At 56.3% G+C, this 60,948-nt stretch overlaps 1 protein-coding gene, 1 long non-coding RNA gene and 1 pseudogene across 18 annotated transcripts; 2 read left to right on the forward strand and 1 right to left on the reverse strand.

The window, feature by feature from the left end:
- Positions 1-6,519: 6,519 nt before the first annotated feature.
- TNK2 (tyrosine kinase non receptor 2) lies at positions 6,520-58,276 on the forward strand (the record flags this gene model as incomplete). 16 transcript variants are annotated; one of them, XM_084871530.1, is made up of 16 exons in its annotated part: positions 6,520-6,997; positions 35,208-35,388; positions 36,791-36,861; positions 38,925-39,146; positions 40,305-40,457; positions 41,373-41,650; positions 43,267-43,393; positions 44,004-44,150; positions 44,236-44,330; positions 50,746-50,940; positions 52,607-52,698; positions 53,342-53,386; positions 54,090-55,405; positions 55,504-55,599; positions 55,749-55,876; positions 57,497-58,276. In XM_084871530.1, the coding sequence occupies exons 2-16, from the start codon at positions 35,226-35,228 to the stop codon at positions 57,501-57,503; spliced, it is 3,135 nt and encodes a 1,044-aa protein (XP_084727656.1). In that variant the 5' UTR covers positions 6,520-6,997; positions 35,208-35,225. The 16 variants fall into 16 exon arrangements, with proteins under 16 accessions (XP_084727656.1, XP_084727657.1, XP_084727658.1 ...); XM_084871531.1 differs by lacking the exon at positions 6,520-6,997 and adding an exon at positions 25,633-25,752; XM_084871532.1 differs by lacking the exon at positions 6,520-6,997 and adding an exon at positions 27,018-27,053.
- On the forward strand, positions 17,841-18,592 carry LOC311616252 (ubiquitin-ribosomal protein eS31 fusion protein-like; annotated as a pseudogene). The gene has a single exon. The product of its transcript is annotated as a ubiquitin-ribosomal protein eS31 fusion protein-like (transcript).
- Positions 25,225-26,923, reverse strand: LOC311616426. Its single transcript, XR_014793891.1, has 3 exons — positions 26,569-26,923; positions 25,653-25,787; positions 25,225-25,538 (listed from the first exon to the last, which is right to left on the reverse strand). It is a non-coding gene; the product is annotated as an uncharacterized lncRNA (long non-coding RNA).
- Positions 58,277-60,948: the final 2,672 nt, after the last annotated feature.

Below are 60,948 nucleotides of genomic sequence, written 5' to 3' on the forward strand. Positions count from 1 at the left end.
GCGGGCACATCCCCAGTAAGGGGTATGCAAGAGGCAGCTGATCGATGATTCTCTCATTGATATTTCTAACTCTCTATCCCTCTCTCTTCCTCTCTGTAAAAAGTCAATAAAATATATTTAAAAAAAAAAATCTTTGCCCTTAGTCAAATCAGATAATCTGCTCGGATATCAGTCCTGATCCAACGCCGCCTCACTTCTCTCCTGCCTCGGGCACTGGGAGACACTAGGGGAACTTTTTTTTTTTTTTAATATATTTTATTGATTTTTAAAAATATATATTTTATTGATTTTTTTTTTACAGAGAGAAAGAGAGAGGGATAGAGAGCTAGAAACATCGACGAGAGAGAGTCACCAATCAGCTGCCTCCTGCACACCCCTTACTGGGAATGTGCCCGCAACCATGACACATGCCCTTAGACCCTTCAATCCACAGGCCGATGCTCTATCCACTGAGCCAAACCGGTTTCGGCTCTAGGGGAACTTTTAAAAAACAGGATGCTGAGCCCCACCCCAGGGATTCCAATTTCATTGTTCCTGGGCGGGTCTGGGCTTCAGTGTTTTTGAAATTGTCTCCTGTGATTCTTTTTTTTTTTTTTTTTTAAATATATTTTATTGATTTTATACAGAGAGGAAGGGAGAGAGATAGAGAGTTAGAAACATCGATGAGAGAGAATCATCGATCAGCTGCCTCTTGCACACCCCCTACCAGGGATATGCCCGCAACCACGGTACATGCCCTTGACCGGAATCGAACCCGGGACCCTTCAGTCCCCAAGCCGACGCTCTATCCATTGAGCCAAACCGGTCCCGGCTGTCTCCTGTGATTCTTATGTGCAGCATTATTGGGAATCTCTGGGTCCAAGGGCTTGCTACCCAAATCAGAAATCTCAGCCTACCTTTCCCAATTTGCTGAATCAGAGTCTGCATTTCAGTGGGTTCTTCGGTCCCACACTGACCTTTGAGAAGCATGGATCTCATTAGCATATCGTTTCTGCTTCACCCTTGTCATTGCTCTGGCCTCTACAAGCTTCTCAAGCTGGAGCAGTGGCTTTCAGAAGCTATTGGCTGTGACCCACAGAAAGAAATAGATTTCGTTTTCAATGTCAAGTGCACATGTGTATACACAATGAAACAAAACTGTCACGAAACTATACCTTTACTACAGGAAGTGCACTCTCATTCAACAGACATGGTTGGCACCTACTTCTTGCTAGGCCTTGTTCTAGCTGTCTGTGTCAGTCTGTTCCCAGACAAAAATCCTTGTCATTGTGTGGGGGCCGGGGAGGGGGCAGTGGAGGGGACAGAGGAGGTTGTTGAAAATTTAAAATCGTGAATTTGAAAATGCGAGGGTTCAGAATAAGCCACCCAGGTTGTACCTCAGTTATGTGTAGATTACTTTGAGCTAAAGGCAATTTTATCTTCAGGGTCAAGAGAAGTTTTACCTTCAGGGAAAGCCTCTCAGGTGCATTCCCTCATCCCTAGCTGAGGACGGCTAATCTTCCTCAATCCCCTTTTCTTTTCTTTTTTTCTCAATCCCCTTTTCTACCTCTGAACCTCTCGTGTGTGAGGTCTCTGACTCATGCATGTGGGCTCCCATACATATGTATATATTAAATGTGGCTCTTTTCTTTTGCTAATTTGTCTCATGTTTATTTGATTATTAGTCCAGCCAGAAGAACTTCGGGGGAAAGTTTGTTCCTCCCCCACAAGGGGCATGCTAGAAGATGACTATAATAATAAAAAAAAATTTTTTTTCTTTTAAAAATTGCAATTGGGGGAACTTTCAGAAGCTGGTTCTGTTTCTTGATTTGGGTGCTGGGCATATTCACTTTGCAAAATGTACATGTTTTTGCACTTCTCCGGATGTATACTTCAATAAAAAAAAAGTTTTAAAAATTGCATTCTGGTACTTTCTATTCCATTAAGTGTCTTCTTCCATGAAAAAATAAGCCAGTCAAAACCCACTAAATTCCGTTTCTCTCCTACTAATGCATTGCAACAGTCGTTTAAAAAAAACATGGTTCTATTTTAGAAAACAAAACAGAGCAAGAAAGCCTTCAGCCAGCCCTCCGCAGCCTCCACCGCTCTTGCTGAGCACCTGCTTGCAGGTATGAGTCAGGCTGCATCACCGCCCCTGAGTGGCCCTCCTTGCCTTGCCCGCAGCGTAATCATCTCTCAGAGGAGATTCTTAAGGGCGCCATCAGGAGCCTCCACTTTGAACTAGACCTGACAAGCCCTCTTCTCTGCAGACTCACCCTGCTGCGGGCAGCTCTCCTTAAGCTCCAAATCTGGGAGGCGATCAGCACAGGCATGTTAGAGGGTTGGCGTTATCCCTACAGCACCGCCTGTATCTCCTGAGCCTTGTGCTTCCTTTAAAAAAAAAAATAATAATAATTTCTTTATTGATTAAGGTATCACATATTTATCCTCAACGCCCCCCCCCCCAATCCCAATCCCCCACACCTCCCCACTCATACCCCCACCCTGCTATTGTCCTTGACCACTGGTTGGGCTCATATTTGTGCACATAAGTCCTTCGGTTGATCTCTCCCTTTTATCCCCACCCTCCCTTTGAGGTCCAACAGTCTGATCTAGGTCTGTTCTTGTTCATCAGTCTATGTTGTTCACCATTTCCCCTAGATGAGTGAGATCATGCCCCACTGGAAATATACTTATAAGAATCAAAAATGAGACAAGCAATAATTGTTATGCTGAAAGGCATATGAATCAGACTGTAGTGAGCTTCTTTCTGGGCCACCAGTTCTTTTGAGACCCAATTTCAATGTCAAACAGTGCTTCTAAACTGTCTTCTCTCCTCCATTAAGCTGACAGCTCCCCGGGGGGAGGGGGAAGAGAGCAGTCTCCCTGGGTGTCCCCCTGGCCACTAGTTCGGGAGTCCCAGGACGGTGCAGAGAAGACAGCCTCAGAGACAGCTCCCAGCAAAGCTCGGGCTCCACATGGTGGTAGGTGCGGACAGGCCAGGGCTTAGGGCTGGGCAGATGGGGGGAGGGAGCAGGAGCCTCTTTGAACCCAAGGCAACAGAAACCCCTACACAAAGGATGTTATAGGAAGCATGGATCTGGCTCTTGAGGGCCACTGGTGGAGAGGTGGAGAATGGGGACCTGTGCTCCCCCGATGAGTCACCACACGGGACCCACCAGAGCGCAGGTGCTTGGATCCCCTGCTTTGTTTGATTTGGAGCTTGATTTACTGGCAGAGAAGCCTGCTCCAGATCGGTTGTTTGCATCGATTGACCCCTAAAAACCTAGTCAAAACCAGTGCTTCCCCAAAGGAAGCTCCTGGGCCTGGCACTGCTTTGCGGTGCACCCTCAGTGGCTCGGAGCAGACCTGTGAGTCAGAAAATCAGACTGGAATCCTGGCTTCACTGTATAACCAGCTGTAGGATCCTGAGCAAGTTACAGGACTTAACCAAGTAGAGCCTCAGTTCCGCCATCTGTGAAATGGGGGTGGTAACGTGTACCTCCTTGGGTTGTGGTGGGGGTGGGATGTACATAAATGCCGAGGACAGGACCTTACCAGCAGGAAGGGTCCAAAAACGTTAGCGATTGTCATTACTGAGGTTGGTGTGGGGAAGGCTGGGAGAGGACACCTCCTCAGATTCCTTCCCGCTAATTTTCTTTTTTCTTTTTTTTCCTGAGGTCAGGCAACAAGGGAGAGATTTTAGCTTAGCTGTGCGCATAGGTGGGGCCAGGAGTCCTGTCTGTCCTAGACCCTCTCTTGGCCCAGGTAGGGTGCTTTCACCTCCTGCTCACAGCCCTGGCTCCATGGGCAAGGGCACTGTTACACACACTGCTATGAAATGAATGAGATCATGCCCCACTGGAAATATAAGAATAAAAAATGAGACAAGCAATAATGGTTATGCTGAAAGGCATATGAATCAGTCTGTAGTGAGCTTCTTTCTGGGCCAGCAGTTCTTCTGAGACCCAATTTCAATGTCAACGATTTAGTAGGAAGTTGTGCTGCCCGCCTCACAGGGTAAGAAGCAATGATTCAAACCCACCCCATCGGGTCCCCCATCATAGGTGTCTGGACACAAATCCACCCAATCCAGCCCTCCCCCAGCTCCCAGCCCCCCACCCCCATGGGTGTCTGGAGCCCATCCCCTTTTCATTGCCCTACTGCCCTCTGGCCAGTGCCTCGGCCCAATGCCAGACAGTGGGAGTGCAGAAGAACCACTCTCACACAGCTCTCTGATGTCCGACCTTGGGACACTTCCCCCTGGAGTTGTTTTATTATTACAGCCACTTTATACTGAGGTACAGCCAGCAGAACGGCCAACTGGCCCTAAGCCTCTGGGTTCTAGGCGCCACCTCCCAGGGCTGCCTCCAGGTGGGCCAGGAGCTGGGGCTGTAGGCTGCACTGTCCCTGGGAGGAGGAGCTGTAAATGTATCCTCCTTTGTGGGTACAGGGCGAAGGGGCCGCAGAGGCCCAGAGAATGCCCCCCACAAAAAGCCCATCGAGAGTCCTTTAAATTCTCTGACTCCCCATCCCTGGGTGCTGGTGCCATTTTAGGGCTCAGCCTGTCTGGTTTACAGCTGACCTAATAATTCTTTACCACTTTCGGTCTCATGGTTACCCCTAAAAGGACCCTGACAGGAGGAAGGCACCCCCCTTCTTTGCCTGGGGCTCTTTCTGCCTGTGTTCTCTGCAGAAAGTGGCACACGTCTGAGAGAGCTTTCCCTTATTTTATTTTTTAAAATATATTTTATTGATTTTTTTACAGAGAGGAAGGGAGAGAGATAGAGAGCTAGAAACGTCGATGAGAGAGAAACATCGACCAGCTGCCTCTTGCACACCCCCTACCGAGGATGTGCCTGCAAGCAAAGTACATGCCCTTGACCGGAATCGAACCTGGGACCTTTCAGTCCACAGACTGACGCTCTACCACTGAGCCAAACCGGTTTCAGTGAACTCTCCCTTATTGCAATACCCTTCAAGTACCCTCTGCCCTCTGTTGGGAAAGGATGGGGTTTGATTTGGAGCTTGACCTCTGGGCTCCATTTTATCTATTAGGACTAGAATCTTCCTCTGCAATCAAACACTCATTAGATTGTGCCCTGGTAAACTTTCCAGTCCATCCTCCTCATTTTGGAAACGAAGCCACTGAGGCCAGATGGAAGTGACCTTTTACATGGTCACGTGGTAAATCAGCACCACTGCACTGCTGCTTCGAATTCAAGACTCCTATTTTAAAAAAATATGTTTTATTGATTTTTTTTTTACAGAGAAGAAGAGAGAGGGATAGAGAGCTAGAAACATCCATGAGAGAGGAACATCGACCATCTGCTTCTTGCACATCCCCTACTGGGGATGTGCCCGCAACCAATGTACATGCCCTTGATCGGAATGGAACCCGGGACCTTTCAGTCCGCAGGCCGAGGCTCTATCCACTGAGCCAAACCTGTTTTGGCTCAAGACTCCTATCCCAGTGCTCCTCCATTGGGCGTGGTTGACTACACCTTCCCAGGATTAACTCCTGACCTAATGCCTCACCTCGCCTTCCTTTTTTTGGCATCCCTAGAAGACAGCCTGAAGGAGGCAGGAGGCGAGAGAGGGTAGGGGGAGGAGCAAGCGGAGCCTGGCCCTTTAAGAGGGCGTGCTGGCCCCGCCCCCCGCCCCGCCCCGCCTCGGGCGGCGCAGGCGCAGGCGGGCTCCGGGGGGACGCGGGCGGGCGCTCGGGGCTCGCGGGCTGGCGCGCGGGGCCGCAGCACCTGCGGGGGCCGGAGCGGGGCTCGGCGCCCATTGGGCGGACGTCGGCGCCCGGAGGGAGGGGTGGGCCGGGGACGCGCCGGGGACGTGGGGGCGGCCGCGGAGTCGGAGTCGGGGCCGGAGGGACGCGGCTCCGCAGCCCCCTCGCGGGGGACGGGCGGACGGCGGCGGGGGCGGTGTGAGCGCGCGCCCCGGGCAGCACCATCTGGAGGGGCGGGAGCGCGCGGCCTCTGGGGGGCAAGCGGGTGCGCTGGGCGGCGCGGGCGGGGGGCCCCCAGCAGGGCGCGCAGGCGGAGGAGGAGCGCGGCGGGCTGAGCCCCGCGCTGCCCGAGCAGCAGCCGCCGCGGGTGGGCGTGCTCAGCTGGGGGCCCCAGCAGCTGCGCGGGCTGAAGCTCGGCGTGGAGGAGCAGGGGGGCGTGGGCCCGGCGGTGCAGGAGGAGGGCGGCGCGGGGCCGTGGGGTCAGGAGTGGGGCGGCCGCGGCCGGGAGCCCAGCCCGGGGGCGGTGTGGGGGGCGCCGGACGGCGCGGGCTGGAGGCGGCGGCTGTCGCCGTGGACGAGCTCGGGGAGCTGGCCCGGGGTGCAGGAGGAGGGGCTGGGGGCCCGCACGCTGCACCAGGAGAAGGGGGAAGGCAGCCCCGCGGTGCAGGAGCGCGGGGAGGCCCTTTCCGGGGTGCAGGAGCGGGGGGAGGGGAGCCCACGCCGGCGGCTGCTGCGGCAGCAGCTGTCCGAGTTCGGGGACCGCTCCTGGGAGCGCGGGGAGGGGCTTGAAAGTTCGGGGGAGCAGCCCTGGGAGAGCTGCGGGCACCCCGGGCGGGAGGCGGTGGTTCTGGGGGAGGTCCGGACGCCCAGAGAGAGGCCCGAGCTGGTGGGGAGGGCGCGGCCTGTGGGGCCCCAGGGCCCCGAGGGAGAGGGGCGCCCGGGGGTGCAGGAAGCAAATTGGCTTCCCGGGGTGCAGGAGGGACAGGTGGTGCGGGCCGTCCAGGAGACGTACCTGGACGGGAAGGGGCTCCTGGGGGGAGAGGGGCCCCCGGAGCGGCTCAGGACCCGGAGGCGCCGGCGCAGGAGGAGGTGGTGAGCCACCGGCGGGCTGCCCAGTGCCAGGATCGCCCAAAGGAGCACAAGATGTAGGGCTTTGGGGGAGTGGGGAGCAGAAGAGCCTGGGAGCGACTGCCTGAGAGCCCGCTGTGTCCTGCTGGGTCCCCTGCGGCCACCCCGGTCTGGACATCCATCCTCAAAGCAGCGTCTGCAGAGAGGCGGCAGGAGGTAAGGAAGCCCATTTCTGCCCTCTGGTGCGTTTGGAAGCCGGGACCCTGCGGTTACCTCAGTGAGGGTGCACCCCAAAAGGCCCTTGTTCACTGTCCCCTCCACCCCCCAAGTTTAAACGTGGGGAGGGAGGAAGCAGTGCAGTTTTCAACAGCGAGGCAGGAACCCGCGCCCCCCCCCCCCCCCCCCTTAAATGCCAGCGAGAGTGATGGGGCATTTCCTCAGAGTCTAGACTGGAGGTGAGCCTGGGTGGCTGCCAGGCCTGGGCAGAAGGAAGCGGGGGAGCCGCAGGCTGAGGCTGCAGAGGAGGCTGCCCTCCCTCCCTCCGCTGGTCTGCCTTTGGAGGTAGGGGTGCCTCCGTGCCATGCCGTGGTCGTAGCTGGCATGGTGCAGTCAGCCTAGGTGGTTGCCACACGTCCTTACAAGACGATCCGAAAGAGGGAAGAGGGCAGCATTGTGTTAACAGGACCTTATCTCGTGCGGCAGGCAGCGACTTGGGCACGAGCCGACCCGCTCCCGCCACACCTTCTTGTCACAGCTGATTAATGTGGGAGGGCCCGGAGCCAAGGATGGATAGTGGGCAGGAGGGTGGAGAGCTGCTAGGTCGCTGTCTGTCTCCCGAAGGAACCCAGCCTGGGAGGGGTGGGAGAGGACGGGTATCTACCCCATCAGGCTCTGGGCATCCTTTGTGGCCCAGACCTCAGCCCCAGCCCGTGGAGGTGGCCTGATGGTCCGCTGTGGCATCATGGGTTTGGTACCCACTGAAGCCAGCTCCTGCACCAGCCTAGAGGCGGGGTTTGCGGGGGTCAGTGCTAGATTTGACTTTTATGTTGATTTTTTCATGGCCTGGTGTCAGGCCTTCTCATTCCTGGCCCAGGGGGGCTGCTCACTGTCTGTCTGGGTTTTGCTTCTCCAGTCCTGGGGGCTGGGAGACGGGGTGCAGAATTGCAGCTGCTTCAGGGCCTTGAACCGGGACCAGTCTCTGCCCCAGCCCAAGGTGTGGCTCTCAGTCATATGGCCCCCAGGGCCCTGTATGAGGCACACGGGGTGGAAATCGTTGGGCGGGAGTGGTGGTGACTTCCTAGCTAGGCAGCCCCTGGGACTGTGCCGGCGGAGCCGGTTAGCCTGCTCCTCAATCAAACCCAGACTTGTCTGTCGGCTTCAGCCCACGCCTGCCTGTCTCGCTGCCACCCCAAACACTCAGGGACCTGAACCTCCGGTGCTGTGTCCAGGGTGCCTGGTTCTTCTGGGATGGCCAGACTGGTTCTGTCTCTCTGACTTCAGTGCAAAAACATTGTCTGTTCTAGCCCTAGCCGGTTTGGCTCAGTGGACAGAGTGTCTGCTCCCAGACTGAAGGGTCCCAGGTTCGATTCCAGTCAAGGACATGTAGGACATGGACCTGGATTGTAGGCTGGATCCCTGGCCCTGGTCAGGTCTCCTGTGGGAGGCAATCCAATCTATGTGTCTTTGTTAAATGATGTTTCTCTCCCTCTCCCTCCCTCCTTCCCTCCTTCCCTCCCTTATCTCCCCCCCCCCCCGCCCCCCCCCCCCCCCCCCCCCCGCCCCCAACACACACACTCTCTCTGAATCAATGGGAAAATATCCTCTGGTGAGGATTAACAACAACAAAAATTGTTCTAAACATGTACACAGAAGCACACATCTTCACTTATTTCAAGTCCCCCTTTTTAATTTGTGGTAGATGAAGATGAGGAGGAGGGTTTTGCCAGATCTGGGTTTAGATTACTTATGAGCTAGGTAACGTCCTGGGGCAAGATAACGCCTTTGGGTTTCAGTTTCCTTTTCTGTGTGGTGGTCATGCCTTTCACCACAGTGTCTTTTTCTTTTTCTTTTTTTTCAATTTGAACAAAATGCATTTAATGCAATTATCAGTAGTCTATAACAATAACTTTTTTGTTATAGGTTTGTTGGGTAAAAGATAATAATCTTTAATAGAACTGTTCATGTATATTAAATCTCCAGAGTTTTCTTTAACCATATATATTTTTTAATTTCTTTATTGATTAAGGTATCACATATTTGTCCTTATCCCTTCATTCCAATCCCCCACCCTTCCCCACTCATGCCCCCACCCTCCTATTGTCCTTGACCACTGGTTAGGCTCATATGTGTGCACACAAGTCCTTTGGTTGATCTCTCCCTTTCATCCCCCCTCCCTCTGAGGTCCACCAGTCTGACCCACGGCTCCTTATCTCTGGGTCTGTTCTTGTTCATCAGACTGTGTTGTTCACCATTTCCCCTAGCTGAGTGAGATCATGTCCTACTGGAAATATACTTCTAAGAAACGAAAATGAGACAAGCAATAATGGTTATGCTGAAAGGCAAATGAATCAGCCTGTAGGGAGTTTCTTTTGAGACCCAATTACAATGTCAAACAATTCCTTATGTATATGTGTCAGCAATGACATTTCAGTTCTGGATGGTGGACAAATAGTCTTCTTTTTAAAAAAAAAAAATATTTTTATTGATTTTTAGAAAGGAAGGGAGGAGAAAGAAATAGAAACATCAATAATGAGAAAGAATCACTGATTGGCTGCCTTCTGCACACCCCGTACTGGGGACAGAGTCTGCAACCTGGGCATATGCCCTCACCGAATTGAACTGTGACCTCCCGGCCTCTATGTCAGTGCCCAGCAACTGAGTGTGCGGCTCCCAGTGTCTCGGGTGCTGAAAGCTCAGACCCTGCGTTGTCCGTCTGGTACCCTCCCCGGGAGCTCCGGGTGGCCCCCCTCCCCGGGAGCTCCGGGTGGCCCCCCTCCCCGGGAGCTCCGGGTGGCACCCTCCCCGGGAGCTCCGGGTGGCACCCTCCCCGGGAGCTCCGGGTGGTACCCTCCCCGGGAGCTCCGGGTGGTACCCTCCCCGGGTGGCACCCTCCCCGGAAGCTCCGGGTGGCCCCCCTCCCCGGGAGCTCCGGGTGGCACCCTCCCCGGGAGCTCCGGTGGTACCCTCCCCGGGTGGTACCCTCCCCGGGAGCTCCGGGTGGCACCCTCCCCGGGAGCTCCGGGTGGTACCCTCCCCGGGAGCTCCGGGTGGTACCCTCCCCGGGTGGCACCCTCCCCGGAAGCTCCGGGTGGCCCCCCTCCCCGGGAGCTCCGGGTGGCACCCTCCCCGGGAGCTCCGGGTGGCCCCCCTCCCCGGGAGCTCCGGGTGGCACCCTCCCCGGGAGCTCCGGGTGGCACCCTCCCCGGGAGCTCCGGGTGGCACCCTCCCCGGGAGCTCCGGTGGTACCCTCCCCGGGAGCTCCGGTGGCACCCCCTCCCCGGGAGCTCCGGTTGGCGGATGTTGGGGAAGAGGGGCCAGTGCTTCCAGACCTTTCACTCTGGCCCATAAGCCAACAGTTATCCCCCGTGCCCTATGCTTTATTCTGGAACACGAAGTGCTTTTTTATTTGTTTTTAATAATAGTTTTATTGCGGTATAATGATAAAAGATAAGTGGAACATATTTAAAACACAAGTTGACGTTTTAATATATGCATATATTTGTGAAACCACACCACAATCAGGATAATGAGCACACCCATTATTCCCAAACTCCCAAGCGTTTTGTAATCCTTCCATCCCACCCCTCCTTTGCCATCCCCCTTCCCCAGGTAGCAGACTGGTTTGCTCTCTGTCATTCTGCATTAGTTGACATTAACTAGAATTTTATGTAACTGGAACCATACAGCATGAGCTCTTATTTTTTTGCCTGGCTTTTTTCACTCACCGTGATTATTTTGAGATTCATCCACGTTGTTTTGAATATCAACACATTCCTTTTCATTGCTGAGTAGCATTCCATTGTCTGTATACACCACAGGCTGTTTATTCATTCTCATATCAATGGGTTGTTTTCAGTTTTGGGTTATTACAGTAAACCTTGATTTTGTGGACCTTGATTTAATGGACAAAATTTCTGGTCCATATATCATGTGAAAATTAGCATCCTGTTAATTTTAAAATGCTTTTAATTTAGGTTTGGTTATAATTAACAGGCTGCTTTTTGTTATTAATGTTCACTGTTTTTAACAAATTTTAGGGAAAAACACTAGTAATTTCGCCAACATAAATAAATATTACATTTCTAAAACTACAGTCTACATATTTAAATCCAAGAGTCACTGCTCGTAAAGTGTTCAGTGAATGACTAGCATGCGATTACACGGCATTTTGTGCCATTATTGGTTCTGTTGTCGCATGGTCTGACTTCCTGCAGCAGTTTTCTTTTTTTTCTTGTTAATCCTCACCGGAGGATATTTTCCCCATTAATGTTTTTTAGAGGGAGGGGGAGAGAGAAAGAGAGAAAGAAACATCAGTGTGAGAAAGAGACACATCGATTGGTTGCCTCCTGCACGTGCCCCAACTGGGTCCGGAGATACAGCCTTCAGCTCAAGTACGTGCCCTTGCTGAGAATCAAATCCGTGATCCTTCGGTGTATGGGCAACACTTTGAACAACGGAGCCACACTGGCCAGGGCTCTGTAGCAGGTTTATTTAAAAATAATTTTGTTGTTTTTTTAAACATTTTTATTGATTTCAGAGAGGAAGGAGAGGGAGAGAGAGGAACATCAATGATGAGAGATAATCATTGATTGCCTTCTACACAGCCCCCTCTGGGGATTGAGCCTGCAACCTAGGCATGTACCTTTGACAGGAATCGAACTGTGACCTGGTTCATAGGTCAGCACTCAGCTTCTGAGCCACACAGCCGAGCTCTGCAGCAATATTAATATCTGCCAGCCACCAGATATTCAGATGGCCACCCTATGTTCAGATGTGCACTGAGCCACTCCCCAGCAAGGTGCATTTGTTTACTTGTGGTGACTGATGAATGCACATATTTACTAGATCTATTTAATATACATTTAAAATTACTTGTCATACATATTTAATTTTAATTACACAAACATGTTTACATAAGTAAAACCTGATAAACTAATTTGTCAATTTTCAACATATGCATTCAGAAAATCTATTTTATTATATAACTAGAGGCTTGGTGCACGAATTCGTGCACTTTGAAAGGAAATTAATTAGAAGGTGGCTGGTGGGGCGGGACTGGGCAAGACGGGCTGGACACACCCTCGGTCCCTCTCTAGCCAGCTGCACCTGGGGTGGTGCCGGGGTGTCCCTCTGGCCGGTGGGACGCTTGGCCTGGCCTGCGGGAATTGAGCTGAAACCGGCTCTCCGACATCCCCTGAGGGCTCCTAGATTGCAAGAGGGCAGTTCTTGGGTAACTCACCGCGGAATCAGGATCCCTCCTCTCTGGTTCTGGGTGCATCATTGAAGAACCATAGTTGCCAAGTCACCGCAGCTAGGCAGCTCCTGTGTTGAGCATCTGCCCCCTGGTGGTCAGTCCACGTCATAGTTACCAGTCGAACGGTCGGATGTTCGCTTAGACTAGGGGTGTCGAACTCAATCAGAGAAGGGGCCAAAATCTAAAATCCAGTCTAAATCGCGGGCCGAATGGTTTACTGAACAGTCATAAACTGACAATGTCATAAACTGACAGCGGAGTGCAGTGATGACAGTGCGGTGCGGGCCACATTTGCAAGGCCTGGCAGGCTGGATTTGGCCCGAGGGCCTTGTGTTTGACACATGTGGCTTAGACTTTTGTATATATAGAAGGACTTTCAGCTTTAACAGACACCCCCTTGCCCGAATTAACCTGTTATATTGAGGATCGAGGTTTTCCTGTACAAATAAAACTGAGCATTTGTTGAAGTCTTTGTATGGACAAATGCTTTTTATTTCTCTTGAGTACATTCTTAGGACTAGAATGGTTGGATCATATAATAGAAACTGTTTCCAAAGTGGTTGTACCATTTTACATACCCACCAATGAAAGTTCTAGTTTGTCCACTTTTTTTTTGTCAACACTTGGTCTCTAATTTGAGACATTCTAATAGGTCTGTAGCTGTATCTCATTGTGGTATTAATTTGCATTTTCCTAATGAGTAATGTCATTGAACATGTTTCATGTTCTTATTTATCATCTATATATCTTCGGTAATATGTCTTCAAACTGTTTGCCCATTTAAAAAAATATATTTATTGCCGGGACCGGTTTGGCTCAGTGGATAGAGCGTCGGCCTGTGGACTGAAAGGTCCCGGGTTCGATTCCGGTCAAGGGCATGTACCTTCGTTGCGGGCACATCCCCAGTAGGGGGTGTGCAAGAGGCAACTGATCGACGATTCTCTCTCATCAACATTTCTAACCCTCTATCCCTCTCTCTTCCTCTCTGTGAAAAATCAGTAAAATATATTAAAAAAAAAAAAATAAAAATAAAAATAAAAAAATATATTTATTGATTTCAGAGAGGAAGGGAGAAGGAGAGAGATAGAAACATCAGTGATGAGAATCATTGATCGGTTGCTTCCTGCATGCCCCCCACTGGGGATCTAACCACAACCCAGGCATGTGCCCTTGGCCAAAATTGAACCTAGGACCTCTCAGTCTGCAGGCTGACACACTATCCCCTGAGCCAAGCTGGCAAGGTCTGTTTGCCAATTTTTTAATTGAATGGGTTTTGTTTTTATCCATATGGAGTTTTGAGAACTCTTCATACATTCTGAATACAAGCCTTTTTATTGGATATATGATTTGCAAATATTTTCTTCCAATCTTGGGCTTACATTTTAATTCTCTTAACAGTGCCTTTTGGAGAGAAGTTTTAAATTTTAATGAATTCTAATTTATGAACTTGTTTGCTTGGTTTTTATGGATTGTGCTTTTAATGTGATGATGAAGAAACCTTTGCCTAACTCAAAGCACTGTGGTTTGCTCCTGTGTTTTTTCCTGCAAGTTTTATAGTTATGGTTTTGCTTTTAGGTCTCTGGTCCATTTGGGCTAATCCTTGTATATGGTGCAAGGTATGAATTGAAATTCAGTTTCTTATGTGTGGAGATCCAGTTCTTCCAGCACCGTTTCTTGAAAAGACTTGTCTCTCTATGGAGTTGCCTTTGCACCTTTGTCAAAAATCAATTGTCTCGCCGAAACCAGTTTGGCTCAGTGGTAGAGCGTTGGTCTGGGGACTGAAAGGTCCCAGGTTCGATTCCGGCCAAGGGCATGTACATTGGTTGCGGGCACATCCCCGGTAGAGGGTGTGCAAGAGGCAGCTGGTCGATGTTTCTCTCTCATCGACATTTCTAGCTCTCTATCTCTCTCCCTTCCTCTCTGTAAAAAATCAATAAAACATATTTTTTTAAAAAAAATCAATTGTCTGGCCTGGCCAGTGTGGCTCAGCAGTTGAGCATCAGCCTATGAGCCAAGGAATCATGGTTTGATTCCCAGTCAGGACACATGTGGGATTATGGCCTCAGTCCCCAGAGGGGCTGTGCAGGAGGTAGTGGATCAGTGATTTTCATCATTGATGTTTCTCTCTCTCTTTCCCTCTCCTTTCCTCTCTAAATTCAGTAAAAAAAATATTTTTAAAAAATCTGTATATGTATAGATCTAATTCTGGGCTCTGTTTTGTTCCATTGATCTATTAGAATATCTTTATCCCATTATCTTAACCACTGTAGATTTATAGTAAGTGTTGATATAAGGGTAAGATCTTAAACATTGTTCTTCCTTTTCAAAATTGCTTTAGTTGTTTTAGGTTCTTAGCATTTCCATATGCATTTTAGAATCAATTTATTAATTTCTATAAAGCACAAAACCTTACTGGGATTTTTATTGGGGTTATATTGAATCTATAGATTAACTTGGGGAGAATTGACATCTTAGCAGCATTGAACTTTCTGATCCATGAACACCGTAGAGCTCTGAATTTATTTAGATTTTTTACGAATTTCACCAGTGGCATATAGTCTACAGTGTGTACATCTTTCACATCTTTTGTCAAATATATCTGTGAGTATTAACATATTTTTGGTGCTGTTGTAAATGGTACTTTTTTATGGTGTTTGATTTTTAAAAAATATATTTTTATTGAATTTTTACAGAGAGGAAGGGAGAGGGATAGAGAGTTAGAAACATCGATGAGAGAGGAACATTGATCAGCTGCCTCTGCACACCCCTACTGGAGATGTGCCCGCAACCAAGGTACATGCCCTTGGCCGGAATCGAACCTGGGACCTTTCAGTTTGCAGACCGACGCTCCACCACAGAGCCAAACCGGTTTCAGCTGATTTTTTATTTTACTATCTTAACCATTTTGAAGTGTACAGTTCAGTATTGTTAGGTAAATTCATATTGTTGTACAGCCATCATCACCATCCACCTTCTTAATATTTTTCATCGTGTAAAACTGAAACTCTGTACTTACTAAACACTGACTCTCCCCCTGGCTGGTGTGGCTCAGTTGTTGAGCATCGACCCACGAACCAAGAGGTCGCTGGTTTAATTCCTAGTCGGGGCACATGCCGGGGTTTCAAGCTCATTCCCGAGTATGGAACATGCAGGAGGCAGCTGATTGATGTTTCTCTTCTCATGCATCTATGTTTCAATCTCTGCCTCTCCCTTCCTTTCTCTCAAACAAACAAAAAAGCACACCCCAAAACAGTGACTCTCTAGTCAGTATTTACCTTTTTTTTCACTTACCATATGTACTGAAGGTTCATCTATGTTGTAGCATGTGTCAGAATTTCCTTCTTTTTTAAGGTTGAATAATAATCTAGTATATGGCCCTGACTGGTTTGGCTCAGTGGATAGAGCGTCTGTCTGCAGACTGAAGGGTTCCAGGTTCAATTCCGGTCAAGGGCATGTACCTTGGTTGCGGGGACATCCCCAGTAGGGGAATGCAGGAGGCAGCTGGTTAATGTTTCTCTCTCATTGATGTTTCTAACTCTCTATCCCTCTCCCTTCCTCTCTGTAAAAAGTCAATAAAATATATTTTAAAAAACAATCTAGTATATGAATACTAGAGGCCTGGTGCACAAAATTCATGCATGGGGGCAAGGGGTGTCCCTCAACCCAGCCTACACCCTCTCCAATCCAGGATTCCTCAGGGTATGTCCGACTGCCAGTTTAGGCCCCATCCCAGTGCAGTCCGGGACTGCTGGCTCCTAACCGCTTGCCTGCCTGCCTGCCGACCTGATTGTTGCCTAACTGCTCCCTGGCTGGCCTGATGGGCCCCAATTGCCCTCTCCTGCCAGCCTCATAGCCCCCAACTGCCCTCCCTTGCTGGCTTAATGGCCCCCAACTGCCCTGCCCTGCCAGCCTGATGGCCCCTAACCACCTCTCTGCCGGCCCACACCACCGTGGCTTTGTCTGGAAGGAAGTTGGACATCCGGAAGATGTCTGGCCACCTGGTCTAGTTAGCATATTGCCCTTTATTAGTATAGATTCTATATTTTGTTGATTCATTCAGACAGTTGCTTCTTAACTTTTGGTTGTCAGTAATACTGCTATAAGATGGTGTTACTTTTTAAATTTTGGTTTCCAATTGTTTGTTGCTGGTAAATATGAATATAATTGATTTTTGTATATTGATATTGAATCCTGCCAGCTTGCTAAACTGACTTATTCTGGTAGCTTTTTTGTAGCTTCCATCGGATTTTATACATAGACTGTGATGTCATCTGCTAATATAGACAGTTTTACTTCTTCCTTTCTAATCTTTATGCCTGTTGTTTCTTTTTCTTGCCTGATTGCACTGGCTATATCCTCCAGTATAATGCTGAATAGAACATTAGATTTCCTGGTCCTGACCTTCAGGGATTTTCCCAATTATTCATGATGTCAGCTGTCGGTTTTTCATATCTGACCTTGACCAGGTGAAGGAGCTCACTTCTATTCCTGAGATTTTTAATAGAATGGATGCTGGATTTTGTCAAATGGTTTTTTGTGTGTTTATCAAAATGATCATAGGACCTTCTAAAATGTTGAATTACATTGATAGATTTTTAAAAGATATTTCTTTATTGACTTCAGAGAGAAAGGGAGAAGGAGAGAGAGGTAGAAACATTACAGTTGAGAGAGAATCTTTGACTGGCTGCCTTCTGCACGCCCCCTACTGGCAATCAAGCCCGCAACCCAGGCATGTGTCCTTGACTGGAATCGAGAACCTGGGACCCTTCAGTCTGCAGGCTGACATTCTGTCATTGAGCCAAGCCAGCCAGGGCTACATTGATAGATTTTTTAATTGTTATAACAACCTCACATTCCTGAGACAAACTCTACTTGGTCACGATGTGTTATTCTTTTTTTATTTTATTTTTTTAGTTTTTATTTTAAAAAAATATGTTTCTTTATTGATTTCAGGGAGGAAGGGAGGAGAGAGAGATAGAAACATCAATGATGAGAGAGAATCATTGATCAGCTGCCTACTGGGGATCAAGCCAGCAAACCAAGCATGTGCTCTTGGCTGGAATCGAACCTGGGACCCTTCAGTCTGCAGGCTGACGCTCTATACACTGAGCTAAGCTGACTAGAGCACAATGTGTTGTTCTTTATATATATTGTTGAATTCTGTTTGCTAAGTATTTGTTAAGAATTTTTCATCTATGCTTATGAGGATAGCTTTCTTTTTCTTTTTTGTAATATCTACAGGATTTATATATCTTTAACTTAGTATAGTCTGCCTCCAAGTGATTTTAGTAGTATATTTTTATTTATCTCCCTTCTTTGTGTTATTAATGTTAAAAATTATACATGCTATCAACTCCATATGACATTGACATTATTTTTGTTTAAACAGTCAATTTATCTTTTAAAATAATTAAATAAGAAAAATATCTTTTGTTTTTGGTTCTTCCCAGTTTTTTTTATTTTTTATTTTTTTATTTCTATTTTTATTAAATTATTATCTGTGTACATATACCATTGCCCCCCCTTCCATACATGCCCTCCCTCCCCAGAGATTTGTGGCCATTGGTTGTACTTATATGCATGTATATAAGTCCTTCGGTTGATCTCTTATCTCCCCCAGATCTCCCTCCCCTCCCCGCTATTTACCCATGTAGTTGCTATTTCCAATGCTCCTCATTTCTTTGCAGAGATCCATATTTCTACATGGTATTATTTTTCTTTATCTGAAGGACCTTAACATTTATTGTAGTGTAGGTTTGTCTGCTGATGCTGAATTCTTTCAGCTTTTATATGTTTAAAAAGTTTATTTAGCCTTTATTTAAAAAATATATTTTCATTGTCTGATCTGCCCTCTGCGGTGGAATCAAAGCCAAGATGCAGATTTTTATGAAAACCCTGATGGGGAAGAACATCACTCTTGAGGTTGAATCCTTGGACACAATAAAAAAGGCAAAGGCCAAGATCCAGAATAAGGAAGGAGTTCCTCCTGATCAGCAAAGACTGATCTTTGCTGGCAAGCAACTGGAGGATGGATGTTCTTTGTCTGACTACAGCATTCCAAAGGAGTCTACTCTTGATCTTGTGTTGAAATTTTGTGGTGGTGCTAGGACAAGGAAGAGGAAGTCTTAAACACCACTCCCCGGAAGAATGAACATAAGAGAAAAAAGGCTAAGCTGGCTGTCCTAAAGGCTGCAGAGTGGGTGAGAATGGCAGAATCAGCTGCCTCAGTGGGGAGTGCTCTTCAGATGAATGCTGGAGTTTTTGTGGCCAGCCACTTTGACAGACCTTGTGGCAAATGTTGCCTGAACTATTGCTTCCACAAACCAGAGGACAAGTAATTGTACATGGGTGAATAAAAGACATGCACTAACAACAAAAAAGATATTTCCATTGAAATAGAATTCTAGTTACTTGTTTCTTTCAGTACTTGAATGATATTGTGCCATTGTCTTCTCATTTCTTTTTTTAAATATATTTTATTGATATTTTACAGAGAGGAGGAAGGGAGAGAGATAGAGTTAGAAACGGCGATGAGAGAGAAACATCGATCAGCTGCCTCTTGCACACCCCCTACCAGGGATGTGCCCGCAACCAATGTACATGCCCTTGACTGGAATCGAACCTGGGACCTTTCAGTCAGCAGACCGACTCTCCACCACTGAGCCAAACCGGTTTCGGCTGTCTTCTTATTTCTATTGTTTCTGCAAGAAGCATGCTGTCATCTTTATCTTTCTTTCTCTATGTGCAACATGTCTCCCTCGCCTTCCCCAGCTACTTTCAAGATTTTCACTTTATCACTGATTTTGAGCAGTTTGATTATGATAGGTGTTTGTGTAGTTTCCTTCGTGTGCCTTGTACTTGGAGTTCACTGAACTTCTTGAATCGGTGGGCTTAGTTTTCATCCAATTTGGAAAATTTCAGCCATAAGTTCTTCACATGTTCCCAACTTTCTTCTTTCTTTAAGCATTCTGATTACATGTATGTTGGGCCGCTTGAAATTGTCCCACTGTCCACTTAAAAAGGAATCTCTTTTTCCTATATGTTTCATTTTGGAATTTCTAGTACTGTGTCTTCAAGTTTTTCTTCTGCAGTGTCTAATCTGCCTTTAATTCCATTTAGTTTATATTTTCATCTCATAATGTGTAGTTCTTATTCTAGAAGTTCAATTATAGTTTTTTTAGCATATGGTTATAATAATTGTTTTAATGTCTTTGTCTATTAATTCTAATGTATGTCAGTTCTGGGTTGGTTTTGATTGATTGCTTTTCTCCTTATTATGGACTAGTGGCCCAGTGCACGAAATTTGTGCACATTAAAAGGGGATTAATTAGAGGAAATAATTTAATATTGCTATTTGCCCTTTCTCTATAATAGAAGTGTCAGAGATGAAAGAAAATTAGTAAAATGTATATGAAAACCTTCCTCCTGTCAGAGGTGGGGGTGCACCATGGAACCCAGAGTCAAGTCCCCAGCCACCCACGTGTGCCTCAAAATCACGCAAGACCAGACCTGGCTGCCCCCCCACTGGGCACAGCCTCAGGTCCCCTGGCCCGGAGCTGGGGCTGGGAGCATGGCCTGAGCTCCCCTGGCCCAGGGCGAGAGAAGCAGCCTGAGATCCCCTGGCCCAGTACTGGGGCAGAGGGGCGGGGGGGGAGAGGAGGGCTGCATCTTGAGGTCCCCCATCAAGCCCTGCCAGGTGGGGGGTGCAGCCTGAGGTGCCCTGTCAAGGCCCGCCAGGCAGGGGATGCAGTCTCAGGTTCCCTGGTCTGGGGCATGGGGTGTGGCCTGAGGTCCCTGGCCTGGTGCCAGGATGGGGGCATGGCCTGAGGTCCCCAATCAAGCCCCCCGGATGCAGGATGCACAGCCCCAGGTCCTGCTGATTGCTCGTTAAGGCTCCTTACGGGAACTCTGGCCTCTGCCGTGGGCGCAGCCATCTTGTGTTATGGAAACCCCCGCCTCCACTGTGGGCACTGCCATATTTGTGATGGAGTGATGGTCAATTTGCATATTCCCTCTTTATTATGTAGGATTACAGATTTTTGTATGCCTAGTAATTTTTTATTGGATGCCAGACAGTATGAATTTTCTTGTGGATTGCTGTGTATTAAATATTCTTGAGCTTTGTTCAGGGATGTAGTTAAGTGACTTGGAAATAGTGTGATCCTCTTGGGTCTTGTTTTTAAGATTTGTTAAATGGGACCAGAGCTGTGCTCAGTCTAGAGCTCATAATTCCCCACTGCTGAGGCAGGGCCCATTTGTATATTCTACACAATGCCTAGCTTTTCCAGCCTGTTAGGAATAGGCACTTTTCTCAGAGCTGTGAGTACCAGACACTGTTACTTCTGTCCTTTTGGGTAGTTTCTGCACATTCAGGTGATGATCAGAACCCAGCTGAGCATTGGAGAGGGCCCTTTATAGACCTTTACGGTGCCCTCTCTTTTCTGATGATCTGTTCTGTGAACTCTGGCCACATGAGTATCCCCAGACTCAGCTCCCTCTCCCCAGCTAAGGGCGTCTTCTGGCGTGTGACTGGTTCCCCTCCTTGGACTGCGGTTTGGAAATCCAGCTGTAGGGCTGGGGTCCTTTGTCTCCTGTCTCATGGGTATCAGTGTCTTTTGTTTCCTGATATCTGATACCACTAAAGCCATTTTGTATATTTTATCTATTTTCCTGTTATTGTTATTTCTGACAGGAAATGAAATCTGATCTCTATTATTCCATCTTGGTCCAAGATGAGGATTTGACTTTCATCCCCTCATTCCACCTCTCCACCTTTTTTTTTTTTTTTTTTTTTAATATATTTTATTGATTTTGTACAGAGAGGAAGGGAGAGAATAGAGAGTTAGAAACATCGATGAGAGAGAGAGAGTCATCGATCAGCCGCCTCTTGCACACCCCCTACTGGGGATGTGCCCGCAACCAAGGTACATGCCTTTGACCGGAATCGAACCCGGGACCCTTCAGTCCCCAAGCCAACGCTCTATCCATTGAGCCAAACCGGTTTCGGCCACCTCTCCACCTTTTAATGTTCCCTATCATTCAGTCCATCCACTCTAGGTATCTCTCTTTTTTTTGTCCCTTCACCCTCCTGTCCGAGTTTGCATTGTTGTGGTATGGTAAGCTATGATGACTTTTCCTTTCCTGCCCCACTCTTTGTTCTCCCTGGAGCTGGCTTTTCTGTGTGCTTGGTTTTCTGTGTATCTTTCAGTTAGTCGAACTCTCCGGTAGCCGTCTACATTTATCGAGATGTTGTTTTCCATTCGGTGTCTGTCAGACTCCTCTTTCTGGAGAGGTTTCGGAGCCCTGTGTCCGGAAGCAGCACGGGCTGGCTGCTTTCCATCATGGTGCTCGGCTGTCCCTTGGCATCCTGGCGATTCCTTCGCAGCCCTTCTGCGTTGGGCTCTTCAGTTTCCTGCATCTCGTGTCTTCCCCTTTGTTGGTTTACTCTGTCGTTTTTGGTAGAGCACGTCCTCTCAGGTGCCACAGGCCCATCTGCTTTCCAGCTTTCTGTGGTGGTTGTCTCTCCTGTTCTTTTTTTTAATTATTATTATTAAATATATTTTATTGATTTTTTACAGAGAGGAAGAGAGAGGGATAGAGAGTTAGAAACATCGATCAGCTGCCTCCTGCACAATCCCCACCGGGGATGTGCCCACAACCAAGGTACATGTCCTTGACTGGAATTGAACCCGGGACCTTTCAGTCCGCAGGCTGACGCTCTATCCACTGAGCCAAACCGGTTTCGGCGTCTCTCCTGTTCTTATCCTTGGGGACTTCTGCCATGCAAACATCTCTCCTTTTTCAATTGTGGTATTGGTAGAGTTTTGGGAAGGAGTGAAATTATGTGCCTGTTTGCAATCTGCAGTCTTCTCCTAGAACGTCTATCCCCTCCTTAACCATAGAGAATCCATGAAATCTTTCAGTATCCAGTATATATTTATTTAAAAAAAATGTTTTAATGATGTTTTACAGAGAGGAAGGGAGAGGGATAGAGAGTTAGAAAAACATTGATGAGAGAGAAACATCGATCAGCTGCCTCCTGCACACTCCCTACTGGGGATGTGCCCGCAACCAAGGTACATACCCTTGACCGGAATCGAACCTGGGACCCTTGAGTCCGCAGGCCAATGCTCTATCCACTGAGCCAAACCGGTTAGGGCCAGAATACAATTAATGGATAAGACCCTGGCTCTGTCCACCATGGCCCTGCATCCTTGGGCCAAGCAATGTAGTGTACAGAATTCTGGCTTCATTTCTTATTTTCTGGGTGATCATGGCCACCTCTTCAGAGCTAGTTTTTTTATCTGTAAAATGGGAATAATGTAGAGTAGGAAGGGGGGGTTTAAATCGGCCAGTGAAAAGAAAGCTTTTAGTAAAGAACATGCACGTAATGTTTTTTTTTTTTTTTAAATATATTTTATTGATTTTTCACAGGGAGGAAGAGAGAGGGACAGAGAGTCAGAAACATCGATGAGAGAGAATCATTGATCAGCTGCCTCCTGCACACCCCCTACTGGGGATGTGCCCGCAACCAAGGTACATGCCCTTGACCAGAATCGAACTCGGGACTTTTCAGTCCACAGGCCGACACTCTATCCACTGAGCCAAACCGGTTTCAGTAGCACATAATGTTTTCTTGAGAGCCCACACTGTGACTTCTCCTTTATACTTCCCCCAAATCCTAGCACCAGGTGAACACACAGCAGGTCTGTGAGTGACGGGGGAGGGGCGTGGGGGAGAGGTTTGGCCTGGTCTCTCCTCTCAGCAGTTGAACCTCCTGAGGAAGCTGAAGCCAGGGCCTCCGCGGGGATGAGGACCCGGGGTTCTTATCTTGCCTTTCCTCTGTAAGCTGTCTCCTAGTGAGGCAGGGTCTCCGCTCGGGGCCCTGACCTTGACTTGTCCCTGCTCTTGGCCGGGCCGCTCCTCCTCAGTGGTCAGAAGAGACCGTTGTTGACCACTCTGAATTGTTGACCTCCCCCAGCTCCTGGAGGTTCGTTCCCTGTGACAGGCTCTTAATGCCTTGGACCAGGCCAGTCCCTTCCAATGTAGGGACTTAGTTTTTCTATTGCTCAAGTGGGTGGGCAGGAGATGGTGGGATTTATGGTCTCTTAAAAAAAAAAAAATCTATCTATCTATCTATATATATATATATATATTTTTTTTTAAATTTCTTTATTGATTAAGGTATCACATATTTGTCCTCATCCCCCCATTCTCACCCCACCCTCCTCCCCACCCCCCTGTTGTCCTTGACCACTGGTTAGGCTCATATGTATGCACACAAGTCCTTTGGTTGATCTCTCCCCTTTATCCCCACCCTCCCCTACACTCCCTCTGAGGTCTGACAGTCTGTGTCTCTGGCTCTGTTCTTGTTCACAGTCTTTGTTGTTCATTATGGAATCTTAAGTACCTTGAAGTCCCTGACACTTCTCTCCCAGGTTCAGACCCTTTGCCTTCTGGGCCCCGCAGCCTGCTCTGCACTGGATGTGCCTAGCTCCGGGGTTCTGTTGTGGACATGGGGGTGAGCAGTCCCCCCAGCAGAGTAAATGATTTACAATACACAGCGCTGGCTTTCCCCACCCCACCTCCTGGGCCCAACAATAGGCCACTTCAGCTCTAGGCTCTCCCCAGGGGTGGGGGTGGGGTGAGGCCTGAGCCAGAATGCGGCGGCTAGCTGGGCGTCCTCTGCCCAGCCCTGGAAGAGCCCTGGGAGTGCCTGGCTGCTGGCACTACCTCCTTCCCTTCCTCGGAGGCGCTGCCGGGCCTTGGTGCCATGCTGGTGCCCGGGCCAGAGCATTGGCATGGTGTGCACGAGGCAGACCCAGGCGGCCGCAGGAATTCATCCCGCCACACTTGAGCGGTGTTTGTGTTAGCGGGGGAGAGTGCTCCAGGAGGACATTAGGGCTCTCAGTGTCCTGTCTGAGTGTCAGGATTGGCATGCCAGTCTGGCTGGTGGAGCGTGGAACAGTTACAAAATACTCTCGAGACCAAGTTGGTACATGTGGGCGGCGTTGAATTCAGTGTTGCTCTGTGTCATGATGGTTAGTCAGATCCTTTCTTCTCTGAAGATCCTTACACCTCTTTCTCCAGCGTGGTCTGAGATGAGGCGTGGGAGAGTCCCTCTGTCTGATGTATCTGCCTCTGCTTCTGTGCCCTGCCTTTCCTCCATCACTCCCCTTCCCCCTTCCTTCCCTCTTCCCCCTTCTCTTCCTCTCTTCCCTATCCCTTTCTCTCCTCCATTGAGAAGGCCTTCCAATGCAAGACTCCCCTTCCGCCTGAGTGACCGCATGTTGTCCCGGGGGCTGAGGTGGCTTTGTGGGAGCAAAGCAGCTCAGTGGGCCTGGGACAGGAGCGGCTGTAATGAGTTTGAAAACACGGAGACATTTGAAGGGAAATGGTAAGAGGTGGACAGATAGACAAGGAGTGGATCCTGAAGGGCCTTGTATGTGGCTCAATGAGGATCCTCAGAAGGCGTGAAGCAGGGGAGGGACCTCAGGTCTGTGCTCACATGACAATAATAACAACAGGCCACTGCGTGCCAGGTGCTGTGCTAAGTGTGCTACTCATGATCTCATGGAGTCTGCACTCCATGAGGGAGGTACGATTTGTCCCCATTTTACAGATGAGGAAATTGAGGCTTGGAGGTTAAGTCGTTTGCCCCAAAGTTGCCCAACGAGAAAGGGACAGAGTCAGGATTTCAGTCCAGGCCTGCCTGCATGACGGGAGGAATAAGAAAGAGGCAGAAACAACAGGATTTTGTGGCCTGCCTGGGGAAGGTCGGATGGCTGTGGGGGCCAGGGGTGAGGTGTCTAGCTTGGGTGGCTGGTGTTGGCTTGTGATTTTCAATCAGGATACAGGAGCACCCAGGAGCTCGGATTAAGTGGTTAATGATGACCTCGGTCTGGACATGCAGGATTTGTGGTTACCTGCCTGTGCATCCTCCTGGCGGCGGCGGGGGGTGGGGTGGGGTGGGTAGGGGGGGCTGTCCTGTAATGTGTAGGAATGTGGGTCTAGAGCTCCAGGAACTCTGGAACGGAGACAGATAGCTCATGGTGGTAATCGGAGTTCTAGGAGGAGAGGCGGTGACCCCCACGGACAGAACCTCCACGAAGGGAGAGTTCAGAAGTCTCAGGAAACACCAACAGTTAGCGAGAAGGGCGAAGAGGCTTGAGGGCTGGTCTCGGGGCCTGTGGGCCCAGCACTGCTGCCAAGTATGCCTCAGCCTTGCCAGTCCTCAGGCTCTCCGATGCCAAGCTCCCCTGGGAGGGAGTGGGCCGCCGGGTCCTGGGGATGGAGAGGGTGTGAACAGCCATGGCATGCCTCTGAATCATCCCCTTCTCTCCTCTGGCCCCTGGCCAGCCTCCTCCTCAGACCGGCATGATGTCAGACCCGGCTGACCTGAAGGTGTGGGGTTGCCTAATGCAGTTCCCTCTGGGATGAGGACCCGAGGGGAGCCGGCCTGGCCTGGGTCCAGACGCTTGGGTCCTGCTCACAGAGGGTGAGTGGAAGCCCACTGGGCTTGGAGGGACTGACCTGGAAGGCAAGATAATCCTCTGGCTGAGAGGAGCTACCAGTGTTACACCCCCCACCCCCACCCCAATATGCTGTTTTTCCTCTAGGGCTTGGAGAAGAGGGAGGGCAGAGGTGGCAGAGGGAGGGCTGGCTTGGAGGTGCGATTGGCATATATTCCCGAGAATACGGTAGATTGTTTTGGAAAAATCCTCTTGGCCGGAAATTACATGTCACGTCTGCTCCTGGGATTGGATTTGTCACTTCACTGATGCTGTTGGAGAGGCTGAGGGAAGGGGAGGGGGAGGGGAGGGGGGCAGCAGCAGATTCCTGGCTGCTCCCGGCTCCCTTTTAGAGATCTGGGGGCGAGTTACAGACCAGAGAGGTGTGCGAGTGGGCTGGATGCCCCAAATCCCAGAGGCAGGCTGGGGCCTGTGGATATCTTTATAGCAAGACAGCAGGGGGCTTACAGGGGAGGAGGGAGAGAGGAAAAAGCAGGAAGGAGGAATGGTTTTCGGATCAGACCCTTCTTCACCCGGCCAGGAGGAGAGAGAAGGGGCCTGGCATTTTCTTTTCTCCACAGCCACCTGGCTGGGTTCTTGCAGCACTGGTGTCTGTCCTGGCTGATACACCCGCTGCCTGGCAGGGTCATACTTAGGGTTGAGGCCGAGCTTGTGAGGAGGGGGAAAACTCACCTGGTGCCCGCCTGGGCCCGCGCCTCACTCTGCAGGGTGAGTGAGTGTGTGGCCCGGTGGCTCGGCATCTCTCTCCTCCCGGCCCCAGCCCTGAGCTCAGCCGCACATACCTGTTCCTGCGGAGTCAGTGGATGCTTCAGATGCCAGCCAAATGAGAGGGTGTGCGTCTGTCCGACCGCCTGGAGCCCTGGGGCTGGATGGGGGAGGAGCCTCGGCGGCGGGGCGTCCTCTGCCAGCCGGGGCCTCCCCTGCACCGGGGGAGAGTTGGGGCGGCAGGTGTGGGAGCCGGGAGAGAGTTTGGGCGGGCAGGTGTGGGAGCGCCCTCCCCCCAGCAGGCCGCGTGGGCACTCAGCACTCTCTGTGGCCGGAGAGGGCAGCCCCAGCACCCCGCCCTGCCCTGCCGGCCGCACAGCCCGGCTCTCCCTCCGGGGGAGGGGGCGGAAGGGAAAGGTCAAGGCCGGGCTGGAGGAGGCGGAGGGGGTGGGGGCTGGGCCCGCCGGAGGAGGAGGAGGCGTGGCTCCCGCGCTGGGCCGGGCAGGTTTGCGGCGGCAGAGGGTGGAGCGGAGCGGAGAGGAGCTGCGGCGGGAGCCGGCAGGTGGGCGCTTGGTGGAGGGGAGGCTTCAGGCCGCCCCTCTAGAGGGGGGGGAGGGCGGGGCCTCAGGCTGGTTCAGGACCGGGGTGCTTCTGTCCTGTATGCTTCTGGATGGACCCCCCCACTCCCCCCCATCATGGACTATGAATCCCCAGGACCAGGCTGGCGGCTGTGGAGCTCTGGGGTTCAGGGGAGGGGAGCGTGGCTCTGGGGACCGGGCTGTGGCCCTGCGGGGAGGCGCGGCTCCCTGGCGCAGACCGGGCAGGGCTGGGGGCGGGGCTGCCGCGGTCGGAGCCGGAGGGACAGCATCCTCGGGGGCTCTGCCAGCGGGTGGGTGGTGGGCAGGAGGCTGCGGGGTGAGTTCGGGGTGGGGACCAGGACCAGAGCTCCCGCTGCTCATGAGCTCCAGCAGCCCTGCCCTTCTAGGCTCAGACCTGAGGATGCTCCGGGCCCAGCCCCGCAGGCCCCGCAGCACGCAGGGCGGTGACGCGGCCGCCGGAGGGGCGGGGGCTGCGGGCGCGCTGCTCCCCTCCGGGCCTGAGCGCTGCGTCTGGGTCCCATGGGGGAGAGGTGTGCGTATCAGCGCCTGGCTGGGGGCGAGGAGGTCCTGCAGGTAATGGGGGGGGGGCCTGGGGGAGAGCCAGGTGCCGGGGCCCTCGCCCCCATCATCCATCTGCCGGTGAGCCGAGGGCCCAGCCCTGCGCTCTGCTGCCGGGAGTGAGGGGTGTGTAAGCTTCTGGGCCAGGACGGACCCGGGAGGCTGGGTAGAGACCTGGTGTTGCTGCGGGGGGCTGAGGGGTGGGTGAGTCAGGGGTGATGAATTGCGGGTGCTGGCGTTTGCCTCCGTGTCTCTCTGGGTCCCTTGGGTCCCCAGGAAGCTGCCCTTTGGGCTTTCTTCAGCGCCCCCGGAGAGCTCCGGGCACACCAGGGCTTGGGGTTAGTCTCCCACGGGCGCGCCTCCCCGTGCCTGGCCATTCCCGGGGACATTGCGTTCAAACAGGCGTATCCAGCCAGAATGCCCCTGTTTGCTTTAAAAAAATAAGGTCACACCATCCATACGTAGGGGACCACGGCTCCTTCTCCTTGGAGACCAAGCACTCCCTCCGTTGGCCGGCAGAGGGCAGTCGCTGACAGGACAAAGATGGGCTGCAAGGTGGGAGCTGCGGGTTTCCAGGACCGGGAGAAAGGGACCCCAGGCCTGGCCGGAGCTCGAAGCCCTGCCTGCCCAGGCTGTTCTTTCCTGCCGGCGCCTCACAGCTGGATTGCTGAGCAAGCTGCCCAGGCTTGTTCTTACCTTAGACCCAGCATCCCAAGCTCCCTTTCCAAGGTCTCTCTCAGTGTGTGGAGAGGAGCTACCCAAAGGGACAGGGAGAGTCGGGCCTGGGGCTCTGGCGCGTGTGGGCACCTCTGTCAGCGGGTGCCTGGGGTTTTAATCCGCCACGCTCGCCCAGCAGCCCCGGCTCGGGGTGAGGGAGTAATCCTGCTCAGATCGGGGCCCTGGCCCCCTCAGAGAGGTGCCTGGTGGGAGGCAGGCAGCAGGAGGCTTTTCTTTCTGAGCTGTGGACATTTCCTGCCGGGGTTCGGGGGGAAGTCCGCGCCAGGGTGACCTCTGCCTGGCCTTGTCCGTTACCTGTGACCCCAGCCTCAGACGGGGGCTCACTTGGACGGAGGGGAGGCTGCACCTGGCTGGCTCCACAGGCTTTGGGTAGCGGATGACGGGGGTGGGGGGAGAAGGCCTGATTGCTGGGGTTTGTTTTCCCCCCTTCTCCCCCCTTCTCCCCCCCCAAACCAGGGCTCAGACCAGGAAATGGCTGTCCCTTTGGGTAGCTCCTCTCCACACACTGAGAGAGACCTTGGAAAGGGCTTGGGATGCTGGCTCCCCCAAATTCCCACCCCAGCTGCCTGCCCCACGGGCCAGCTGGGGCTCTCCGCGCTGGTGGCCAGCTGGATAGGAGACAAGAGAGCAGTGTGAGAGAACCGGGGGCTCCCTGGGCAGGGGGGGCGGGGGGGTGGTGGAGCTGAGGGAGCCGCAGAGGACTTCCTGCAGCTGTCAGGTGTGTCTGGGGCTGCGGGGAGGGGAGGTGTGAGAGCAGCTGGCCCTCTTGAGGAGGGGCCGAGGGATCCTTTGTCGGCTCCAGGAACACGGGGGCCCCTGGGGGCTGGATGGAGCGCCTCTCATCCCCATTAGCTGGGGCTGCTGTCTGGGTGTACGGGTGCTATAACAGGAGACACCATACAGCCCCGAATCCCACAGCGTGGGGCGGGCTGATCCCCGCTGGGGCTAGCGAGCATGTTTGTTTGTTTTGAGGGGGCTTGGGGACGCGGCCGGTCTGGGGAGGAGGTGCCCCGGGTGTTGTGGGGCAGCAGACAAGGCAACCCCAGGGGAGGAGGTGGAGATTCCTCACCCCCTCCGCCCCCTCCCGGTCTTGGCCGGACTGCCCCGCGCTGGCAGGCTGCCGGCCTCCTATTTCCGTCGGGCACCAGGGTAACAGGGCCACATTAGGGCCTGAGCCAGAGGAGACACCCAGCCAAGGCCGGGGCTGGGGGATGGGGGAGGGTCTCCCCTGCAGGACCCGAGGCCGCCTCTGGGGTCCTGGCCCCCCAACGCAGGCTCTGTACTGGCCCCCAAGCCCCAGAGAAGCCCACGCGGGAGCCTGCGCCCATTCTTTGTGCATGGCTGCTGGGTTCACACGGCCCCCACCCTGAAATCCCAGGGGTTGTCTGCAGCTATGGGGGCTGGGGTGGAAGCCGGAGACAGGGGGCCTTGTGTGTGGGGAGGCGGGGGGGGGGGGGCCGGTGCGGGTGGCTGGGAGGAAGAGCCCCCCCATGGCCGGCCGCCTCCTTGGCAGCCATTCAGAAAGGTCCCTTTTCAGCCAGTGTCAGAGCTGCTCAGCTGGGGAGGGCGGGGGGAGGAGGGAGGGAGGGAGGAGGGAGGGCCGTCAGGAGGGGGAGCCAGGGAGCAGGGCTGGAGCGGTGACCACTGCGCTGGAGAGAAGACGGAGAAACCGGACAGAGAGGACTCGGGCTGCAGGCAGTCTGAGGGAAGAGCTGACCTGCCCCCTGGCAGGCCGGCCAGCTGTGGGAACAGCTGTGCTGCAGAGAGCGTTCTTCTGCCCTACGTCCCACCCCTGGGGTGGGATTCTGGGGGCTCCTAGGGCAGACCTCTGGCCAGCTTCCCTTCTGGGCGAGACCTGAACCATAGGAGCTGAGGTCCCTGCTCCCCCGCTTCCCAAGCCAGCGTCCGAGGGACCCGTTGGGGGTCCAGCCGGTGGAGATGCCAGCGGCGCGTCGGTTCCCTGGCCTGGAGCTCTCCTTCCCGCTCCTGGCCAGGCTGCGGCGGAGACTGTACACAGTGAGTGGGGGGCTGGGGCCGTCAGCTCCTCAGGGCCACAGCACTTCGCCGAGGGGCAGGGGCGGGCCCGGGAGAGGCTGAGGGACCCCTTCGGGGAGGGTCCGGGCCCCGCGGCTTCTCCCCTCTGGTGCGGGAAGAGTGTGCCTGGGAAACGTGCACGCTCGGCGGAGAGCCACACGTGTCCGACACAGGTGTGCGGGCTCGGGGCTCCGCGGGGGCCCAGGCCCAGGGGACAGCTGCAGCCGTGCTCCGGGCTTCACAAAGGGGCTTGGGCTGGAGGGGCAGGTAGGGGCGAGGAGGGGACGTGTCCAGGGACAGGACCGGGACCCTGCCTGCTGTCTCCTCCCTGGGATCCCGGTGTCCTCGGCCTCCCCACACAGGGCCCCGTGCAGCGCGGCCCTGCTGCCTGGGGCTGCGGAGCCGGGGGGAGAGTGTCCAGCTGAGTGGGGAGATTTGTTAGCTGGTATTTCAGGGACAGGAACAGGTTGGGCTGTGCTTTTCAGGGGAGGGACCTCTGGGTGTGAGCTGTCCTCAGGAGGGGCTGCCTCCTGCCCCAGAGGAGGTGGGCATGGGGACCTGGAGCCCTGGAATGTGGGCACCGGGGAAGAGGAGGCGAGGATCTGCAGACATCTGGGGACTGAGCCATGTTGGGGATGGGCTGACCGTGAAGGAGCCGGCCCCGCCCCGCCGGCCCAGGCCCTGGAAACTTTCCGAGGGCAGTGATGTCACGGTGCACCTTTGGGGCTTTCTTCTGGAAGGCAGTGGTGTCCCTCCCTCGCGAGCCCACACCCCCTTGTTTATAACAGATGGTTTTCTGAGGATGAGTTAATGCTGCTCAGTGCTTGGCACTGTGCCCAGCACATAGTGATGTAGTTGGAGTGTTAGCTACTTTTATTGTTATTCTTGAAACTAATAGAAATATAACATGCTTACCGTGCATGTGACAGTCAGTCCACAAATGTAGCGCCACCTGTGCTGTAAAGGAGAAATAAACGGGAGGTAATCACGCCACTATGCGTAGTCCGCATCAGTACGCTCTGACACAGTGAAGTAGAACCACCACGAAGCACCTCTACGAGTGCTGACCGAGAGGGCTGTTTGGAAAGAGTGAGGAGGGGCTACCTTCAGTGACATTTTTTTTTTTTTTTTTTAAATAGAGAACCACTTTTGCTAAGCTCTGAACAAAGCAAAGGCCGGTTTTCCCTCAGTTTACACAGTACGCTAGTTCCATTCCAGAAAAAAATTCAGTGTGTATCAAGACTGCAAAAATACTTTGTTGGCTGAAACCTGTTTGGCTCAGTGGATAGAGCATCGGCCTGCGGACGGAAGGGTCCCAGGTTTGATTCTGGTCAAGGGCATGTACCTCGGTTGCGGGCACATCCCCAGTGGGGCGTGTGCAGGAGGCAGCTCATTGATGTTTCTCTCTAATTGAGGTTTCTAACTTTCTATCCTTCTCCCTTCCTCTCTGTAAAAAAAATCAATAAAATATATTTTAAAAAATACTTTTTTCAAATGTAAAATGAAATTCAACTCTAGATTCAGATAATTACAAACACATTTTTAAAAAATATATTTTTATTGATTTCAGAGAGGAAGGGGGAGAGAGATAGAAACATCAGCGATGAAAAGGAATCATTGATCGGCCGCCTCCTGCATGCCCCACACTGGGGATGTGCCCGCAACCTGGGCATATGCCCTTGACCGGAATCGAACCTGGGACCTCTCGGTCTGCAGGCTGATACTCTATCCACTGAGCCAAACCGGGTAGGGCTACAAACAAATTTTTCACGTCCGTGAATTAAGTTGTATGGGATTTGGGACAGTGTGGGAAACTCCCCTGTGCATTACAGGATAACTCCCGTTCCTGTCTCCCCTAAAGACCACCAGTGGCCCCCCAACGTTGTGACAACCAGAAACGCCCTCTAGGGGGCTGTACAGCCTTTGTGAGGACCTTCTGGGGCTGCCTCCAGTTTGGAAACCCCCTGTGGCCCAGCCACCTTGGCAGGAGAGCCAGCCAGGGTTCGAACTGAGGTCCTCTGGCTCCCATTTGTCACTCTCTGGGCCGCCCCAAGCTGCCTGGGAAAGCCTGAACCGCTGGCAGTGGGTTGGCCGCGCCTCTGGGAGCTGTGGAGCAGGGGCTGGTGCTGGGCCCAGGCTGAGCCGCTCTGAGAGCCAGCCTTTCCGTGTAACCTGTGGTGAGAGCCGGGGGACAAGGCAACCTCTGGGCTGGGGAGGGTGGGGTCTCGGGCAGCTGACCTTTCGCCTCTTGCCTTTCCTCCCTGTTAAATAGCTCTGGGATTGAACGTGGGCCAGGGGCTGGCCTGGCCAAGCTCTCAGCTCTGAGGTGTCCTACTTGGACAGGGATGGGCTTGGTGTCTGGTGGGTCAGGTTGCTTAGTTTTGAGGGTGCCCCTGGCCTTTCTCTGGGCCCAAGAAAGTGTAGGTCAGAGGTCATTCACTGGTGGGGCCTTGGCCGATTGTGGCCTGCAAACATGTGTTGTTTGGCAAACATAAAGTATGGTGTGTGTGTGTGTGTGTGTGTGTGTGTGTGTAAGTGTGTGTAACAATTAGTTGACATAGTTAAAAAGTCAGGAGATACCTGGCCAGCTTGGTTCTGTGGATAGAGCGTCATCTGTGGACTGCAAGGTCCTGGGTTTGATTCCAGTCAAGGGCACATACCTTGGTTGCAGGCTTGATCCCTGGCCCTGGTCCGGGCGCATGCAGGAGGCAACCAATTGATGTGTCTTTCTCACATCGATGTTTCTCTTTCTCTGTCTCTCCTCCTTCCTTCCACTCTCTAAAAATCAGTGAAAAATACCCTCGGGTGAGTATTAACAACAAAAAAGTCTGGAGAAAGATGTTCAGTGAAAAGGAACAGAATGAAGTAGGAACAGTATTTGTGTGTGTGTGTGTGTGTGTGTGTGTGTGTGTCTGTGTGCCGGGGTGGGGGGATGAGTGGAGAGACAAAGTCTGGAAGCCTTGGCTGGTTTGGTTTTGTGGTTAGTGTTGGCCCTTGGACCGAAGGGTCACAGATTCAATTCCCATTCAAGGCCACCTACCTGGGATGCGGGTTTGATCCCTGGCCCTGGTCGGGGTGGGTTGGGGCGTGAATGGGAGGCAACCAATGGATGTTGTTCTTTCTCTGTCTCTCTCCCACTTCCCTTCCTTCCACTCTCTAAAAAAATAAATGGGAAAAATACCCTTTGGTGAGGATTTAAAAAAAAATAAAATTAAAAGCTTTAGAAGAAAGCTCCTCTTTAAAAAACAAAACAAGCCCTGACCGATTTGGCTCGGTGGATGGAGTGGCGGCCTGCGGACTCAAGGGTCCCAGGTTTGATTCCAGTCAGGGGTGTGCAGGAAGCAGCTGGTGGATGTTTCTCTCTCATCAATGTTTCTAGCTCTCTCCCTCTCCCTTCCTCTCTGTAGAAACATCAATAAAATATATTATTTAAAAGTCTGGAAAGATCTGCAAAGTAATTGATGGCATCTGGCTTTGGGGAGGGAAGCTAGGTATCTGTGCAGTAGAGGAGGGAATGAGACTTTATGGCTCCTGGGTGCCTTTTGAATATTTTACCATGTGATTATATTACCTTTAAAAAAAAATTATGGCAAGACTGGAGGCCCGATGCATGAAATTCCTTCCCCCAGCGGCTGGCACCAGCTTCCCTCGCAGCCCCGGCTTCGTCTGGAAGGACATCAGGAAGAACGTCCGGTCTGATTAGCATATTGTGCTTTTATTATCATAGACTTCACATATAGATTTAGGTAGCTAGTACTTCTTGAAAACATCGGTAAATTTTGGCAACACTGGGCCACAGTCCGTTGTGATAGCCATTCCCAGGAGCTGGATCTGAAAGCCCCACCCCCCCGGCCCTTGCCTGCCCTCTGTCCCCCACTCGTTGTGGTCCTGGAGGCACTTGGGGGGGGGGGCTGTGGGTTGGGGGAGAGGCTCTGCTGTATCAAGCGTTGGGAGGACTCCCCTAGTCCCGAGTCCTTCCTGTGGGTCCATCAGGTCTGAAAACCAACCCATGGTGTGTCTCAAGGGACCCTGTCACCTCCAGTTTTTTTTTTGTTTTTTTTTTGTGAAACTTTACGATTAAGAATGTGTTATTTCCCCCGGGAGACACAAATCATTTTCATCAAATTCTCCAAGGGTTTGTGGCCCCAGGAGAGCTTGAGCCGACAGGGAACCTGAGAACACAGAGGTTGATCTCAGGTCACCGAGCCACAGATTTTGTAAGACCCTGACTCCAGCGCCTGGGCTGTATCCCAGCTGTCCTAATTCTACCCTTGTTGCTGGCAAGAAAGGAGCAAGGGGGGTATCTGCTGTTCTGTACAGCTGTTTTGAGGAGCAGGAAGGTGATTTTAATCCATCCTGGAAGTAGCGTAGTAGGATGTGGGTGAGCCCAGGGCACTCGGGCAGGGTCCCCTTTTACCTCCCTGTATCCCTAGTTCCTGAACTCATTCTTAAAATAATAATAATAACAACAATATTTTTAAAAATTATTTGTTAATTTTAATATATTTCTCTTTTTATGGCTGTCTTTTAAAGATATTCTATATTTATTTAGGTAGGGAGAGAGAGAGAGAGAGAGAGAGAGAGAGGGAGGGAGGGAGGGAGAGAGAACATCCATGATGAGAATCATTGATTGGCTGCCTCCTGCACACCCCATACTGAGGATCTGAGCCTGCCAGCCGGGCATGTGCCCTGACTGGGAATGGGACCATGACCTCCTGGTTCATAGGTCGATGCTCAACCACAGAGCCACGTCGGCCGGGCCCTGATTCCCTCTTTCTTCCCCACAGCGGCTGGGCAGCAGCAGCATGCAGCCCGAGGAGGGCACGGGCTGGCTGCTGGAGCTGCTGTCCGAGGTGCAGCTGCAGCAGTACTTCCTGCGGCTGCGCGACGACCTCAACGTGACCCGCCTGTCGCACTTCGAGTACGTCAAGAATGAGGACCTGGAGAAGATCGGCATGGGCCGGCCCGGTAGGTGGGCCGGGGGCCGCGCTCGCCGTCTCCCCCGACCCTTGGCCTCTGTCCTCGGGGTCACCGCGCTCCGGGAAGGCCCTCCCCGCTCCGCGGCACGGGGTGGCCTCGCTGAGCACCTCCTGCCCGCCCAGGAGCCCCGGGTGGGCTGGGGGGCCGCACACAGTCCGTGCAGGAGGACAGCCTGCGCTTGTCAAGGTGAAGGGGACTCTGAGGAGTCCTCCTCACAGCTCTGGCTGCTCCGCACTCCCTCCCGCCCCTGCGGTTTGTTCAGACAGTCGTAGGATGTAGTTCTCCCATCATCTTCTCCTCCTTGGTACCTGTAGGATTGAGTCTGTTCTATTCACCACTTTGAACACCAGGGTTCAGTATCCACGGATTTGTATGAAGAAGAGAAGGTTAAAAACCCTCAGATGGTTTGCTGATTTTTCTCTAGCTCTGTCTTGCTTTCTCTGTCTCTCTCACCAAGATCTGCTCCATCTGGACGTGTTGGTCCCAAAAGTCGTGGTTGCAGCACGTAGAACGCATGGTGCTCCTTACAGAACGTAGACACTTACGTGTGCATTCAACTTAAAGTAGCTACCCGTGTTTCCCCGAAAATAAGACATCCTCCGAAAATAAGACCTACTTACAGGTTCCCTTCTGAGTGAAATATAAGGCATCCCCCGAAAATAAGGCCCTCCTAGGCTAAACGTGAGAGATTTGGTCCACTGATTCTGAAAGAAATGGAGTCACAAGAAATTCACCAGGAAATTCAGGAATTGGATTGTTATGATGATGTCCTAGAAGATGACATGATTGTCATTGAATAAAGGAGTAAATTCTTGATACTGTAGATTCACAGTTTGTCTGGTTTGTGTTGACAGGTAATAAATTTCCTTTATTTTCATTTAACAATAAATGTGTACCGTATTCTTCTTCATGGAAAAATAAGACATCCCCTGAAAATAAGACCTAACGCCTCTTTGGGAGCAAAAATTAATATAAGACTTATTTTATATTTTTGTCTTATTTTCGGGGAAACAGAATAAATAGGTAATAGTGTGCTGAACTAGACATCGACTCCTGCCACTTTTGGCCTGGGTAGTTGGTGTCTGATGCCAGTCACATAATAACATTTTATGGGAGAAAAAACTCAAAATTGGGGGAAATTCTATTACCTTGATTTCCTTTGCTCTCGAAAATTGGAACAGAGAACTACTGCTCAGTGTTGGTGGTTCAGTACCTCCATCTGATTCAAAAGCCACTGCCTAGAAACGGAACGCAGGGCCGTCTGACGACTGCAGCCCCTGGCTGGCTGGGGTGGTTTGCTTCCTTGGTTTCACTGTGCCGGGCAGGATCACCACGGGAGACAGAGGGGGGCCTGAGCCTTACCAACACGGGTCCCCTGTCCCCCCTGCAGGCCAGCGGCGGCTGTGGGAGGCTGTGAAGAGGAGGAAGGCCATGTGCAAGCGCAAGTCCTGGATGAGCAAGGTGGGTGCGAGGCGTGAGCCGGGCCGGGCAGCCTCCCGGGCCCCTCTCTGAGGTCCGTCCCGGGAACCGTCCCCCACTCCTGGGCAGGACAGCCTCACACTTTGTACAGACGGCCCGCCTCCGGGATCTTATCGGGCCGGCACTTGTGGAGCTGCCTGCCTAAGTGTCTGTCTCCGCCAGCGACGGCACGTGAGCGGCCTGTGTGCGGCCGTGGCTCCACATCCGCTCCCGCTCTGCGGCGGGGCGGCCCAGAGCGGCACCCGCTGACAAGCACACCGGGACCCGAGCCCTTGTTCTGCCTGAGCGTGGGGGCTGGTGTCAGGCCCGGGGCCGTGCGGACTGACCGTCTGAACCCGGGGCATCTTCCCTTCCCTCTTCCCCACTCTCCTTCGCCGGTGGAGGGTTCCTCTGGTCACTTGGCCTTGCTGGCAGCTTCTCTCCCCGCAGGCTCCCCTCTCCCCCCCGCCCTTGTCCTCATTTGGGTCTGTGGAGTGGTGAGTCCCCGGTCTGACTCAGTGGAACGCTGCCCATTGTCTGGAAGACAATGAGGGAGGAAGTGAGCCAGCCAGGGCCTTCCCTCCCCACTGCTGGCCTCGGGCTGGGGCTGGGGCCGCGCAGTGGGGCCGGATTGGACGGCAGAGGTTTCCTGGCTGCGATCTGGCCAAGGGGCCGTCTCTTGGGATCCGGTGGCCTTTTCTGGGGACACTGTCCTGGTCCCTTGCCCAGGTTTTAGGGAAGAAGGAGCATGCGGGGCGGGTGAAGGCGGGAGGGAGAAGCCGGGCTGTGTGCCAGGTTCCCGGGGTCTTGGATCTGCCGTGGGCTCGCAGGAGGCTCCGGGCCGGTCACTGAACCGCTCCGGACTCGAGGCGGGAGGCCTGTCTTCAGGGAGACGGTGCTGCCTGCTGCCCTTGGCCAGCTCCCCTCCCCTCCCCGCTGTGTGCACAGTCCTGTCAGCTGAACATGGTCTGCAAGCGTCAGGGCTTCCAGTTCCTGGGAGGAGGACAGAGCAGCAGCCAGAAGAGGCTCTCGGGCTGGAGCCTGTCCATACAGATAAGACACTTCCAGGTTTGGGGGCAGGGGCCCAGCAGGGCAGACTCTGCCGCCTGAAGCCAAGGCTTTGTAGGGGTGGCCAGATCCACCCGACAGGCCAGCCCTGACACTCAGGGCCTCCTTCCTCCTGTCCGCTGACCTTTGTCCTCTTCCCGTCCAGCCCGGGCTGCAGAGTTCTTTCCCGTCTTCCTTCTCTCGGCCCTCAGCTCCAGGCGCCCCTCCAGGAGCCCAGCTGTCTTCCCAGGCCCTTCCCCAGCAAGGCCTTGCTCCATCTGCACCCCACACACACTCACAGTCTAACCTCAGGCTCAAATTATCCTCCGCGCTGGCAGGAAGAAGGGCAGCCGGCTCCCCGGGGAGGGTGGAGACAGACAGCACCAAATGGGCCGCCCGGAGAAGGGGCCAAGGCTAAAAATGGACAGAGAGGTGTTTGTGGCGGGCCCCTGAGGCTCCTGCCCATCTGCTCCGGTTCGGGCCGGGAGCCTCTTCTGGGCAGGAGGAGGTGCAGACAGGGACGGATGGGGTAGAAGGTGGTGCCTGGAGGAGCTTTGGGCTGCCCCAGGCCCCCCAGCTGGGTGTGGGGCCCCCGTCGCCACAAGCTGCATGCCCGTCTGTCCATTTCTGCCACACACCCCCCCCCTGAGGCCGCACTGCAGCTCTGGGTTCCTATCTTGGGGGTGTGGCCAGAGGGCGCCTGGACCTCCAAGCCAGGCTGCCCCGGCTGGCCGTTTGGCGAAGCCAGGACCCATCTGGAGGCTGGGTGAGGGCCGCTGGAGGCTGGGTGAGGGCCGCTGGAGGCTGGGTGAGGGCCTCTGGAGGCTGGGTGAGGGCCTCTGGAGGCTGGGTGAGGGCCTCTGGAGTCTGGGTGAGGGCCGCTGGAGGCTGGGTGAAGGCCTCTGGAGGCTGGGTGAAGGCCTCTGGAGGCTGGGTGAGGGCCGCTGGAGGCTGGGTGAGGGCCGCTGGGACGGACGGTGGCCTCAGGGTTCCTCTGGCCTCTGGCCGCCCTCACACAGGTGTTCAGCGGAAAGCGGCTGGAGGCCGAGTTCCCCCCTCACCACTCGCAGAGCGCCTTCCCGAAGGCTGCGCCCGCCCCCGGGGGCCCGGCGGGGGAGGGGCCCCTGCAGAGCCTCACCTGCCTCATCGGCGAGAAGGACCTGCGCCTCTTCGAGAAGCTGGGGGACGGCTCCTTCGGCGTGGTGCGCAGGGGCCAGTGGGACGCCCCCTCGGGGAAGACGGTGAGCGGCCGGGGTCCTGTGGGGTGCAGCAAGGAGACAGGCCCCCGGGGGACCGGCAGAGACCCCCCTCTGCCCTCCACGGGGCTCTGTCCCCTCGGCCAGGATGCGGAGGGGGTGGGGACGGGTCGCAGAAGTTCTTGCCCTGGATTCTACTACACTCAGGTTTACCCAGACACAGGCAGCTGTTTCTTTTTAAAGCTACACAGATAACTTATCATAAAAGTTTGGAAACGGTTTTAAAAGCAAGGGGCAAATTGTTGTACTTTCACCAGTCAGGAAGCTGTTAGCATTTCTGCCTCTCTCCCCTTCTCCCCCTCCGGTATTTTGTTGAATTTAGTTAAGATGCAAATTTTAAATACAACTTCTGAAATCTTGCCCTTTCTCTCGGTATTTTATGTAAAGTTCCCCCCCAGAGGGATCAGTGGCATGTACATAATAAAACGTGCAGCCCCTGAGTGCCCAGCTCAGTGCACACAGGCAGGGAGCCACGCCCAGGGCCCGCCGCCAGGGCCTCCCTCCTGCCTCTGTGCCGAGTGTCTCCTTCCTCCAGGGAAGGCTAGTGTTCTGACTTCTGTCACCGTACATTCGTGGTGGTATTATTACATTTAAAGCATTTTTCTCCTACACCAAAACCACTTTTCATGTTTGTTTTTTTAAAAATATATTTTATTGATTTTTTTTTTACAGAGAGGAAGGGAGAGAGGTAGAGAGAAACATCGATGAGAGAGAATCATCAATTAGCTGCCTCTTGCACACCCCCTACTGAAGATGTGCCCACAACCAAGGTACATGCCTTTGACCGGAATCGAACCCAGGACCTTCCAGTCTGCAGGCCGACACTCTTATCCACGGAGCCAAACCGGTTTCGGCAACTTTTCCTGTTTTATAACATTTTAATGTCCTATCGTCACCCTGGTCATCTTTACCAAACGGTCGCTGTGTAATCTGGGCATTCCCTCAGGACAGGGAGGCCCGGAGAGCGGCCCGGGGGCTCAGCCAGCGGCCCTTCCCCGGCCAGGCCAGGGCACCTGTGACACGCTCACCCACCCGAAGGGGCAGATCTGAAGCCAGGCTGTTAGCTGGAGGGAGGAGCAGGCTGGCTCGGGGTGCTGGGGCCCAGGGCCTATCCTGACTCCGTGCCGTCTCCACGCTGGGCAGGTGAGCGTGGCCGTGAAGTGCCTGAAGCCCGACGTGCTGAGCCAGCCTGAGGCCATGGACGACTTCATCCGGGAAGTCAACGCCATGCACTCGCTGGACCACCGAAACCTCATCCGCCTCTACGGGGTGGTGCTCACGCCGCCCATGAAGATGGTGAGTGGGCTGTGGTCTCCGGGCCCCGGGTCGCCCCGTCTCCTGCCTGTGCCGTGGTCACTCCCATCCTGACAAAGGCCAGAGGTCCCCCGGGATCCTGATGTGGTCCCCCCAGACCCTGCTGTGCCGTGGTCACTCCCATCCTGACAAAGGCCAGAGGTCCCCCGGGATCCTGATGTGGTCCCCCCAGACCCTGCTGTGCTGTGGTCACTCCCATCCTGACAAAGGCCAGAGATCCCCCCGGGATCCTGATGTGGTCCCCCCAGACCCTGCTGTGCTGTGGTCACTCCCATCCTGACAAAGGCCAGAGATCCCCCCGGGATCCTGCTGTGGTCCCCCCAGGCCCTGCTGTGCTGTGGTCACTCCCATCCTGACAAAGGCCAGAGATCCCCCCGGGATCCTGATGTGGTCCCCCCAGACCCTGCTGTGCTGTGGTCACTCCCATCCTGACAAAGGCCAGAGATCCCCCCGGGATCCTGCTGTGGTCCCCCCAGGCCCTGCTGTGCTGTGGTCACTCCCATCCTGACAAAGGCCAGAGATCCCCCCGGGATCCTGATGTGGTCCCCCCAGACCCTGCTGTGGCAGGGGGCCTCACAGGGGCCCATGTCCTCCGGCGCCCAGGTCCACCTCTGCACGTTGCTTGCGTTCATTGGCAGAGTCACACCCATGGGAGGCGCGGGTCCAGAGTGTAATCTTGGGGGTTTCTAACGTGAGCCTGTTCGGGTTGCTCCTCTGGGCCTCCGTTTGTTTCCCACCCTGCCTGGAGAGAGAGGCGGGGAAGCTGTAGGACGCCTAGAGGTCCGCTGAGCCAGGCCGGGAAGGAGCGCAGAGCGCCGAGCGCGGGTGGCTCTGGCGGGACGCTGAGGGCGGGCGGGCTCAGCCACGCGTGCTCCTCCCGCCTCCTCCGTGGCCTAGGTGACCGAGCTGGCGCCTCTGGGATCGCTGTTGGACCGGCTTCGCAAGCACCAGGGCCACTTCCTCCTGGGGACGCTGAGCCGCTACGCCGTGCAGGTGGCCGAGGGCATGGGCTACCTGGAGTCCAAGCGCTTCATCCACCGCGACCTGGCCGCCCGCAACCTGCTGCTGGCCGCCCGCGACCTGGTCAAGATCGGGGACTTCGGGCTGATGCGGGCGCTGCCCCAGAACGACGACCACTACGTCATGCAGGAGCACCGCAAGGTGCCCTTCGCCTGGTGAGGGGCAGGCGCTGCCGGCTCAGAGCCCGGGCCCGCCCGTCCCACCCCGGTGCCCGCACACCGAGGCTCAGAGCATCCGGGTCCCACAGCAGCCCTGGTCTCTTCTGGGCCCGGGCTGTCCTTGTGTGCATTTCATTCATTCACTCATTCATTCATTCAGGAGTTTTCATGTGCCAGGCACTGAGACCCAGGGATAAGACTCTGGAGAACTCGGTATGAAGCTCCTAAAATATCAGAAGTTAGCCAGACAAAGATGGGTTGCTAAGCCTGTTCCAGGCAGAGCTAGTGGAAGGCAGGGCCCGACCAGCCTAGACTTTGTCCTCTGAGAGCAGCGATGTTCACCGCGGCCCCGCCCGGCTCACACCCTTGTGTGAGCCAGGCCCGTGCTGAGACCAGTGGGGCCCTCTGGGGTCGCCGGCACCCCAGGGAGCTCAGTCTCCCTGCTTTGAGGTGGACGGCGTCGGTCTAGTTCCACCGGCCGGAAACCCTCCTCATCCAGGATGTACAGTCACCCTGCTTAGTAATGGACCTCATGCCTAGGGGATCATGCATCCTAGGCTGGGCCTGTTGTCCTGGAGTAATGGATAGCATTCCCTTTTGTACCCAAGCGTCCTGGTTTGAGTGGTAATTATAAGGTCACCTGTTTTTAAAAAATATTTTATTGATTTTTTTTTACAGAGAGGAAGGGAGAGGAAGAGAGGCTTAGAAACATCGATGAGAGAGAATCATCGATCAGCTGCCTCCTGCACACCCCCTACTAGCGATGTGCCCGCAACCAAGGTACATGCCCTTGACCGGAATCGAACCTGGGACCCTTCAGTCCACAGGCCGACGCTCTATCCACTGAGCCAGACCGGTCAGGGCGAGGTCACCTGCTGTCACGCAGCCCCCTTGGCACAGCTCTGTGAAGTGAGCTCCCGTTTCACAGATGAGGGATGGGAGGCTCGGAGTGACCTTCTCTGGCTCCACCCCCTGTGGGTGGCAGGGCCAGCCCTCCAGTCCCGTGAGCCATCCTTTGATTCTTCATCCAGAGCGGCTTCCCCTCGCTCGGCGCCTCGGCGCTGCTGGGCTTCCCCGTGCCCGCCTCGCCGCCGCCGTGGTGTCTGTCCTCCTCGGCCCGAGGGCATCCCAGAGAGCGCGTGGGGCGTTTGGGTGAAGCTGGGGTGACTGTTTGCGCCCATCTGTGCTCTTCCCCAGGCCCCGGCCAGATTTCCCGCCCACACCTTCCTGCTGCAATGACCCAAAGGCTAGGATCCTGCCCCAGATCTGGAAACTGTCATCCTCCCACCACAGTTACAGCACAGCCCGAGCTCTGCCTCCTCCCTCTGCTCCTCCTGGAGCCTCTGACTGTCTTCCTGTCCCTGCTTCCCTGGCCTGGCGGCTTCACCCTCGTCCCGCTGTGGGCCGCCTGTGGGTGCCAGACCTGAGCGTTCCTTATTTTCTGCAAGTCTGTGTGTCCCACCGTCAGGACGCCCCGCCCTGCCTCCTCATGCCACGTCCCCGGTACCTGCCGTGGAGCCTGGTCCCTGGGGCCGCACCGTATTGGCTGAGGCTGGGGCTGATGCGGGTGGGGGTGCACGGAGAGGCCTCTGTCTGACCCCTGCCTTGGCCAGGTGTGCCCCGGAGAGCCTGAAGACCCGCACCTTCTCCCACGCCAGCGACACCTGGATGTTCGGGGTGACCCTGTGGGAGATGTTCACCTACGGCCAGGAGCCCTGGATCGGCCTCAATGGCAGTCAGGTGAGGGAGGCGCCCCCTGCAGGGTGGGGAGGGGGTTGGTGTGATTCCTGGCTCCCCACCTGCCCTGTGAGAACTGGCTCTTACCCGCTGGAGTCCCGGCCCCCAGGCTCCGTGTCCGTGTGACCTCTCGGAATGCTGAGCCAAGAGAAGGGCCCCCAGAGATCCGGAGAGGGACAGGTGGGGCTGGCTTGCCTCCATTCTTAGTCCTTGCCGCAGCCACCTGTTCAGCCCCACCTGGAGCCAAAACCGGTTTGGCTCAGTGGTAGAGCGACGGTCTGTGGACTGAAAGGTCTAGGTTCGATTCCGGTCAGGGGCATGTGCGTTGGTTGCGGGCACATCCCTGGTAGGGGGTGTGCAAGAGGCAGCTGGTCGATGTTTCTCTCTCATCGATGTTTCTAGCTCTCTATCCCTCTCCCTTCCTCTCTGTAAAAAATCAATAAAATATATTTTTTAAAGAAGTGAGGCCTGGGGATAGACTCTGCCCCCACAGGACCTGTTCTGGGGTGTGGGCCCGGCAGCCCAAAGCTCCCGCTGTTCCGGGGCCCGGGGGAGGGTGGGAAGGTGAAGAGCAGGGCGCTCTGCCTGTACTCAGCCGGTGCCCCCTCTCCAGATCCTGCACAAGATCGACAAGGAGGGGGAGCGCCTTCCGCGGCCCGAGGACTGCCCCCAGGACATCTACAACGTCATGGCGCAGTGCTGGGCCCACAAGCCGGAGGACCGGCCCTCCTTCGTGGCCCTGCGGGACTTCCTGCTGGAGGTGAGGGCGGGTGCCCGCGGGCCGGGGGTACCGGGCAGGGGAGCAGGGCCAGTCCCAGCTGGGGAGTGACCGGTCTCTCCCTCAGGCCCAGCCCACCGACATGCGGGCCCTGCAGGACTTCGAGGAGCCAGACAAGCTGCACATCCAGATGAACGACGTCATCACCGTCATCGAGGGGAGGTAGGAGCCCGGGCTGCACCCGCACCTGCTCCGCCGTGAAGCGTGCGGGCGGCGGTCCTGCTGGCCAGGAGGTCCTCCAAGGCCCTGCCTCCACGGTCCTGGCCATGCGCAGGCCGTGGGAGGCTGGAGCGGTGCAGCGGCTGGGAGGCAGGGCTGGGGCTGCCTCTGAGTGCTGGGGGCTGGTCTGCAGTGCACGGCTCAGAGGGGTTTCCGCTGCGAAGTCCGCCTCCGCACCCTCTTCCCACTCACCCCGGCCTTGGCTGTGTGGTCAGGGCCACGCCGGGAGACTCTGGAACTCCTGAACGTTCCTCCTCTAATCCTCCCCTTCCCTACCCACCCCCTCCCAGGGGAAGGACTCTTTCGTGTTTTTTAAAAATTTTATTTTATTTTAAATATATTTTATTGGTGTTTTTTTTTTTTTTTTTTTTTTTTTTTTTTTTTTTTTTTACGGAGAGGAAGGGAGAGGGATAGAGAGTTAGAAACATCAATGAGAGAGAGACATCGACCAGCTGCCTTTTGCACCCCCCCACTGGGGATGTGCCCGCAACCAAGGTACATTCCTTGACTGGAATCGAACCTGGGACCTTTCAGTCTGCAGGCCGACGCTGTATCCACTGAGCCAAACCGGTTTCAGCTACCCCCCCCCCCCCCCCAAGGAATATGTTCATTGATTTTGGAGAGAGAGGAATATATTTATAGAGAGAAACATCAATGTGAGAGGAAAACATCGAATCATTGCCTTCCATACCTGCCCCGACTGGGGATCAAACCTACAATGTAGGTATGTGCCATGGCCAAAATCAAACCTTCTTGGTGTATGGGACGATGCTCCAACCAGCTGGGCCACCCAGGTGGGGCGCGACAAGGACTCCTAACTACAACGGGGTGCATTTCAGAACCCCAAGGCCGCCCTACGCCATCCTAACAGCCTCCCCCCCTCACTGAGCCCCCACTGCTGCCCCCAGGGCTCCCTCCGTCCTCTGCTGGGCCCTCACCCTGGCCCCTGTGCCCAGGCTCCCTGCTCAGGGCCTCTGCTCCTGAGCCTCCGTCCCCGTCACTCCTGGCAGCGAGCCTCTCTGCCTGTGAGCAGGCAGCATCTTCTGAGTCACACCCCGGACCAGCAGCCCCACCCACCGCTCACCCCATCCTCTGTTATCTGAGCCTCGGGGCGTCTGAGGGACAGGCTGGGGCAGGGCACGGTGGAGGTACCTTTGGAGGAAGTGGTAGGCATGGAGGGCCGGGAGGGAGGGAGGGAGGGAGGGAGGGAGGGAGGGAGGGAGGGAGGGAGAGGGGGTGCCCTGTGGTCCCAGCTCCCCTGATTCAGGCAGGCAGGGACGGGGGCAGTGCTGTTTCCCCACAAAGCCCTTCCCACTGGACCTCAGGCGTGGGGCACCGGGGCCTGTGGCTGAGCCTTGTGCCATGTGGGGGTGGGTGGCAGGGCAGGGCCTCTGGGCTGCGTTGGTGATGGAGCTGGCGCTGGGACCCAGGCTGGCTGTGGGAGAGGGGCCTGCACCTGCCGAGGCCCTAGCACCTCATCTGTGGCCCGTTGCCTTGGGCACAGCGTCTGGGAACAAGTATTATTATTTTTTTATTAAATATATTCTATTGATTTTTTTACTGAGAGGAAGAGAGAGGGATAGAGAGTTAGAAACATCGATGAGAGAGAATCCTCGATCAGCTGCCTCTTGCACACCCCCTACCGGGGATGTGCCCGCAACCAAGGTACATGCCCTTGACCGGAATCGAACCCAGGACCCTTCAGTCCACAGGCTGACGCTCTATCCACTGAGCCAAACCGGTTTCAGCTGGGAACAAGTATTAATACCACTTGCTGGTGGCTGTGGAGGGAAGCAGAGAGCTTCTAGGATAGAGGCCTGAGGGACAGGAAGGAGCCCAGTCTGTGGTGTGGAGCAGAGAGGCCAGGAGAGGGACCGCAGGCCTGGCCTTTCGGGGAACATTCTGGAAGTAGGAAGATGGGGGTGAGGGCCCCTCTGGAGGTCCATGGCAGCTCGCAAAGCCAGAAGTCTGGGCCTCCCGTCATTCCCACCTCCGGGAACCCGGGACCCTGCCCCTCTGTGCCCTGAAGTCCCCAGGTCCTCACTTGCCCCGTCCCTGCCCTCCGTGCGGTTCTGTGTGCCAGGCCCAGTGTTCCTCAGGGGTGACTCAGAAGCTCCTTGTGTTTCTAAGGCGTGTGTCTCTTTGGCTGGCACCCGGCTCACCTCTGGAGCAAGGGAAGGGAGGGGAGGAGAGGGGAGGAGGGGACCGCCCCTCCCAGGAGGCGGCCGCTGTGGGCATGCCCTGCCCTGCCTTCCCTCACAGACTCCCCGCTGCCTGCCAGTGTGGGCTCCTGGGCGCTCTCTCCAGGGCCCGCGATGTGGACCCCAGTGCCCGCCCTGGGTCCCTGGAGCTTCTCGGAGGTGGGAGGTGAGGGGCGGGAGGCCGGACTGCGTGGGGCTGAGGGGTGGGCCTGTGGGTCAGCGGTACCAGAGCCTCCGCTCTGCCCTCGTTCTCTCAGTGCCCCGTCTCCGTCGGGCTGGCTGTCTCCGTGGGTCCGGGCGGATGGAGCTCTCTGCTCTGTGAGTCCCTTTGGGCCTGTGTTTGTACGTGCGGGCCGCTGGCTGCTTCTCTGCCTCCCCTGAGCCCGGCTCTCGGCTCTCTCCCTATCGGGCCTCTCCTGTCGGGGTTGAATGAGTCTGCCAGACGCTGTCTCCAGGATTTGTTTCCTCGTCCCGAGCCTGGGGCCCCCCTGGTCCTCGGCTCTGATTCTGTATGTGGGTTCAGTGCTTCTCGGGGTTCCGGGCAGCAGGCAGAGGGACACTCGATGCCGTGTGAGCCACGCTTGGGGGCTGGGTCTAGATTGGGCAGGCGGTGCCTGTTCTTTTTCGGGGTCTCGTTTGGAGGCTGGGGTGGCTGGTGGCACTTTTCTGTGTTTACAGAACTGGGACACAGGGCGAGGCCTTGAGGTCCTGCAGGTCCCTGGCCTGGCCCCGTCCCCGGAGCCTCTGATTCCGTTAGTGTGGGGGGCAGGGGGCGGCCAGGTCTGTGCTGTTCCTCGGGGCCAGGGGCTCCTGGGACACCGGAGAGAAGTGGGTGGGTGGGTTTGAATGTTTAACCGATACTTGCCAGCCATTTCTGGATTACCCGAGGCCAGGACTGGGACCGGGGCTGGGATTTCAGAGGCTGGTTCCCGATGGGGCTGGGCCACTGTAGCCGCTGTAGCCAGACCCGGGTTTGCTAGGTGCTGCTGCACATATTGCTTGTCCCAGAACACTGACAGGAAGCAGGAAGGAGAAAGTTCTTGCTGGAGGTACTGGGCCCGTTTCTCCCTCCCCTAGGGACTCCCCCTCTGTGTCTGTCTTTGCAGCAGTGACTGATGGCATGGTGGGGCCCGTCCTCTTGTTGCCATGGAGACGCGGGCCTGTTGGTGGAAGGAGAAGGGAGGGTGTGGCCAGAGCAGGCTGGAGGGGAGCACTGGGCTTGGTCCTCTCTGGGCTGCTGGCACCTCAGCCCCCCTGAGCCTCAGGGGAGACGTGGACAGTGCGACACAGCCTGGGCCACTCATTGGCTGTCTCAGGAGGCTCATTTGAGTCTCGTTAGGCTGATGTGCAATTTCCAAGGGGCTCCTTTCACACACACTCACACTCATATACACTCATACACACTCTCACACACACACACTCTCTCTCATACTCACACACATACACACACACAATCACACATACATACACACACACACACGCACACACACTCACACACACACTCACACACACTCACACACACACATGCACACACACACTCACACTCAGTCACACATACACACTCACACTCAGACACATTCTCACACACACAATCACACATACACACACTCACACACACACACTCACACTCAGACACACACACACAGTCAGACACACATACACACTCACACTCAGACACACTCTCACACACACACTCTCTCATACTCACACACATACACACTCATACACACACTCACACTCACACTTAGACACTCACACACACTCACACTCAGACACAAACTCACACACACACTCACACACTCACACACACACACACACACTCACACACACACACACACACTCACACACACTCACACTCTGCACTCTGACTTCCCCTCTAGGAACAGCTGTTTTGGGGGGTGTCAGGACGCCCAGCAGGCATGGGGGCGCTCACCTGGCCTCCCTGTGATGAAGGGGTGGGCTTGGCGCCCCGTCTTGCTCTCCGAAGTGAGTCCAGATGAGGCTCCTGTGGAAGGAGCTTGTCTTGTTGGCAAAGGAAAGACGGCGAGGGCCTCTGCCAGCCTGGCCCGCGCAGCCCCACGGAGGCTCTGAGCCCTGCACCCCCGCCTGCGCCTGCTGCTCACCCGGAGGGAGCAAGGGCCTGACAGGCGTGTGGAGCGAGTCAGCGCCGCCGGGGCTGGGTCCGGGGGGGCTCTGCTGGGTCTGGGGGGGCTCTGCGGGGTCTGGGGGGGCTCTGCTGGGTCTGAGGGGCTCTGCTGGGTCTGGGGGTGCTCTGCTGGGTCTGGGGGTGCTCTGCTGGGTCTGGGAGGGCTCTGCTGGGTCTGGGAGGGCCCTGCTGGGTCTGGGGGGGCTCTGCTGGGTCTGGGGGTGCTCTGCTGGGTCTGAGGGGGCTCTGCTGGGTCTGGGGGTGCTCTGCTGGGTCTGGGGGTGCTCTGCTGGGTCTGGGAGGGCTCTGCTGGGTCTGGGAGGGCCCTGCTGGGTCTGGGGGGGCTCTGCTGGGTCTGGGGGTGCTCTGCTGGGTCTGAGGGGGCTCTGCTGGGTCTGGGGGCGCTCTGCTGGGTCTGAGGGGGCTCTGCTGGGTCTGGGAGGGCTCTGCTGGGTCTGGGGGGGCTCTGCTGGGTCTGGGAGGGCTCTGCTGGGTCTGAGGGGCTCTGCTGGGTCTGGGGGGGCCCTGCTGGGTCTGGGAGGGCCCTGCTGGGTCTGGGAGGGCTCTGCTGGGTCTGGGGGGGCTCTGCTGGGTCTGGGGGGGCCCTGCTGGGTCTGGGAGGGCTCTGCTGGGTCTGGGGGGGCTCTGTGGGGCCCGCAGAGCCTGGGGAGCCAGCCCGTGTTGGGGAGCAGCAGGGCCCGGTGCCAGGCACGCTCCGACCCTCTCCCAGGCACCCGCCCCGTCGGCCGGGAGGGGGGCGCTTCTCCTCGGAGGCCCGCTATTTTCGATCGCTTTCTTCCTCCCCGGGTGTTGTCCTGGCTCCTTCCGTCCCTTCCTGCCTCCCCGCCCGGCGGGCAGGGTGGTGAGCACTGGGCTGGGTCTGGTGGCCGGTCAGCGCTGTGCTGGCCAGGAGGCTGGGCTCCCATCCCTCACCTCACCTCTCGGCTCCCGAGGACTGTCAGCTCATGGGATCGCCTTGGGTCTGGGTCTCTGGGACTCGCCGTGCGGGGCTGCTGCAGCCCCTGCGAGTGGCGTGTGTGTGTGTGTGTGTGTGTGTGTGTGTCCCGGGGAGGGCCCAGGTGCTGGGCCTCCACGCCTCCTCCACACGCCTGGCCGTGGACAGGTGACGTATGGCTGGGGGTGACGGCGAGAGCGTGCAGCTTGGTGCCACACGCGGCCGCCACAGCAGCGGGCGCTGTCACCCCTCTGCCTCAGCCCCAGCTCCGCCCACGTCCTCCGGGTGGTGGTCCGGCAGCAGAGGCAGGAGCCGTAGGGCCTGTGGCTTACTGGGGTGTGAAATGTCCAGGAGGGCGCTCTGTTCTCTGCCTGCCCCCCCCCCACACCTCCCAGGAGGCTTAGGCTGCCTGCCAGGTTTCGTGTCAGAGGTCAGAGGTCAGAGGTCAGAGCGAGGTGCCGGGGGTCCAGCCGCACTGGGAGGCGGGTCCCCTCTGGGTCCTGGCTTAGGACAGGAGTGGAGCTCCTCCTCCGAGGAGGATGGGGCAAGGGCGAGGGTCCCGCAGCCCGGCCAGGGGCGGGCGGAGGCCCTGGGCCCGTGGAGACGGGTGAGCTGAGTGTGGGCTGCCAGGGTGCTCGCGTGGGCCCCTGAAGCTGAGGACTCCCGGTTCGGGGCTCGAGAGCGACGCCGGGCGGCGAGCAAAGGACCGGAGCCCGGCCTCGCCGGGAGGAGGCGGGCGAGGCGACACGGGGGGAGAAGGGCCCGGGTCACAGACTGACAGCGGGTTTGAATCCCGGGTCTTCCTCCATCGTCCTGGCAGCAGCAGGAGGGTCGTGTTGCTCGTCGGAACCTGCTTTGTTACTGTGACGTCTAGGGAGAGCCGGGTGACTCACCGAGGTGGCTCAGAGGAAGGCTGTGTGCAAACGGCCAGGCCCCGTGCGGGGTGTGGTCGTGGGGGCTGCGGGGAGGCAGGCGAAGGCAGCCCAGCTGGGCCCGGCCCGGCCTCCGCCTCCTCCACCGCGCCTGGTGCCGACCGTGCCCCTCACCCCCCTGCAGGGCTGAGCACTACTGGTGGCGCGGGCAGAACACGCGGACGCTGTGCGTGGGGCCCTTCCCGCGGCACGTGGTGACCTCCGTGGCCGGCCTGTCGGCCCAGGACATCAGCCAGCCCCTGCAGAACAGCTTCATCCACACCGGCCATGGCGACAGCGACCCCCGCCACTGCTGGGGCTTCCCCGACAAGATCGACGAGTGAGTGTGGGCCGGGCCCGTGGGCAGACCGCAGGGCTCAGAGCTCCCCCTGCCGCCGCCCCACCTGGGGGGTGGGTCTCCTTAAGTGAGAGGACAGGTCCCTGGGGCATCTGGGGAAGCAGAGGAGCACAGTCAGTCACTTCCTGGGGGCCCCGCCCCAGGGCTCCCGCGAAGCTCCTCCTACCAGGCCTCCGGCCCCTGCTGCCTGGGGCCTCCGGGCCCCTCTCCACGGCCTTCTCCTGACTGCGGGCGCCCCTGACTGCAGGCCCCTCTCCGCGGCCTTCTCCTGACTGCGGGCGCCCCTGACTGCGGGCCCCTCTCCGCGGCCTTCTCCTGACTGCGGGCGCCTCTGGCACGTGCTGCCCTGAGGGACGTGGCGAGGCAGACCCCTCAGCTCCATGCTCCCCACACCTGAACACTACGTGTGTGTGTGTGTGTGTGTGTGTGTGTGTGTGTGTCTCCCGCTCACAGAGCCCGGTGAGGGCCGGATGTGTGTGTGTGTGTGGGGGTGTGTGTCTCGCTCACAGAGCCCGGTGAGGGCCGGATGTGTGTGTGTGTGTGTGTGTGTGTGTGTGTGTCTCGCTCACAGAGCCCGGTGAGGGCCGTGTGTGTGTGTGTGTGTGTGTGTGTGTGTGTGTCTCGCTCACAGAGCCCGGTGAGGGCCGGGTGTGTGTGTGTGTGTGTGTGTGTGTCTCTCTCTCTCACACAGGAGCCCGGTGAGGGCCGGGTGTGTGTGTGTGTGTGTGTGGGTGTGTGTGTCTCGCTCACAGAGCCCGGTGAGGGCCGGGTGTGTGTGTGTGTGTCTCTCGCTCACAGAGCCCGGTGAGGGCCGGATGTGTGTGTGTGTGTGTGTGTGTCTCTCTCTCACACAGGAGCCCGGTGAAGGCCGGGTGTGTGTGTGTGTGTGTGTGTGTGTGTGTCTCTCGCTCACAGAGCCCGGTGAGGGCCGGGTGTGTGTGTGTGTGTGTGTGTGTGTGTGTGTGTGTGTGTTGCTCACAGGAGCCCGGTGAGGGCCGGGTGTGTGTGTGTGTGTGTGTGTGTGTGTGTGTGTCTCGCTCACAGAGCCCGGTGAGGGCTGGAGGGTGGGGCAGGAGAGCACAGCTCCCTCCGTGGGGCCGTTGCCCTCTGCCCTGCTCCCGCCGTGCCGCCCCAGCCCAGCCCCATTCCTCCGGGCTTTCGTCAGCCCCGGTGACTAAGTCCCAGATCTGACAGTCGCACAGGGTGAGGGCCCGCCCTGGCAGTGGGGCAGAAGGATGTCTGCTGCCCACCCTGACCGGGGACGTGGCCGGATGCCCCGGGCCTGGCAGGAGAGCAGACAGTGTGCCAGCAGGTGGCTGCGGGTGTGGGCTGGGCGCTGTGGGGGCTGCGCAGGGCAGCTCTGCCCTTGTAGGGTGTTGTTGGAGCCCCGACAGTCCTAGACATTTGACTCGCAGCCAGGAGTCCTCTCCCTGCCCTCTTGCCACAGCACCTCCCCGGGGTGCAGCTCGGCTCTCCCGAAGGGAGCTGCCGGGAGCCAGAGCCTGTGCCGCAGACCCCGGTCCGCAGGGCTTGTGGAGGCGGGCCCTGGACGCTGACCCGGGGCGGGGGGCAGCCCCAGCAGCTCCCCAGAGGGTCCTCACGGCCACACCCCTCGCCGGCGCCCCGTGACCCCCTGCTCTCCCCGCAGACTGTACCTGGGAAACCCCATGGACCCTCCCGACCTGCTGAGCGTGGAGCTGAGCGCCCCCCGCCCCGCCCAGCCCCTGGGCAGGGCAAAAAGTAAGAGCCCCGCTGCCTGGCGGCCCCTCGCGCACTGGCTGCCCGGGCACCGTCCTCAGTGCGCCCTGAGCGGCCGGCCGGCTCCGTGACGGGGCCAGCACAGCAGGGCCCGGTGTCCCGGCTCCGCTGGGTGGGGGCGGGACTGGGAGGCCGCTGTGTCCGCCGAGGTGGCCCCGGGTCAGCGCTGTGTCGGCCGCCTGAGCTCTCCTCACCCCTCCTCGCCGCGCGGAGCCGGGCTTCCTCACACACTCTCACCCCCTCTCCTCTCCTGAGCCAAACCACCCCCCGGGCTTCATCTTGGCCAGGAGCCTCATCCACCCCCCGGATCCTGGCCTGGTGTTCCGGGCCAGCCCCCATCCTGCCGCCCCATTGCTTCCCATCGCACCGAGTGCCTCGTCCACGGGCCCCTATTCACCGCTCGCTCTCTCTCTCTCTCTCTCTCTCTCTCTCTCTCTCTTTCCCCGCCCTCTGCTCTCTGTCCGGCCTGCCCCCCTCCCTGTCCCCTGTCCGTCCTGCTCTGCCCTCCTCCCTGTCCTCTGTCCGGCTCTGCCCCCCTCCCTGTCCTCTGTCCGGCTCTGCCCCCCTCCCTGTCCTCTGTCCGTCCTGCTCTGCCCCCTCTCCCCTGCGCATGGCCCTCCTGCAGGGGAGCGCCCGCCTCGCCCACCGCAGCCTGCCATCTTCGCGCAGAGTAAGTGGGGCCGCTCTCGGCGCCTCGGCCCCCGCCCCCTCTCCCTCTGTCCTCTCCTCCCTCCTCTCCTGGAAGGTACAGGCCCTGCGGCCGGCTGGGCGGGAGGGGAGGGGAGCGTGCTGTGAGCTTCGGCTGCTGACCCGGCCCAGCATGCCCGCCTCTCCTTTCAACACCCCCCCACTCCGCCCCCCCCCCCCAAAAAAAAGCCGGGGCTTCTGGTGCCTCCCTCTGCCTCTCCCCCTGCCTGGCCTGCCTCACGCCCTCTGCAGCCAGCAGAGGCCTGGCACTCAGGATGGCGGGCCAGGGGCCCCTGCTGCTCTTAGTGGTGGGAGGGGCCCCCCCCCCCCCCCCCCCCCGCCTGCACTAATGGTGTGGAAACGGGGCGGGAGAGGGGCTGCTAACCAGGGGCTGGGGCATTGGGGTCTTGTGTGGATGGAGGGGCATCAGAGGCAGGTGGGGGTGGGGGTCCCTTGCTCCAGCTGGGGGAGGCAGGGGCTCGCCCGCCCTGCAGAGGGGGCTGGCCGCGTCCAGAGCAGGCTCTGCCCTCCCGTCTGAACGGCGTTGCTGTGCGCTGAGAATCTGGCCGCCGAGGGCCAGTTCCCGGGGAGCGGGCGGGGGGCCCTGGGCTCTCTTCCCCGCACCCCACCGCCCCCGTGCCCCCGCCTGACGCCGCCTCCCCGTCCGGGTCTCCCGTCTGCCGCAGAACCGGCCTACGACCCCGTGAGCGAGGACCAAGACCCCTTGTCCGGCGACTTCAAGAGGCTGGGCGTGCGGAAGCCGGGCCTGCCCCGCGGGCTGTGGCTGGCCAAGCCCTCGGCCCGCGTGTCGGGCACCAAGACCGGCCGCGGCGGCGCCGCCGAGGTCACGCTCATCGACTTCGGGGAGGAGCCGGCCCCGCGGCCCCGCACGCCCTCGCTGGCGCAGCTGGCCATGGACGCCTGCTCCCTGCTGGACAAGACGCCGCCGCAGAGCCCCACGCGGGCGCTGCCCCGGCCGCTGCACCCCACGCCCGTGGTGGACTGGGACGCCCGCCCGCTGCCCCCGCCGCCCGCCTACGACGACGTGGCGCAGGACGAGGACGAGGACGACTTCGAGGTCCGCGCCATCAACGGCGCCCCGGCGGGCGACCCCAGCGACGGCCTCGCGCCCGCGCCGCCGCGGCTCCTGGCCCCGCTGGAGGACAACCTGTTCCTCCCGCCCCAGGGCGGCCGGCCCCCCAGCTCGGCGCAGACCGCGGAGATCTTCCAGGCCCTGCAGCGGGAGTGCATGCTGAGGCTGCAGGTGCCCGCCAGCCCGCGGGCCCTCGCGCCCAGCCCCGCCGGCGAGGACAAGCCCCAGGTGCCCCCCCGGGTGCCCATCCCCCCGCGGCCCGCGCGCCTGCGCGGCGGGGAGCTGTCCCCCGCCCCCTCGGGCGAGGAGGAGCCGGCGGGGTGGTGGCCCGGCCCCGCCTCCCCGCCCCGGGTGCCTCCCCGGGAGCCCCTGTCCCCTCAGGGCTCCAGGACCCCCAGCCCCCTGGTGCCGCGCGGCGGCTCCCCGCTGCCGCCCCGGCTCTCCAGCTCGCCCGGGAAGGCCATGCCCACCACCCAGAGCTTCGCCTCGGACCCCAAGTACGCCACCCCCCAGGTGATCCAGGCGCCCGGCCCGCGGGCCGGCCCCTGCATCCTGCCCATCGTCCGCGACGGCAAGAAGGTCAGCAGCACCCACTACTACCTGCTGCCCGAGCGCCCGCCCTACCTGGAGCGCTACCGGCGCTTCCTGCGGGAGGCGCAGGGCCCCGAGGAGCCCGCGCCCCTGCCCGCGCCCCTGCTGCCCCCGCCCGGCGCGCCGGCCCCCGCCGCCCCCACCGCCACCGTTCGGCCCATGCCCCAGGCCGCCCCGGACCCCAAGGCCAACTTCTCCGCCAACAACAGCAACCCGGGGGTCCGGCCGCCTGCCCCAAGGGCCACTGCCTGGCTGTCACAGAGGGGCTGCCCGGGGGACGTGCCCGAGGTTGTACGGCCGACGGATAAGATCCAGATGGTGAGCCTCGGGCCTGGCTGTCCGGTGAGGGGGGCGGGAGCCCGAGGGGCCCAGGGGAATGGGCCCCGCGGGCGCTGACCGGGGGCGGGTGTGCCCAGCTGCAGGCCATGGTGCATGGGGTGACCACAGAGGAGTGCCAGGCGGCCCTGCAGAGCCACAGCTGGAACGTGCAAAGGGCTGCCCAGTATCTGAAGGTACCACGACCGCCTGCCCGCTCTGGTTTTCAGGGACCCTGAGGACCGGCTCCGCGGCTCGCTCCCCCTCCCCGCCCCCTGGCTCTCCTCTGCCCCACCCTGCCTGGCTCCTTGGCCCCGCGTGTCCCACGCACCCCCTCTGCCCTCAGGTGGAGCAGCTCTTCGGGCTGGGCCTGCGGCCGCGGGGCGAGTGCCACAAAGTGCTGGAGATGTTCGACTGGAACCTGGAGCAGGCCGGCTGCCACCTCCTGGGCTCCTGTGGGCCCGCCCACCACAAGTGAGCGCCCCTTCCCTGTCACCCTGTTCCCGAGGGGTGTCCGCAGCCACACAGCAGGGGACGGGGCACGGGTCCCCAGCGGGAGGAGGCGGGCCCAGTCCCAGGACGCAGTGGCTCGGGGCAAAAGCAGTTTCTCCGAAGGGCCTTCACGTAGACGTTTAGCCTCGTGGTTCAGATGAGCTGACGAGTGGACGAGGACGTCGGAGCCTCTCTGGTTTCTGAGCTTTGTTTCCCGGGCGCCCCCAGCACCCTGAGCCACTCCAGGGGGCGGGGGGTGGGGGGGCAGCTGTTTAGGACCCAGGGATTTAAATAGGTATTTCACCTCTGCACCTCATAGTTCAAAGTAACACTTAGAGCGTAAGTGCCTTTTTAAAGGAATGTGTAATCAAAAAAAGTCCATTACTTTTCTGTAAAAAACTGTAGGTATATCCTATCTAATGAAATAGTAATATGCAAGTTGACCATCACTCCAACACACAAGATGGCCGCCCCCATGTGGCCAAAGATCCTGCCCCCATGTGGTCAAAGATGGCTGGCAGGGGAGGACCGTTGTGGGCGATCAGGCCAGCAGGGGAGGGCAATTGCGAGGGACCCAGGCCTGCAAGGGAGGGCAGTTAGGGGTGACCAGGCCTGCAAGGGAGGGCAGTTAGGGGGGACCAGGTCTGCAAGGGAGGGCAGTTGTGGGGGACCAGGTCTGCAAGGGAGGGCAGTTAGGGATGAACATACCAGCAGAAGAGGGCAGTTGGGGGTGACCAGGCCTTCAGGGGAGGGCAGTTGGTAGGGGGGTCCAGGTCTGCAGGGAAGGACAGTTAGGGGTGACCAGGCTGGCAGGGGAGGGCAGTTAAGGGCAATCAGGTCAGCAGGGGAGCAGTTAGGCAGCAAGCGATCAGGTTGGCAGGGGAGTGGTTAGGGGGTGATCAGGCTGGCAGGCCATCGGGGCAATCAGGCTGGCAGGCAGGTAGGTGAGCGGTTGGGAGCCAGCAGTCCTGGATTGTGAGAGGGATGTCGGACTGCTCATTTAGGCTAGTCCCATAAGGAGTCGCAGATTGGAGAGGGTGCAGGCTGGGCTGAGTAACACGAATTTCGTGCACTGGGCCTCTAGTGTATATATAATAGAACAATAGTTATAAAATAACATGCAGCAGTATGCAGTATAGATATGTACATGAGTTTTATAAAGTGAAAAAGGGGTGGGATGGGTAAATTCCAGCGGCGTTGTGGGAGGCGCGGGTGGGATGTGGGGTTTCAGAGCAGTTGGGCTGTGGCAGCAGACAGTTGGGGTTGGACCCTAGTGCCCGTTGACGTCGCGTCAGCTCACACAGGTGTCCCCACCTCTCAGCGCCCTCGTCTGTGTTGGAATGACGCTGCCTGCGTCATTTCAGTTCCTTCAATCAAAGAAAAAAGGCACCCCAGGATAAGCTCCAGAACTATTGCCTAGAACTACCAGTTTTCAACCGATTGCCTGGCACAGAGATGCCCTTTCACACTAGGCACACTCCCACACAGGGCACACTCCTGCACAGGGCACACTCCTGCACTGGGTACGCCCCCGCTCTGGGCATGCTCTTTGCACCGGGCACAGTTGATGGACGGGCTTTCTGGTTGTTTTTCCTCCTTTAGGCGCTGAGCTGTCTGGAGAGCCAGGACATGTGCCCTGAAGGAATCCCTTGAGCCTGTCCGTCTGACGGGGGTGGGGAGAGGCCCTCCCAGGCCCGGAGACCCTGCGGACACCCACTGGCAGAGCGAGGCTGAGGCAGCAGGCGGCTGGGAGCCCCGCCCCGCCTGCTCCTCCCTCACCCAGCACCATCCCAGCGGCTTCAGTTCAGCCCCCGGGCCCCAGGCCGAGGTGCAAGACGTTGCTGTGAAGGCTCGCGCGTGCGGGGGTGGCCTCAGCAGGCCTGCGGCTGGCGTGCCCCTGTGCATCCACCCGGTGGGGCTGCCGCTGGAGTGTGTCCCCACGCCCTGCCCGGGGGGAGGCCAGGCGAGGCCTTGGGCGGGAGGGTGTGTTGGCCACACGGAAGGTGGACGAGCACGCGGCGGGGCCCGTGCCCAGAGAGCCCCTGGGCTCTGGGGTGTCGGACAGGAGGTGACGGTGGCCCCGCCGGAGACAGTGTTTGGGACTTGGCTGCTCTCAGGATCCTGTGCCTGGCAGTAGCCTGCAGCGGCCCAGGAAGAGGGCATCGGTGCCAGCCGATCTCTGGCAGGGACCAGGGCCCACGGCCCCAGGTTGGAAGGAGACCAAAGGGGTAGCTTCCCGGGAGGGATACTCGAGCTTCCTCCCACCCAGCTCTTCCCCTGTGCTGTTCCCTCTTCCCACCCGTCTCTGTCGCCAGAGTCGCTGCCCCAGCTACGGATACCTGCTTCTTCCAGAGAAATAAAATTAGTTTCTATTTTACGTTACTTCCTCCTTGTGCCTGCCTGTGTCTTTGCCTCTTGGTCAGCCGCCTGAGGCCTCGGGGTGCTCCTAGGCCGCCACCGTCTGGCCATGGCAGCAGGCCTCAGAGCGCCACCTGTGGGCAGAGGAAGGAAGTGCAGGGCTGGTGGACCTAAGGGTTTCTCCCTTTTCCTGAACTGGCCGAGGGGCGGAGCCCCCGCTGGCTCACAGTCCCCGTGTTTTTGCTGCAGATACGTAAGGCAGGATCTACTGCAGGAGAGAGTGCAGTAACTGCATTCGCTGGGCTCAGCCAGAAACTTCAGTAACAAGCAAGGCTTCAATGTGGATAAATATTTTAATATTTTAATTTTGTGTTTCTGACTACCTGATCCTTCACATGGCTCAAAATTCAAAAGGTACTGAAGGGTATACAGTGAAGTCTCCCACCACAGCTACCACCTGCCCCGCTCCTCCTAAGCTGGTCTGATCATCAGTTTCTCGTGTGTGTGTGTGTGTGTGTGTGTGTATCCCACTTAGCAGTATTTTAAAAAATATATTTTATTGATTTTTCACAGAGAGAAAGAAAGGGATAGAGAGTTAGAAACATCGATGAGAAAGAAACATCAATTAGCTGCTGCTTGCACACCTCATACTGGGACGTGCCCACAACCAAGGTACATGCCCTTGACCGGAATCAAACCTGGGACCCTTCAGTCTGCAGGTTGACGCTCTATCCGCTGAGCCAAACCAGTTTCGGCTTAACAGTATTTTGAAGAGTTCCCTAGCCACTGAGAAAGTGTCGCTGTCCCTGGTTGGGGGGGCCTGTGTGTATGGATATACCATAATCTAACCAGGCCCCTTTTGATGAAGGGATATTTTGGTTTCTAATCCTTTGCAATTGCAACCACTGCTGCAATAAATAGCATATGCGGGTTATTTTTCACCTCCAGCTGAAGGATGAGTTTCCAGGAATGAGACTCCTGCAAAGGAGAATGTGTGCAGTAATGATGGGTCTCGCTGAAGGACTGGCTCCAGCAGTCACAGCCACCGGGGTGTGAGAGCGTTTGTGGAGTTTTCTGGTTTTAGCCAGTCCAACAGGTGAAAAACGCATGTGTCTCTATAGCTTCAATCTGTATTTCCCAAACGGATGACTGAACATTAAAAAAAAAACAACAAAAAAAACCTTAGACCATTTATATTTCCTATGAGTTGCCTATTACTACCCTTGGCCCATTTAAAAAAAGTTTGATGATTAAGCTGTTTCTGATTGGTTTTTAGGAAATGACTAGATCAAAGCAATTAGTCCCCTGAGCTTTACCCTATTCCCTGAGTTTTAAGAAAAGAGGTAAATCATAAGGAGGGGAGACAATGGCTTAGGTTGTTAAAAATACAACAAAGGCCCTTCAGGGTGGTCTTTGTGTGTCTGGCCCCAGGTTGGTCTACGTGGTGGGCTGTGAAGCTTAGGAGCCCCGGAGCCTTCAGATTCACCAAGAAAGGAATTAAATTATGTTTAACTGAGATTTTTGTTTTTTTATTATTTTTAAAAAATATATTTTATTGATATTTTACAGAGAGGAAGAGAGAGGGATAGAGAGTTAGAAACATCGATGAGAGAGAATCATCAATCAGCTGCCTCTTGCACACCTTCCGGGGACGTGCCCATAACCAAGGTACATGCCCTTGACCGGAATCAAACCCGGGACCTTTTAGTCCGCAGGCCAATGCTCTATCCACTGAGCCAAACCGATCTCGGCTTAACTGAGATTTTTAAAATGTAGTCAAATGTGACATAAAAGGGAAAAGTTAGTATTAAGTAACCTGGGTCCCATTCTCAGCTGTTTAATCTTGGGAAAGTCACTTACCCTTTCTGAGGTTATAACTGGGGGGGGGGGGGGGGGGGGGGGGTTAATTCCTGCTGCACAGGACGGTCGGAGGGTAAGTGAGGCCATTTGGATGGAACATTGTGCCCATACACAGACCATGGTCAGTATTCAGTAAATGGTATTCATTATACGTCTTATTTCTCCATGCTCTTGCCTTTCTCTACCGATCAATAGCTTACATTATACCCTGACCACAACTCTGTAAACAGGGTTGTTTTTTCGCATTTCCCCTTATTATGTTGTTCATTTTCACATTTTCTCCATTGATTTTCAGTGAGAGTGGAAGGAAGGGGGAAGAGAGAAACATCGACGTGAGAGACACAGCAATTGGTTGCCTGCTGCAACCTGGGTATTGAGCCTGCAACCGAGTCCATGCCCTGATCAGAGTCAGTCCCAAGACCCCTCAGTCTGAGGGCCGATGCTCTATCTACTGAACCAGATTAACCAGGGCTCCTTTTTTTCTTTTTAAATCCTCACCCGAGGATATTTTCCCATTGACTTAGAGAGCGTGGAAGGAAGGGGGAGAGACAGAGAAACATCAATTGGTTGCCTCCTGCAAGTGTCCCGACCAAGGCCAGGAATCCTGTCTGTAACTGAGGTCCATGCCCTTGACCAGAATCTAACCTGGGACTCTTCACCCCACAGGCCATTGCTCTGTCCACTGAGACAAACTGGCTAGGGCCTCCTTTATTTAAAAAAAAAAAAAAAAAAATCAATTTGTTTTTTACAGATCATGGATGCTTTCGACTATTTAAAAAAAAAAAAAGTTGGATTTTTTTTTTGGTGAGTGATGGCAGAGGTAATCCATTCCAGAA

The sequence above is a fragment of the Pipistrellus hanaki genome (genome assembly GCF_964339955.1).
Source record: "Pipistrellus hanaki genome assembly, chromosome: 2".
Classification (NCBI taxonomy): domain Eukaryota; kingdom Metazoa; phylum Chordata; class Mammalia; order Chiroptera; family Vespertilionidae; genus Pipistrellus; species Pipistrellus hanaki.